The sequence below is a fragment of the Diceros bicornis genome, chromosome 7, assembly GCF_020826845.1.
Source record: "Diceros bicornis minor isolate mBicDic1 chromosome 7, mDicBic1.mat.cur, whole genome shotgun sequence".
NCBI classification, from domain to species: Eukaryota; Metazoa; Chordata; class Mammalia; order Perissodactyla; family Rhinocerotidae; genus Diceros; species Diceros bicornis.
The window spans coordinates 83,645,845-83,717,933 of NC_080746.1; the positions used below are offsets into that span (position 1 = coordinate 83,645,845).

At 43.5% G+C, this 72,089-nt stretch overlaps 1 protein-coding gene across 13 annotated transcripts; it reads right to left on the minus strand.

Moving 5' to 3' along the window:
- Positions 1–14,479: 14,479 nt before the first annotated feature.
- BDNF (brain derived neurotrophic factor) lies at positions 14,480–48,178 on the minus strand. Of its 13 annotated transcripts, none has more exons than XM_058546167.1 (3): positions 47,290–47,894; positions 16,873–16,958; positions 14,480–15,779 (listed from the first exon to the last, which is right to left on the minus strand). In XM_058546167.1, the coding sequence occupies exons 2-3, from the start codon at positions 16,891–16,893 to the stop codon at positions 15,015–15,017; spliced, it is 786 nt and encodes a 261-aa protein (XP_058402150.1). In that variant the 5' UTR covers positions 16,894–16,958; positions 47,290–47,894; the 3' UTR covers positions 14,480–15,014. The 13 variants fall into 13 exon arrangements, 8 of the variants coding, with proteins under 8 accessions (XP_058402150.1, XP_058402149.1, XP_058402152.1 ...); XM_058546166.1 differs by lacking the exon at positions 47,290–47,894 and adding an exon at positions 46,198–46,261; XM_058546169.1 differs by lacking the exon at positions 47,290–47,894 and adding an exon at positions 16,288–16,355 and having other exon boundaries at positions 16,873–23,994.
- Between the last annotated feature and the right edge of the window lie 23,911 nt (positions 48,179–72,089).

A 72,089-nucleotide genomic window follows, 5' to 3' on the forward strand; every position in this document is an offset into this window, starting at 1 on the left:
CCAGAACCCATCTCTTTACAGTCACATACGCTGAAAGGAATTCTGCTTCACAATGCCTGGAAGAGCTTCAAGTGGAATGTCTCCAAACCACGAGGAAGCCATTCCCTTGATTTTCCTCTGGATGTCGGCTCAGGTTGGTACGTGCTGGGGGTGGAGGTGCGGAAAGCTGGCCAACTCTGCTTTAGCAAGTTCTCCATCCTATCCTACCCAAAATGGATCAGTTATTGACTTCTTGGTGAAACCAGAACCCAAAAGAGAGAAGGTGGAATTGGGAACAGGTGAAGCAATGCTCCACCTACCCTGAATCAAGACTGAGGATTTGGGTGGCACTTCATAGCCACCTCGTTCCTCACACTCACAAACTGAACACACGGCGAAGGCCCAGCGGCCAGGCTATGTTGTGGGTCTGGTATGTGCATATGTGTGCACGCATGTGTGAAAGCACTGTGTAAACCATAAAACACACACAAAAGGAAAAAACAAAAGAAACCCGTAACTCTCCCTCACAGCACCCCCTTCTTTCTCCATGACAGAGGAGAAGATCAGTCCAAAGCTCTAGCAACCACTCAGCTTTCAACCTTGCCTACCCAGGAAAATCATCTGGCAGCTTTGAAAACAATATCAACGCCTGAGCCCCACGCCCCAAAGATTCCCATTCACTTCATCTGGGATGATGTCTAGACTTCATGATTTTTACAAAAACTCCCCAGATGTCTAATGTGCAACCAGGGTGGAGAACCACTCAATTGGACTCTCCGGTAGCTTTCCCTGAGTGCTGGGATCCATTCCTCTGCTGCTGCTAACGTATTTGTAGCCACTTAGGGCTAAATGCACTTAAAATGTGGTGCTACACTATGTCATTCAATTAATAGACACTTGTTAAGTGCTTTCTGGTATATGGCTGGATGGACCGTGGTGGGTGCACAGATGAATGAAAATGCCCACTGCTCTAGAGCGTGGGGTAAAGCACGGGCTCAGTCTCCTCTGCAAAGAGCTACTGCCTGGGAAAGGAGGAGCTATGTTTTCCTGGGCAAGTCCTGAAGGCCTCATGGAATTGAACCTTGAAGATTCTATAACATGTGGGGACATTTTTTTATCTTCTTAGTAGACAATTCCTTTGTATGGAATGCTTAATTGAAAAGTTGCTTTCATAAGTCCACTATGGTGTGCAAAGAGCCTTGGGCCAGTGCCTGGGTCTGGAAGCTGGAAGCTTCTCTGCATAATAGGGAGGGGGAGCAGGGGAACAGGGCTGAATGCTATGTAGGAAGAGGTCGAAAGAACACTTGGTGAATTTTTGACCAAGAACACAGGCTCATGGGGCCATTTTTAATAAGAATTTTTTTAGACATTAAATATTAGTTATTACAGAATGTAAACCTCATCTTTCATATTTACTAAAAAACCTTCAGTAAAATACACATTGTTTACCAATAATTCAGTAAGAGTGAATTCTATATGGAAAATACAAAGAAGTGCCGAATCCCACTTTGAGATGGGCAGAATAAAACCAGAGGGTGCATATGGGGCAGCATCTTACAGGTAGGGTTGTCAGATTTATCAAAATTATAAGACACTGAGTTAATTTGAATTTAAATAAACACAAATAATTTTTTAATATAAGTATGTCCCACGAAGTACTTGGATATACTTATATTAAACAATTATTTGTTGTTTATCTGAAATTCAGATTTAATTGAGCATCCTGTATTTATCTGGCAATCCTACTATAAGTTACAGTCGGGTGGGGTTTTTATAATCAGAGAGAGAAACAGGAAGTGAACAAAGGCACAGAGGAGGGAGAGTCCGGGGTGTCTTTGTGGAAGAGGGAGGGCTAGGGTGCAGTATAGGGAGTGTTGGGAGTTGTCTGGACAATAAAGTAGGAAAATAATCTAAAACCACATCCTAGAGGGCCATGAATGCCAGTCTGAGTGATTTATGCTCTGTTAGCAATGCAGAGCCCTTCGTCATGTTAAAGGGAGGGAAACTATATGCTTCATCCCTCCATCCATCCGTCCATCCATCTGTCATCTACGTCAATCTATCTGTATCAATATGGCACATTGGAGAGCACGTGTCCTCTGAATTTATATTCTGGTTCTGCTGTGCGCTCACTGAGTGATGTTCAGCAAATCAGCTGGCCTGTCTCAGCCTCAGTTTCCTGAGAAATGGGTGTAATTAGGTCTTCCTCTTATGCTTGTCTTCAGGACTATCACAATGACATACGATCGCTGAGCAGACAAGGCCACATTGAGTGCCTTCTTGAAGACTTGTTTGAAGGTTCCAACACCGTATGTAGCAACTCATACCCTCATTGCCCTAAAACGTTCCTCTCAGCCTGTCGAGTTCATCCTTTTGCAAAAGCACTGGACTCTATCGCTGTGTCTTCACCAGCGAGTAAAAACTGCATCCCTGTCTCTGCCAAGGCAGTAAATTTGTGTGTACGTGGGTGTAGCTCTTTGTATGATGTGTTACTAAGCATTTTCACACTCATTATTCCCAGTGAACCTTCAGGTAGATCATTCTGCCATCATGGGAGGAGAGGTTGGGGTAAGGGTTATCACTGGAGGCAGAGGGCCCACAAGAAGGCTGCCATGAGGGTCCAGGTGAGACCTAATGAAGACCTGAGCAGGAGTGCTGGAAAGGTGAGCCGAAAGTGGAAGGAACCGGTGAAAAGAAATGACAGAAATAGAAACAAAGGGAAGTTCTAACACCTGCCTTTTGGTCGCCTTGACACTGCTTCCACCTCCTCTAGGGACATGTCCTGGATAAGGGTGAAACCGGACACTCTTTGGCAGTTTCAGGTGACACCACCCCCAGCTTTCCATTGGATAAAGGCAGGCCCAAAATAGCCCCTGGTCCCACAGGCTAGTGATTCCTGGGACTCAGATTCCTGTTCTGAAAACACGGGGAAGAAGCCAGGTGCTTGCCACTTAGCCTCTCACCAGCTGACCCGGGCATTAGCACCCTGGTGCCTGCTGACACCAAGCATGTGCCAATTGCGACGAGCCCCGTGGCCTGGCTAAGCCGGGCATGTGCCACATGGCCACTAAAAGAAGCCCTGCCATCAGACATGTTTCCTACTGTGTCAGTCAGGATGGGCTGCTGGGCAGTTTGATGGAGGGGCAGAGGAGAGAGGGAAATACTAGAAGGAGCAGAAGACAAAGCCAAACAATCTAATGGTCACTTGAGAAAACATTCCAGACGATCAACATGGATTACTTGTTTTTCTTCTCTTTGCTTGAATTTTACCAAGTCCTTGGAGTCCCGCAGAATATGCCCAACTTCAGTGACAGGCGCGTGGAGCCTGCTGCTGGCTCAGGGCAGGCTGCTGGGAGGAGGCACAGGTGCTGGCCTGCCTGCCTTCTGGCTCACAGAGTTCTGTTCTCCACACCACTGCCCACTTGACCCTCAGGTGCAGGCTCAGGCCTCCTGGAGCGGTTAGCAGCTCTCCTGGTCCTGCTCACAGGGACTCTGAAGGGGTTTGAGAACCCTAGTTCAGGATTCAGTGTTACACTGAGCTTTCTGGTCACCCCTTCTCACACCGGATGTGATTTTAGTGTCTGGAATTTTCTTATTTCTATGTTTAGGCTCCCACTTGTATGTGATTTCCTCCAGGTGTAGGGTCCTAGCTGGTGAATTCCCAAGCATTAGAATCCCATGCCCAAGTCCTAGCCCCTGGGTTAGGTCCGGAATTCTCTGGAGGAAGAGGAGTCTAGGGCAGTGGTTCTAACCTGGATGGTCAACAGAACCATTGGGAAGCTTTAAAAAATACAGGTGCCTGCATACCACTCCCAGAGATTCTGGTTTAACTCATCTGGGGTGGGGCCTGGGAAAAGGTATTGTTTTAAAGTTCCCTAAGTGATTCAAATGTGTGCCTCAGGATCGAGAGCCACTGGTCTTGTGGTTAAGATTGGGGGCCTTTGTGGCTGCACCATGACCTTGAGGGCATTGTGCTAGTGAAATAAGTCAGACAGAGAAAGACAGATACTGTGTGATCTCACTTATATGTGGAATCTAAAAAAGGCAAACTCATTGAGACTAGAATGGTGGCTACCAGGGGCTGGGGGGTGGGAGAAAAGAGGAGATGCTGGTCAAAGAGCACACGCTTCCAGCTATAAGATGAATAAGTTCGGGGCATGTAACGTACAGCGTGGTGACTATAGTTAACAATACTGTATTATATACTTGAAAGTTACTAAGAGCATAGATCTTTAACGTTCTCATCACCAAAAAGAAATGATAATTCTGTGATGTGATGCAGGTGTTAGCTATCATTTTGCAATACATAAATGTATCAAATCAACACATTGTACATCTTAAACTTATCCAATGTATATGTCAATTATATCTCAATAAAGCCGGGGGGGGATAGAAATGCCAGAAAGTATAGTGTTATACTGAGAATGCCAAGAGATTATTAACATAGAGGCAGCAGTAAATTTACTAAGAATTTTAGGTAGCATATTAACAATGAAAAGCAATAATGCTTTTTTTGAAAAAAAAAAAAAGATTAGGGGCCTTGGGGTTATATGTATAATTATAGATATACATTGTGGCTTCAAATCAGACTTTATCATTTATTGACTGTGTGACCTTGGGGCAAGTTATTTAGGCTTGTGTGCTGTCAGTTTCCTTGTCTCTAAAATTACACGTGATCTCATGGCTGACATGTTTTTCAGACAGTATGCAAAGCATCTAGCACAGCATCTGGGACAACACACGGATGTAATGTCAGTGCCTCCCGCCAAACTCTTCCTCGTGTTCAACCAGCACCTAGAGTAATCACCCCTAATCACTGGGCTTCTCCCTCATGGGCATCTGTCTGAAGCCCATGGAAACCACCCTCTATGTACACGTCTGTAGAACATTTTGTACCCTCTCACACCCAAATTCTGCTCCACCCTGATGGGCACATCCAGTCCTCAGCACCTTGACTTTGCTGCGGGATCTAACCCACCACCTGCGGGATCTGTTCTCGAGAAAGCGGGAAAACCAGGAGAGCAAACGGAGCTCATCTTTTGGATCATTTCAACCAATTGGCAGTGACTACACACAGCCCAACCTCAAGAAGGATTCTGAGGCTGAAACTCAGCTCAGCCAGGCCTTATTAGTGACATCTGCCACATGTGGAAGGGTGGGGGAGAGTGGCACGTGCACTGCCCCTCTGCTGACGCTGGCATCGGAGACTATTGCGACCGGCGGGGTCTGGGGCACTGCTCTTTCTCTCTTCCATTCAGTCCCAAACACAAAATAACTTTGTAGATTTTTGACCTACGGAGGATTGGGCATTCCTGAGTTTAGCAAGAGGTTCCAGAACACTTTGCCTGTCTACCAGTCCTGGCAACTCACAGGAAGCCCTTCTGATCTGCTATGAGGTTGAAGGGGTGACAGCTGCCCCATTTCCAGGTATTGGAAACAGCTGGCACAAAGCTCTAGAAACCCTGCCCTCAGACGGCTCAGCACAGAGCAGTGCCGTGTCCGCTTCTGCCTCCAGGCGACACGAGCCTCTCTGAGTGTTAACCCTTCACGCAGCGAGCGTGTTCTCTGGAAAGCCAAAGACTATACGCAGCACTAGCGCTCTTGCTTTTTGGTGAAAGCCCGAATCTTCCTTGACACATGGCTATTTTGCATTCTTTTGTTTTTCGCATTTTCCAGATGTCCTTTACACTGTTTCAATTTTGCAGTGGCTAACAGAGTGGCTCCAGATCCAGACTGCGTGGGTTTCAGCCCCTGCTCCGCTACTCACTAGTGTGTGGCCTTTGGCAACATAATTGAACTCTCTGTGCCTGAGTTTCCTCGTCTCTGAAATAGGAGTACTGACACTGCCAGCCAGTCCCTGGATTACCGTGAGGACTGAGCGAGTGCGTCTGCACGCGAAGCCTCGCGCACGGCCTGCCTAGAGTAAGCGCTCCTCATGACTGTTGTGAAACGGCCTGGATGACACGCGGTGACCGGTGAGGTGGGATCTTCCTGAAGTGCCATGGCTATTTTTAGAAATGTGACTGTGGCTTCTTGTTTCTCTTTCAGACTGTGTGAACTCAGCCGTGTCCCCTTGGCTTCAGTTGTTTCCATTGAGCTGGGATGGACATGTCAGGCTGATGGGCCTCATTTGGAAGGTACAGCTGGAAAAATGCCTTTATTGTAGTGTATCTCCCTCTCCATTTGCCTAAGTGTGGTAGTGGCCACAGCTCAACTGCCAAGAAGTACCGCTCGTGGGTAAAAGAGTCGCCTCTGAGTCTTCCAGAAAAAGCAGAGTGGCCCTGGATGCCAGTGAGACACGATGGAACGGGATCTCCTCTAAGAGTCAGAGAGCAGTAGAGGAGAGCCTCTGACATCTGCCTGAGCTCAGCCCAGCTCATCACCATCAGCATAGTAACTGAGCGTTTTTGAGACTTTTCCCCGGGCCCATCACTTCTCTAAGTGCTTTATGTATATTAATTCATTTGATTCTCATAAAATCCTGAGAGGTAGGTGGCAGTATTTTTACCTGTGCTTTACAAGTGAGGGAACTTGGGGCACAGAGAAGTTAAGTAACTCGCCCACAGTCACACAGGTCTAGTAGCAGAGCTGGGATTCAGACCCCAGCAGTCAGGCTCCAGAGACTATACCCTTAACTACCACTTGACGCTGCGCTCCGAGAAGTTAGAAATTGGATCCCAGAAGAAACAGAATCCTAAGGTCACCAGGAAGGGAAGATGGGCATGAACTGGGAGTAGAAGCAGATTGAACTGGAAAGAAAATATAGGTTTCTCAGAGATTCAGGCCCAGGGAACTCTGGGCCAGTAATAAGTCAAAGCTGGGTGGCTGGAACAAGGAATTCCAGCCCTGGCTGTGCCAGTGAAGTTTGTCTCCTAAGCTGGCCGAAGCTCCACTCAGAACAGCCTTCTCTAAAGTCCTGCTCTGCAGAAGTCTGCTGTTGGCTGTGGGTTGCCATGACTTATGTGACACCCTTGTCTTCAAGGCCATTGTCTCAAGAAAGAGGACACAGCCAGAGTGCAGGGGCAGCAGGGAAGCAAGTTGAGACCTGCCCGTCTTTGATGAAGTTACAAACCCAAGGGAACTGAGATGCAAACCCCTTTTGTTCCAGAGAGTTCTACCAACAATGACTCTACAGGATGCAAATCTGCAGTTTGATCCAGGGTTTCCTGACTGCGACTCAGCAAAACACATGGGCTCTCCCTTTGCCCGGCACCATGTCATACAGAGTGACGAAAACATAGGGAAGTGTCACTGTCTGCCTTTGAAAGTAAGTTTAGAGCCAGGCAGAAAAAGTTTTCACCCTAAAGAATATTTGGGTACCTGCCCCAAGGCATTTTCTACCTGATTGTCAAAGAGTTGGTAACATTTTCATAGTTACTCTCGAGATGAAAACCTTCCTTGGGGCAGGTCCCCCCTTCCCCAACTCCCACGCTGACTCAAGGTGCCTCCTGACTTCCGTCTTGAGGCAAGCACCAAGCAGATGCACAGTGGATCCTCAGAGTGTTCCCCAGCCTTTAAGTGCTTCAGAAACCCCTTTAATCTCTTTTTACCACAAATGATGAAGCAGAAAGAATGGAATGAGAGGCTCTTAAACCTGGAATTTACCTCCAAGACCATCCAGTCTCTTCTTATGGCAGACAAGGGCTCAGGAGCTCAGGGACCGGAAATGGTTGGCCAACCTCGTTGATGACTGAACTACCAGGACTCCTGGCTCCTAATGTCGGTGTGTCCGAGTTCGGGTTTCCATACTGCCTAATAGATGGGTAATATGTTCAGACACCCTCCACCCCAGCCCATAAACAGAAAATCTTCAAATGCAGATTGTAGTGTCTAAAATGTGCAGGGATCTGCACACAGACACACACACACAGACCGGTGGGGGGTGGGAATGGATCATTCTCCCATCTTCATTTCCAGAAACCAGTTCCTACAATCAGGAAAAGGTTTGCCACAAGGCTGGAGAAGCCCTTTGCATTTACAATCTGGTCATTCTGGAGGGGTGACCCTAGGACTCCTCAGCTGGATGTTAATGGCTGATTAATTCAGGAAGCTTATTTATTTTGTGACCAATAGAGCTCTGTTTCACAGAGAGAGGGCCGTGTTGGCAGGTGCGGAGCCCAGCTCCCCAGATGGAATAATCTTTTCCTTATTAATTTGCTGCATGTTGTTTCTCATTTCTCGCAGCCGTTCCAAATGTGTTACAAACGACTAGATGCTCTGGGTCCTGAAGCCACTACTGCAGTAGCTTTGAAAGGAAAGAAAAATAATTGTTGCCTATAAACTGTAGTGAGCTTTCCCGGCACACATTCCGGGCTTGCTTTTAACTCATCAGCGTATCTCCAGCACTGAGCACTGCTCCACCCAGGAGCACTCGTGCTCTTGGTCTAGAAAATGGAAATGTAGACGGTTTGAAGGATGTCTGCAGGGCCATGGAAAGAGGTGGTGGCTCGGCTAGGAGTGGAGCTCGTGGTTCCCTTTCTTGGGCTATGCTACCCTCCTGCTATCTAGAAGAATGCATGGCAGGCTGGCCATTTACTCCCCATAGCCCAGTGGTTCTCAAACTTGAGGGGGCATCAGAATCACTGGAGGACTTGTTAAAAACACAGGTTGGCCGCCCCCCGACCCCCCAGCCCGGAGCCTCTGATTCAGCAGGTCTGGGGTGGGGCCTGAGAATCTGCATTTCTAACAAGTTCCTGGATCTGCTGCTGCTGGGGGTTGGAGAGCACAGCTTGAACACCACTGCATCAGCCAATGAGAGGAGGGTGGGGTACCGCTCATCTCAGTCAACGCTGCTGCTGCTGTCTTTTGGAGAAGGTCTCTAACGTTTAGAGGGTTTCTATTTTGTCTTCTTCCTCTTTCCCTCCTTGATATGCACCAAATTCTAGTTTAGAAACTTTTTTTCCCCATGTTAGGGCTCAAAGGAGAATGTAGCTTGACTAAATTAACTTGAATGTGTACTGCAGTACTTGACATGGATTTTTCCAAAACGTGAGCACTTAAGCTAGACAGAAATATTTCCCCCGGGTTTAGCTGTTCCACGCAGACTGGGTCCTGGGACAGAATACAGCATGGAAGTGCAGTGCTGCAGAAGCATCCTTACGATGATTTCTAAATGTAGAACTTACACCTCAAGCTCAGCCTTTCAACCTACAGTTTTTGGTTATTCACAGGTTTAAGACATGCTGTCTTTAACCACTGTGTTTTGTGTGGAGTATTTTAGGACAGAAGGGCTTATTTTTCCAAAGGAAAAGTACTTCTGTTTTGCCAGATACAAAAAATTAGCAGTGCACACAAATATATAGGGAATGTAAAGGTCCTGTTTAGTGTGTGTGCATGTGTGTGAGTGCGCAAGAGTGTGTGTGGTGCGATTTAATTAATCGGAAGACCAGCTTTTACAATTCCATGCTACTGACAACACTGAGCCTACAGAATTGTTGTTATTCAGACAAGCAAATGCCAGGCTGGGGAGCTCCTGGTCTGGTGTTTTGTGCCCAGCTAGTAATTAGAGGCCTGAGGTGAAGGCCTATGGAAATCCTACAGAATGTCACATAAATGGCTCCTTCTTGATGAGGAATATAATGTGTAAGATCACAATACTTTTCTGTTAATATTTAAACATGTTCTTCAGGCAATTTACTGCATCTGATCACATATCCAAAAGCAAGGAAGCTGGTGTGGGGGTTGGGTGAAATAGGTGAAGAGGATTAAGAGGGACACACATCCAGTCATAAGTAAGTCAGGGGTGTAAGGGACAGCACAGAGAACAGAGTCAACAACAGTGTCATAACTTTGTATGGTGACAGATGGTTACTAGACTCATCAGGGTGATCACTCCATAACATATGTGTCGAATCACTATGTTGTACACCTGAAACTAATAGGATATTGTGTGTCAACTATACTTCAATTAAGAAAAAAGGAGTTTGCCTTTTTTTTTTCTGTAAAGAATTAAAATGGTGGCTAGAATTGAAGGGATAGATGAACATTCTCAAAAGACCAGGGCCAGAGGTGCGGGCAGGGCATCTATTAGCTGGACTGCACAAACCCTGGCTGGTTTGGAGGGGCTGCTCCTACCCCAGTCACTAAGTTTGGCTCTTGGGTGGGGAGTTCACCAACCCCCCAGAACCAACCGCCAGTTAGCTTAATGTAACCAACAAGAGTCAGATTCCCAGCCCTCCCTCCCCCTCAGTCAACCAACCTTTACAACAACAGTTAGAACAACCCATGGCTAAAAAGATGGCCCAGATTCCATCACTAATTTTGCTGTTCAACATTCTCAGGTTGGATCAAATCCACGGATGACTCTTTCCAGGTTAAATACTTTATCTATCTACATTTATGTACATATATTGTTTCTTATCCCAATTATTAACATTCTTCACTTAACAATGGCTTACCAAAACATGCAGCCACTTCCACTTGAAGTGCCGTACAGAACAGGCTCGATGTGAGAACACGGAGAAGACCTGCATGTTTACATCAGGCTTAAGCCCCTCCTGCCGCTGGAACGCCGGCTGGGTTGCTGCCAGGCCTGAAGCCTTTGGCTGCAGCTCATAAGGTGTCTGACATTTTATCCAGAGTCTAGGAACCACTTACACGAATAAGGGGAAATTTAACGCTGATTCTAAGATTTAGTTCAGATTCTCACTCAGAACTGTGATAATAGTATCCATAAACTTAGCCCAGTTAATAAAAAGAAAACTTCATAGACATAGCTAATGACCACAGAGCCTTATCAATACGGTGAAAAACAATTGATCAAAGCAATAATCTGGGTTCTTTCCAGGCATCTTACTGGGTAAATACGTTTAACAGCTTGCACCCAATGAATGGAGTACAAGTTGGCTCCTCCCATTAACCCCAAGGTGGTCCATTTAGTAGATGCCTCCCCTTTTTATTTGTTTCTCTGACCTAGTCTTCCAATGGAAACTCCCAGTGATGTTTACCAAACTCAACTTCAAGTAATTTGAATGTCACATTTAATTCTCACTTCTTTTTCCTCAACACTTTGAAAAATATTTCAGTCTTCTTCAACTATGAAAATTGGTTAAGCCTGAAGTTTACCCAAGTTCTAATTCCATGGCTGGGCTCCTGCCTTGACTGGCAGTCAAGGGCTTCTCTGAGAGTTTAGAGTACTTTGCAAGCTCCCTGGACAGACCAGGATCGAGTAATTCATCTCATTCGATCTGCTCCTGCATATACACAACGCAAGTCGATGTTTGTTATGACTTTCTTGATCCTTATTTATAAGACAATACAAGAGGAAACCATGTGTGTATGTTTGAAATAGGAATGATACATTGCACAGATATAGTTCACCACGTTCTGGGATGGGTTGTCAGTGTTCAAATGGGGAGCCTGAAGAGTAGGAACAGATGCTTTTTTTCCTTAATGGCTCTTTCTCTAATTTAAAATCCTTCCATTTATTTCCCTAAGATTTAGTGATAACTTTAAACACTTTAACTAAATTACCCAGCGGCTTGGCAGCCATCACAGAGGCAAATCCTTTTAGAAATCCTAGCAATCTGTTAGATCGTGGGTACTGTGATATAAAATCTGCATGCTCCATGTACAAAAATTAAATCAGTGCAATGGATACAAAACATAATGCAAATGGCACCATTTCCAAACTGAAGGTACATGACCTGTCTCTAAATATTGAATTTCTATGTTTTTTTCAGTCATTGACTTTCTAAATTTGAGCCAATTTATTCTCATTATCCCTAAGTAAACCTACTTAGACTTTTTTAACAGTTATTTTATAATCAAATAGAGCCAGCCAGCCCTGATTCACAGATCCTGATGTTGCTAGGATACATGGTTTGGGACTTTATGAAAGTATATCACTTCAAAGGGGAAAACTTCCAAGTGTCCTAGAAAATGACACTCCCGTCTTCCCCTGTGGAAGACAGGCCCAATCCTGGAGCTTCCTGGACGCTCACAGACTGCAGGATTGGCCTCCCATACTTTGAAATCAGCATCCTCTCTGGAGGGCTGTGCAATTGCTCAAATAGTCAGGTGGGTCTTAAAACAAGGAACACACATATTTATAATGCAACACGTTTTCATGTTTGTTTTACAGTGAAGAGAAAAAACCCAGAACCCCCAGATTTTATGTACTTTGAAAATATATTTAAAAACATTAAAAATTCTATATTTAAAACATATATTATATGTTAATTAGTACACTTAAATAGAACTTGTATTTACAATAGGCTTCTGATGCGGTTAAGTTTTAATGCCAATTTTTTCAATAACATAATTATATAAATATACTAAAATACAATAAATATTTTTTTTTGTTTTACATGGTGAATAATATCTTTACCATAGAGAGAACAAGGCCACAGACATTTACTTACATTTTCAATGGGAATCACCATAAAAAAGCAACAGCCCTGCTGCCATGCATGAAACACTTCTGCCACAAAGAGACCACAGCAAGACTTTAAAAAACAAAACAAAACAAAACAAAACAAAACAGAAAAAAAATGAACAGCAACAGAGAGAGATTTTAACAAAATAAATCTTAGGTCAACGTAAACCACCAAGCACGAGACTGTGATGTATCTTGTTGGGGAAGAGAGAGCCAGTGGCCAGGCAAGTGCTGAATGTCGCCTCCTCAACCACTTAACAGATCTGGCTTTTGCTCTCCTTTGAGGTTGTGATGGGGACTTTTTTATGTTTTATAATTTTGTCCCTGGGAAGGAGGGTACAAAAAATGAACATATAGCAGGTATTCCAAGTATTCATTACATGTTAAAAATAATTACAAAGACAGTATTTTCAAACAGCACAAAACATAACTATACTACATACTTCCTTCTTTTAAAGACAGGTATTCAGATGGTCCTGTAAAAGACAGGCTCATTCTAAATGAAAGACTGAACAAATAGAAATTATTTGCTGATGGTATCTTCATTCCCCGGGTCATGGTGGACATCCTCTTTTGCTTATCCCTCATCCTACTAAGATGCAGCAAATTTCTCCAGGCTTTCTGATACTCAAAGACACTGGCCCAGGACACTTTCAGGTTTAGAGAGTGGGCTAAATGGGCTTAGCCCATTTTCACTGGGGTCCATTTTTCCCAGGACCACTATTCCGGGATCTCAACTTGACTTCTCCTAACCCCGGATGGCAGAGATGAGGCAGGGCACCTCTCCCTGGACAGACAGGATGGCAGGAGGTTGCTGTGGCCTTCACGGGGGGCAGAGCTTCATCAGCTCTGTCCTGGCCTCTTCCATCTGGCAAGAACCTTCAAGCCTTCAGCGTCCTGGATGTGCAGACGCCTTCCCCAAGTCTTGTCTCTGGACAAGATTTTCTATCTGTAGCCTTGATCATCCAACCTGAGTTTTGGGGCCTTTTCCTGTCCCCTTCCCCTTTACCGAAAGTTCTCAAAAGACAAAACCCTGGTTTCCTCAAGTCTAATTTCAAAGCAGTAAGTGTTCATGAGGCAAACATCTTCTATGTCATCTGTTAATCTCAGGATCACAATGCCACACTTGGTTCTGAACCTGCTCCAGGCTAACCCAGCGTTATGCAAAATGATCCAGGGTGGAGGCGTAAGTCGGCTTGAGCGTGGTCCTCCAGCGAGAACCTCTTAGCACAGTTAGATAATGTAGGCACTTAAAGCGCGAGGTCCAAGCAACTTGACACGTCATCCCAGAGCCAGCTCTGAAGGGTCCTTCAGAAGCCTCCCTTTCGGAATGTCTCAAGTACCATTCCCCACCCCCACCTAGACCTCAGGATGGCCACTCAGAAATTCCCCCTGCACCGCCCGGAAATGACATGTCCGCTCCACACAGCCTCCAGATGGCTGGTCAGTCTCATGTCACTGGCAGTGTGGACTCCTGCTCTGAGCTAGGCGTTTCTGGGTCCATACAGAACTCCCCCTTTTGCTTGCAAGACATTTTTAAGCCTTACCGTGATTTTTTTTTAAGCCTTACCAAGATTTACCCAACTGTTTACCCCTCATAAAAAAGAATATTTATTTTTGAGTTATTTTATTGTTCTTTTTCTCTTCTAAAAAAAGGAAATCCCTGTTCTCCATGCGTACACGAGGGCCACGATATGACAGAGTCTGTTCACTCGTTCACAGTAGTGGTGAAATATTTCAGAACGCGTAACTGATTTTTCTTCCTTGAGCGAAAACGAAACAAAGAGAGGAGCAAGGGGGGAGAGGGGAAAGAATGTGCTCAAAGTAAAGGTGGTCTCTCTGACAGAAGAGCTCCCCTGACCATGGCCCACGGCGCCCGCCGAGGAGGTGCGTCCCAGGAAGCCGGTGAGCACCTCGTTCAGTCGCCTCCATTTTTATTTACTTTCCAGTCATCTGACTGATATTGCAAACATCTTTACAACATACAAATGAGTCTTTTCTTAACCAGAATATATACTGAAGGAATTCCTTCCCCATCCCTACTCCCTATGGGAACTAAAACAAAAACAAAAACAAAACAAAACAAACAAAAGAAACACAAAACAAACAAAAATATACCCCGCCCGTTCCCCGTCCCCTAGGCCAGTAAAGCGATGACAACAGCACCTTGACATTGTTTTAATTCCAACGTATCAGAAGTTAAAAGCGGTAAAACAGATCGAGTACTAACAAGAACGAAGATACTTACTGTCTAAAATGTAAACGGAAGGTTTTGGTTCAGATTTTTGTTGGTTTTTTTTTTTTTTTGTCTGTTTTCTGAAAGAGGACAGTTTATTATCAATTCACAATTAAAGCAGCATGCAATTTATTATTATTTTTTTTTAACTTTTTACGTTTTCAATTCTTGGCAACGGCAACAAATCACAACATTATTGAGGAATGTAATGCAGACTTTTTAAAGTTGTGCGCAAAATGACTGTTTCCCTTCTGGTCATGGATATGTCCAATAAATAGATTGTAGAACCACTGTACTGTATAAACTTCATTTATACATGCAGTTCATAAAATTATTTTTTTCTTAACTGAATAATTTACCCTGTTATGTATATATACAAATAGATAATTTTTGTCTCAATATAATCTATACAACATAAAGCCACTATCTTCCCCTTTTAATGGTCAATGTACATACACAGGAAGTGTCTATCCTTATGAACCGCCAGCCGATTCTCTTTTTGCTATCCATGGTGAGGGCCCGCACGTACGACTGCGTAGTTCGGCATTGGGAGTTCCAGTGCCTTTTGTCGATGCCCCTGCAGCCCTCCTTCGTGTAACCCATGGGGTTGCACTTGGTCTCGTAGAAGTACTGCTTCAGCTGGCCTTTCGACACAGGGACCTTCTCCAGGACCGTGACCGTCCCGCCCGACATGTCCACTGCAGTCTTCTTATCCGCCGCCGTGACCCACTCACTAATGCTGTCGCACACGCTCAGCTCCCCGCGGCGGGCCGGGTCAGAGTGGCGCCGGACCCTCATCGACATGTTTGCAGCATCCAGGTAATTTTTGTATTCCTCCAGCAGAAAGAGAAGAGGAGGCTCCAAAGGCACTTGACTACTGAGCATCACCCTGGAAGTGTACAAGTCCGCGTCCTTATTGTTTTCTTCACTGGGCCGCACTTTCTGATCCTCATCCAACAGCTCTTCTATCACGTGTTCGAAAGTGTCAGCCAACGATGTCAGGCCTCTTGAGCCTGCCTTGGGCCCATTCACGCTCTCCAGAGTCCCATGGGTCCGCGCAGCTGGGAAGGCCAAGCTGCCTTGTCCTCGGACGTTTGCTTCTTTCATGGGGGCAGCCTTCATGCAACCGAAGTATGAAATAACCATAGTAAGGAAAAGGATGGTCATCACTCTTCTCACCTGGTGGAACTGTGGGGAGAAAGCAGAGACAGGACACAAAACCGGTTAGGGCTTTCTTTGGCAGGATGCAACGCAGCCCATCTGACTGTAATTCCAGGCCATTCTGCAGGGTCAGGGATTTTTACGTATTGGTGATAAACTCCAGCTGCACCAGACGCAAGTTCATGTCAGTAGTGTGCTGTATGTGGTTTAATATAAACCAGAGACGGGCAGTGTTCGCCCCAAGATTTAGTATATAAACCCCAGTTAGATGGCTTCTAAGCAAGTGAAAGAATTGTGGCTTCAAGTTCTCCTTCCTCCCACTTTAGCAGCTTTGGAAGTTTAATTTTTAATGATCTCTGCTGTCACAAGAAACACAGAATCAGAAATGTTATTAAGCAACAACAGCAAGTGTAATAGTAATTTTTTTTTCAAGTGTGCAACATGTTCCTATTGCAGGAATGTGTGACAGGAACAGTAGTGGCCTGAGGGTCTGGGTGGGCCTTTCTAGCCATACGGTATCTAGGCCTGAACATACAGTGAAACAGAAGTCAGGGAGCTCTCAGGAGCCTTCACGTGGACGTTTTTTCCTCCCATAGAGATAACCTATTAGAGCAAAGAAGAAAGGTAATTTCATGGAGCCATCCCGTTTTATAGACAAGGAAACCAAAGGCCACAGAAGACTTGCCTTGTGTCATGAGGAAAGTTTATTAGAATCCGGCTCCTAACTCCAGCTCTAGGGTTTTCCTACTACACCTGGGTGGTCATAACTGAAAATGTTTTGCTTATTTCCAAACAAAAATCATTTTCTACACATTGATTTTAATGATGTGTCTATGCCTGGGGCTGATAACATGAAAACAATGTGTCTGCTTGGGAGAAAATTAGAAACGTCAGCCTTAAAAGGCACTGGGGTCAATTTCAAATGCCTCCCACATGCGGATCCACTTTTATCTCCACTAACTCTCAGAGGCCCTCACCCCTTGGCTTCTCTGGAGCATATACAGACCCATCTAAGAAAGCTCAGCTTCTCTTTTTATTGGAAATGTGGTCGTGAGTGTGTGTGTGTGTGTGTGTGTGTGTGTGCGCGCGCGCGCGCGTGTGCGCTCTGAGTTGATCATACCTTTAAAAAGCTGAGTGGCATTCTGCACCTTTTGGTATAGGCAGCTAGTGCTTCTTCCTGTGCTTTTGAAGTTTCCTGGGAAGTCCCTGAACAGCACACCACAAAATTAATCTTTTCCTGTTTGCCAGAGGGTTGCAATACTCTAAATGTGGCTCTGCATCTGTAGGCATGCTCTGGGAAGCCAATTAGGGTGGATGAACAAGCAAAATGAAAACATACCTACAGACCAACCCAAGGCCACCATCAGATGGTGAAGGACTTCAATCACTTACCTGCAGCGTCGTGTCCCTTAGTAGTCAAGAGAAGCATCCCCAGCCCCGACACCCTAGCTTGGTTGCTACTTCTCAGTTCTGGAGCAAGGACTTACAAAAGACACACACGGCCCATAGTTGTTCTGCTGTCCATCAGCAGGAAAAGGGACTGTTGTTCTGTCCATGAAGTGTCACAGACAGGAAGGCAGCCTACCTCCAGTCCGTAGCTCATACTGCAGAAATGGCTGCGACCCTGTGAGTGAGGACCAAACGTTTCTGTGCTCCACTTTTATAAGAGACCACATTTTCTACCACTAAGGGACGTTATTACCATCCGCAAACACCAACAAATTTCCGCATAGACTCACTCTCACTTTGCACAAACAGCAAGCATGCTCAGAACTGCACCATGGTCTGAAATGAGGAAGGGCACGCTGGTTTGAAGAAAATGCAGATAATCCATTCTGCTAATACCTAAACTTTTGTGAATGTTCTGGCTTCTCACCATCAAAGCAATGGATCCTACAAGGAGGTTTCTATTCCTGGCAGGCGGTACTTACACCATTGAATGAAAACCCTTTCTCCTCATGTTCCCAGTCCAAATTAAAACAACCCAAGGGACATCTCAAATGTAGGTCGATGAAAGAATGCAAATTTAGAATATTTTACTCCAGCCATCTACATCACACTGGTAGAGATTTGCTGTGATCAGCTATCTTTTAATGCCATATTTCATTAAGTCTAAGATACCATCATTATAAAACACATCCTTTCAAGTACCACGAACAAAAAATGCAGCCAATTAAACTATTGCTTTCTTTATCACTTAGAACTGCTTTGTATACTTATTAAAGAGAGTTCTTGTAGACTTATTTGGACACATTTTATCATACATAACTTTTATGCATATGTAAAAAAGAAAATTAAGCAAAATAAATGAGCTAACGTGATGATAACTGTGTTATGACTGCTGCATAGCCAACAGTAACGATGAAACGACATCAACTGTCAGGCATGGCCCAACTGCAGAGATGTTAAAAATATGAAAAAGAAAATGTGCACCTGAGATTTAATGAATCAGAGTAAGTTTAACAAGTATTTACTAAGTGCCCACACTAACTGCTTACAATGGCCCAAGGTACCGAGGCATCTTAAACCAGAGCTGGAAATTGGTTCTATTATCACTCCCACAGTAATGAGTCTTTCAACGATACCCTTCTCTGTACTTGGCTTAAGGCACTTTATCCTGCCTTTCACTGGTCTCATTTATCTTTTTATTAATAACTTTTTGGTTAGAAAAATAGTTAGTTCTTTATATATCACTTTCTCATCAGTTCCACAGCAAGTATCTCAGAGGAACAAAGGGCATCTGAGTAAATATGACTGAGGCCTGAATGCGGGCCTTCCTCACAGCTGACCGTCCACAGATTCAGCCATTCACTACCTGGTGACAGAGCCCAGCCCCGCCTCCAGGGACGCTTCTGCAAGGCCAACTGCCCACTCTTACAAAGCCTTGAAGTCAAACTCAATGCTTCTTGTTGGAGAGATGTTACTTCCTAACTTTTCTGACAATGGTTTCTTGATACTCTGGACCACCCAGGCCGCAGGCTAGAAATCTTGGCATCAAGTCTGACAATACATTTCTTGTACAGCCTTTAAATCCAGTCAGAGGAGGGGTCCTGCTCATTTTTCCTTTAAAACATCTCTCCTGTCCATCCCTTTCTCTCCATCCCACTGCCATTATCTTGCTCAGCCCTCAGCATCCCATTTTGTGATTACAATGTCCCCCCCGATGTATCTGACATCCTTTCTGCTCCATTTAACTCTGATGACCGCTGCCTAACCCTCTCATCTTATCACTCTCTTACACAAAACTTGCAATGGCTTTTTTGTTCCGCCAGATCAAATCTAACCTCCTTTTACCTGGTATTCAACACCCTCCAAAATCTGGCCCCACCCTACTTAGCTAACTTTCTCATATTACTCAAGGCTTCATCACCTCTGCTCTGATCAGGCCAGAGTCCTGGGAGCCCTATACACATTATTGCCTGGAAGTGACTTGTTCTAGTCTCCTGGCAAACTCCTTTCTCTCTGACTAAATCATGCTTATCCTTCCTGACCCAGTTCAAGCATCAAATCATCCATGCCACCTTCTCTAATTCCTCCAGCACACACTGCCCTCCTTCTCTAAAGTTCTGCCGTACGTCTCATTTTGTACTTCACTCCCTACTCACTTGTTAACTGTTAACTGTATTTGCTAATTATGGTAAGTCCTCAGTTGGATGATAAGCTCTCTGAGGGAATGTTCATGTCTGAACCCCCATAATGCTTAACACAGAATAAGATAATAATAGTACTCAGTAAAAACTTACTGATGGGTTTATTAAACCACGGGAAAAGACAGTTCTGACATTAATTTTGTGGGAAGCCTTTCCATTTGGAAGGCACCAGTGAACTCACTGAAATTATTAGGTCAAGTATAGGCTGTGCTAAACCCAAACTATCAGCTCTAAGGGATTTGATGGATGGCAATTATCAGCCATGAGCAACCTCCTGAGTTTCTCTAATAGGGTAGAACTTCACTTTAATCATTAAAAAGCAAATAACACTACACCATACTACTCCCTGTGTAGCTCTGTTTCTACCACATCAACAGGAGACTTAGACAATAGTCAGGAATAATCATAACAGCAAAATTTGGAATTTTCAGTCTTTTCCTTTTTTCTTCTGTTAACCTCTTCAATAATTTTATACACTGTATTAGGAAATGATAAAGGTTTAAGTAAGAGCTTCCATGACAATTCTTACATTTTAGCTCTCCAGATGAGTCTTTATTACACAAAAAATAAAGAGGCTGTGCAATATTGCTAAGCAGATCGTTAGTCTATATATCTGTTTATACATAACAAATTCATTGGCACTGTCTAATTCTGCTCCAAGGCTTACAACCATCAACTCAACCACATCTATAAAATGCTATAGGTTTTTTTAGCCCTGCTCTCAAAAAACTAAATCTAGTACAGAGGGCTAAAAGAAAATCAACAAAGTAGAAATACGATTTCGTTTTAAGCATGACTCATAAGTCTTAAATATTCACCCAGATGAATATCTGTGACAGCATGCTGGAGTAATAACTTATATGTGTTTAAAAGACTACGAACTTTCACAAGTATCACCTAATTTGATTGTTATGAAGAGACAGGACCGGTATTATTATCCCCACTACAGAGATGAAGCATTTATGGTTCAGAGAGGTCAAGTAACATATCAGATATCACAAAGCTAATAGATTACCTGTCTCCTTGTCTAAGCTCTTGTCATCGGGACATACGGCCAGTTTAGAACATTTAACTGCAGGGAGGAGGGAGGCTACACTGCTAAGAGTGGGCAAAGAAGGAGCTTATACAATCTGGACTGTTTTCTGCAGTTATGTGTATCCTGGAGCCCAACTTTCCAAAGGCAGCACCTTAAGCTACTACTTCAGAGTATTGGATTAATCATGATCTCCGAGACTCTTCAAGTTTAAGGCCTGATTACTTCAGTGGATGGAATTTTAGACAATGTGGTCTTCCTCTAAACAAAGCTTTGCAAAAATTTAGATATGTTAGAACCAAGTTTCCATGGTCAAAGCTAAGAAGAAAAACCAAACAATAGTATGAGTAATTCAGGCATCCAGGAAAAAAATGCAAAGCTCTGTTTGCTCTCAGTCCCTTTGGTTTGTCTATGAGCATAAAATTAAAGAAAATACAGTTTAAAGATGATATGGCTACTCATCTTAGACAGTCCTATAAGCAAAAAGGACAATGATCATGTTGAAGAAATTATCAATTAATATTTAATTCCTAACATACATGAGGCAAACCTACTAAAAGACCACCTTAAGGAAATCTTGTAAATCAAGATAATCTTTACTTTGTATGCAGTTTCACTACATGCATCTATTAGCCTTATTTTTGTTTGTTCATTCATCAGACATGGGATCTACTCTCAAGTCTTATAGTCTAGGAGGGAGGTAGGACATATATGTAAGTAACTCAAATACAAAGGTAGAAACCACCCAGGAAAAGTATAGATAAAATTCTACAAGGAGAAGGAGATCACATCCAGTTAGAGAATGAAGAACGCTTTATGAAGAAGACTGCAAAGGATTTACACTTATCCAGAAATGACAGCGGACGGACGGCAGGTTGGTTAATGGCATGGAGTAAGTTTCCGGAGAGAAGAGTTCTGGCACAGGAATGGTAAGAAGTAAGAGTGGATGACTGCCAGACTTTGGAAGGCTCTGAGGGTGATGCTAAAGAATTTGGACCTTGCCTCACAGGCACGGAAGGGCCCATGAGAGTTTCTGAGCAGGGGGAAGCCTTCGAGAAGCCCAGTTTATCACCACCTGTAGGAGGACCCGAAAGAATGACAGACTGGAAGAGACAAACTCATTCACTGATTTTATTCATGGTGCTTACTGAGCTTGAAACACAAATAGTAAGTAGTTACTTAAGTGTGGGGTTGGGGTTAAGGGTCTGCATGTATCCTTTAATTTCATCAATTTATTTATTTATTTATTTTTAGCCTGAAGTGAGTTGCAAGAAGAAAAGGGATCAGAGAGAATTGTGCGGAGCTGTACCACGAGTACCACTGGGGTTGGCTGAAGGACAGCATGGAGGGCCGTGGAGCGAAGGTGGGAATATAATCTCTCATTCCAGTTACAATTACCCTGAACTTGGATTCCACTGCTCAGCACTTTTAATTCAAAGATCTCCAAACGCTTTGCAACTAGTAAGTAATTAAGACTCATAGGACCCTAGAGGTGCAGGTAACTATAATTATCCCCATTTCATACAGGAGGAAAGAGGATCAGAGTTTTTAATCAACTCATCCACTCGCTGTGGTTCCCCTGATAGAACAAGGTCAGAATCTCAGTTTCCAAAGGAAAACTAGGCCTTCAAATACAGGGACTAGTATCTCCCATCCCTCTGTATTATTTCTGTATTATTTTCCCCTTAAGTATATATTGCTCAGCCAAGATGACTAAAAAACACCCTAAAACAAAAAACCTCACATTCTTCAAAGAAAATAATTGGTAGTGGGAATCCATAAAAAAAAATGAGGAGAAAAAAAGTTAACAATCATTACAGATGCATTCAGGTCATATTTACCCGAATGACCAATCAACTGAAACTAATAAATATTTCAAAAAATGATATCTGATAATGTTTTAAAGCGTTGAAGGCAGTGTCTTTAAAAACGTAATTTTTAACAATAAGGTAGTTTATGTCCAAGGCATCTAATTACACTTCCTACAAAACACAGTCCCTCATACCAGAGTCCTCTCTGATCCCTTAGTATGCCCATGGGGTTGGGTGACACCTGCAGACAGTACTTGGCCTCACTAAGAGTGCCAGAGAAATTGCTCGTTCTTAGTTCAAACCCAGAGTGATACATACATGTAACTACCATGAAACAAAAGTATATTTCCCTGAATCATTAATTTGATAGTTAAATTTACATACATCTTTGATAGAAAGCACTATAGCACTGGTCCTCTATTAATCCCCTCTATTCCCCAGCCCATTCCTCAAAAAGTAAGGATTTTTCTATTGGTCAGAGACCTACCTTACTGAAGAGTAAAACTAGACCATATTCTCCATTAGGATAGGGGCTGGGAATTCTCCTCTGAATTACCCCAATTTCTACAGCACCTTGCACAAACTAGGTCCTCACACACCTAAATGACTCAGCTCCCTTCCTGCTGGTAATATTTGTATGGTATTCAGGGAGGTGCAATTAAAGTAAGAGCAGGAAGTCTTAAAGTGAGCTGTAATGATGGAATGAATTTTGGAATAAGGGGTAGAAACTGCCTGGCCCAAGAACCAGGTCTAGGCTGAGAACACCCACCTGGCATTCCAACCCCAGGCACAGCTGCCACCATCCAATGGTCTCTAAGTGCTTCCATCACCACTGTCCTAGGAAACCTGTGGTTCTACTGTAACCCAGGAAAAATCCCTGAGAGCCAGGGCCACCAGAGCGGGTGGTCCTACCCACGCCCTGCCTTCTTCCTTTGCCTCCTCTCTAGAGTAACACTGCCCAACAGTGCATATCTCTATTCTATAAGAAAGTCTTGGCAACAAGCATACACAAATCACTTGCAAATCAAATGAGTAGACTGTCTAAAAACGTTTTTTAAAATTTATTTATTTGCTTACTTTTTGTTGAGGAAGATTGGCCCTGAGCTCACATCTGTGCAAATCTTCCCCTATTTTGTATGTGGGTCACCACCACAGCATGGCTGATGAGTAGTGTAGGTCTGCTCCCAGGATCCAAACCCTTGAACCCAGGCCGACGAAGCAAAGTGCGCCAAACTTAACCACTACGCCACGGGGCCAGCCCCTAAAACTTGTTTTTTAACTACTCTTTTTTAGATTACAAGAACTAAATGGCACTTAACATTCAATTAAAAAGCCTAACTTCTTTAATTAGGATTCTGTTTTCTTTAGACTTTCAGATGGGATTTGTTATGACGAACTAAAGCAAAACTCAGACTTGATATTCTAACTACTAAACTGCCAAAAACAATGTATTCTTTATCAAATTCCCATATATGGTAGACAGTAATGTTAATTAGAAGATACTATCTACCTGGTTCCATGAAGTTTCAGTGACCTGCTCTGTAAGGAAAGACCTGGAAAAATTATCAAGTATACGTCACATTTGATGATAGGTGTTGATCTCTACAACCACTGTGAAATCATGGGGAAAATTTTCTGGTAAAGGGAAAATGACTCTGGAAATGTTGAGTAGGGAGATACAAACATCACTGTAATGCAGGCATTTACATTGTACTTACACACACACTTCAAATTTATAGAAAAATTTCAAGTACAAAAATCATTTTATACAACCTGAAGTCTCAAATTTCAGGTAATTTTTTGAGTGTTACATTTATAAATTAAGTGTATTAATGCAATTCAAATTTGTTACTAAAAATACTACAACAAAGGAGAAATTTATGGGGCCTGAAATAAGTTTTAGGAAATGTAGGTAAGGATAAACTTCCATGGGCTGAAATTGAACGAAGCCTCGCTTCTCAAAGTGTGATCCATGGGCTGATAGCATTAGCATCACCTAGGAGCTTATAGGAAATGCAGAATCTCAGTTCTCCTCCTGCATCCCATCCACTCCACCCACTAAATCAGAACTGCATTTCAACAAGATTCATATACTTCCAGGTGATTCATATACTCATTCAAGTTGAGAAGCACTGGACGAAATGCTAAAGAGAAAGGAAGCTACTTAAGATAAGGAGATGAAGTGGTGAACGTCAATTGGAGTATTATGGTACATTTGGATCCTTCCATGGGCTTACCTGTCATCTTTCCTTCTTGGTTCTACTTGTTTTATGGGGACATTTACCATGTGGGGAAACATTTTTGCTTTTGTAATGGTATTAATAAAATCTGGGTTCCCTTTCTGTCAACTGGCTTTTCCACTATTGTGTTTATACCATAAAGTGCAGGACACCTATAAACGTGATTGGTTGAATGAGAATTATATAGAGTACTGCTGATCTAAATCTGGACTTGCATTCAATCTCTAATTTTTATCTCAATGCTACGAGTGCAAGCTTAACTGGCCTCTCTGATTTCTTACACAGCGTAACATCACTCACTCAATCAGAATCATACTGGAAATGATACGACCAGCTACAGCAGGTGGCAGATTTCCAGGCACAGTAATATTACTTTCAGCCAGATGTCTCTGATCCTTGTGAGTTCCTTCTGGCCCAAAATGGTGTAATAGAGATAGGGGCAGAAAGAACTGACTCACCACCCAATGGTGACTCTTTTATTTCTAGACTTGTCCTAAAACTTAACAGATCCAGCTATCTCCTACCAAGTACCATGAAATTACAATAAATAAACAAAACAACAGTAGCGGCAGCAACAACAACAACAAAACTCTCGAGTACGTTAGTGTAAGTATCAAGCACCAGAATCCCCTCTCTAACTCAAATCTGATTCTACTTCAGTGGGGTGCCCAGCAGGCAACTCCATTTCTCCGTGGGATTCCAACATTTGGGATCATGTTTTAAGACTGAAGGACCTAAAGTCATAAAAATTAAGGCAGATTTCCAAAGAAAAGTACAAAAATTTTTGAGTTGAACATCATCATCAGGGAGTTGATGGGGTGGTTTCATAAACAGAACTGGAGACTGGTCCACTGTTTAGGCTTTTTACAAAGGACTGCAAAGACGGCTAGTTTCCAAACACCAAGAAGTCACCCAGTTCACCAGTACACATGCAAATGAACCTGATAGTGTTGCTGTGGAATCATTTGCAAATGGGTGGGGCTGAGCTGACACAGAACCCTATTTTTCCAGGCAGTATGCCCAGTATTATTGGGTTCCACCTTGAGCCCCACATAGCGCAGATGCCAACACAGCTAAGGGACAGCCTCCTCCAGATCACAAACAAGGAATACCTACTACCAGGGGATGTTGTGAAAGCAGAGCAGAGCACTGTCCTCCAAGTTCCTGGGAATAAGCATGCTCTGTGCCTAAAAAAAATGCAGGGGTGATGCAACTGGATTCTTTGCCCCTAAGGGGAGAGAACATGGAGTCACTCTCTCCAACCAGAGGATAAAGGGAATCCCCCTTAAAGAAAAGAAGTTTGCTATAATATGGAGATCGGGAACATGCCAGAACAATTACAATTAAAAAAAAAAGAAACAAAAACAACAAAGCAAAACAGAGAAAGAAAGTAAGACCCGTCTGCCCTCTGTCTGAATTGGCAAATTCAAATCAACAGGTTGCTTTGAGGGTGTTGCTGGGCACGCCAAGTTCCTGCCATGAGATGCTATGGGACTTTTGACAGCTGTGAGCCAACACCCACTAGGCACCGTCGCCACACAAACACACTCTTAATGGACCCCAGAGCTGCGGTAAAGGCATGCCCTTCTCAGTTTTTCCACAGATGGTGCTCCTGAAATTTTCCACAGCCAGCGTATTCCTGTGGTTAATTAGTTATCTGAGCAATTTCCATTATAGAAAGAATATCCGTACATGATTAGACCCATCTTAGGTCCAAACTGGAAGGTTTCAATGCCATTAATTCAGAAGGGGAAAAATGGAAGATGGGACAGACAATTCCCATCTGATGAAGAGCCCTCTCTAAATTAGACTCCCTCCTCTGAAGTACAAAGAACATTAAATTTAAAAAAGCAAGCGAGGTGAAAATAGGTGGAGGGAGAAACCGGACAGATAAGATGCTTCTAGAGACAAAAGAATAGCATTCTTGTTAAAACTACTATCAAGAAATTCTAGGGAAAAGATAAAATTAGCAGAAGAAGGCTGTTAGCTGCCTGCTGCTCACCTTTATGAGACCATCTTCAGGAACCAGTTTGTTAAATTCCACTGACGCGCACACGCACGCACGGCGCTCTTCCTCCGGGGTGCAGTCGCACCATGTGGAAGCATGTGGGTAGATGCCAAAACATGTGTGGACACGCAACCCATTCCACAGAAACCCAATGTTCTGAGTGTTCACCAGGATTAGCCTTCTGCACACGCGGAGAAAACTGGTGGTTCCACACACACAGTTGTTCTTCGGATTACTTTTGCATCCAACTCTATAATTTCTTTTAATTACTTACTGTAAAGCACGGGAAAGTGCTCATTATTTGTAGCTTAATGCAGGAGCAAAAATACTTGAATGTGTTCCCCTGCCCACTGCCCACCCCAGCCCCCACGTCTTCTAAGGGTCACTGTTCTGAATGGCATACTGAAGTAAGCCGGTTTCCAGGCCCTGTGCATAATGAGCCATGTGGACCCTCTTCAAGAGACTGGCTGTGCGCCAGAGCTACTATAAAATACAAGGAAAATATTAACATCTCAGATGACAAAAGATCCATATGGCTGGTCAGAAAATAGCCACATCACTTAAGCCAACAGAATGTACCTACACGGAAACATCCAATTCTGTGGCTCCATGAGCGCCGAGACTGCCAGAGCATGTTTGTCTCCATCCCTTTTCAGTGAACACTAACTCCTACAGAAGACGTGTAGACTCAACACCAATACATTTAATCTACGCAACAGGACGAGGCTGGGTTTCTACATAGCACCTATAAATAAACACAGTATCAGTGGTGGTGGCGATGTATGGGGGGATTGTTGGAAGATGCTCAGGGCAGCTGGATAAGTAAGTAATATCAAACTTCTTTTTGTATTAAAAGTGATTAAAAATAATCGCTAACATTTATTAGTTTTGAGGTAAAAATCTAATTATCCATAGTTTACAGCTGAGAAAGCTGAGGCCCAGAGAAGCTCGGTATAACACGCCCGGCGTGTGGTGGAAATGGAACTTAAGCCAGGGCTGGCTCGCATACTTCTTTCCAAATGGGGTCAGATGTGGATGTGGTCTCTTCTATGTTGAGGAAGGTCTACTGGGCAGAGAGATCCTGCAGACCTTATGCACCAATTTCTTATTTATTTAAGCAAAGCCCCTTATGATCATTCCTGATAAGCAGCTTGTTTACACACTAATTCCACAGAGGTTGAATATAAACCTAAAGTTTCTTCCTTACTACCCTCTTCTCAATATTGAATTATTCCCTCAAGGTACCAACCATACATGCATACTTAACAGGACACAGTGTCAAAACTAGGCATGAAGGTAATTTGTTTGAGACCTTAGAACATTTTCCCCTGAGACGATCTCTTCAGGCACTGGAACAGAACCGACTGCTTTCAGACCAGTAACCGCAACTGCCAAATACGCCTGTGTCAACTCCACTTGCGTAGGCATGATTTCAATCAAGACCCAAGTGCCAATGTGTCTTTTTAAAAAAATACTTGTGACAGAAAATCTCTCTTTTGAGTACCCTAACCTAATCCCCTCAAAGTCTGGAGGCCTGGTACCCTAGGCCACCCCACTTTTTTGTCTTGTCACTCAAGAACTGAGCTGAGGGGCTGAGATGTGACTGAAAAGAAAGGTATAGCAAGACGACCTCAAATTTATTCTCGGGGAGTCACTCAGACACCTAGTTAGGGCCCCAAAGACAGCAGAACAGGTGGTCCAGCATGCACAGAGCAGCGGACTCTCAGACTGTGCCGACTAGAGCGATTGAGTCAAGATTGCCACAGGGACAAGGGTGACGGAGTAGAGACCTCATGAGGGCTCTCTGCCACCAAAGTGGTACCCAGAGACCCTCGGCCTGAATGGCAGGCAAAATGGAGCCCACAGCCACAGAGCTGATACAGAACAGACACCTGGGATGACATCCTGACTGTGTGCAGCAGGTTGGATGATGAGGGCACAGAAGCCAGAACACCTTGCTTCTGGCCATGGTCAGCCCTTGGAAGAGATGAGACTTCTAGAGAAGCAGCTGCAAGGAGCCTGAGAACAGAACTGGAAAGGCCTGTTGTGAAAGCCTTCAGAGATACTAACAAAAGAAAACGTGCATTTGTCAGTGGCGTGTCAGTTAGCTTCTGGCAGTCCACCCTTATGCCCAGGAATTATTTCTTGTGTAGGTCACACAGTCATCAAAGCAACTAGTCCATAGAGGGGAAGAGGAGTGGCTTTCCCCTTTAAAGTGGCCCTGGCAAAAATTCTGTGAAAAAGAAGAATGTCCATCTGGATTGAATAACCATCCTGCCAGGCTCCATTTACCACACTTTTCTAGGCAGTGGAACTAAAGGGAATTTCTTCTAAACAGAGCACACTGTCCTCAGAGAAAAATAAGATTGAGAATTGATCTTTCCAATGAGAATGGTAAGAAGTTACGTGAGGATGACCTGGAATATATGCTTTTCCAAGTGTGGGGATGTTATCGAGGCTCAGATCACACGTATAAGGCAGAGGACTGCCTGGAACTCTAAGGGAGAAGCCTAGCAAAGTTGCGTCCAAGTTCAACAGTGACATTGCACCCCGGCAGTTAATTTATCCTATAAAGTACTAATTATTTCATTATGAATCTTGGGGCAAGTGCAAAATCTTTCCTCAAAAAAGTATCCCCTCGGGTATGGAAGTTCCAGGTTTAGCAAGACTTCCTCTGTGACTTAGGATATCTCTCTCCAACTCAGCCCCTAGAAATAAGGTTAACAGCTGAGAAACGAGCGTTAACATCTGGTACAGAGTGCGCTGTGGTGGAACAATTTCCTTTCCTGTTTCAGTAAACACTGGTGTGCTCTTTAGATCTAGTGTTGCCCGTTAGGTGAATAATGAATGCATGCCCAACTTTCCATTGTAGGAAATTCTGCAAGTGGCCACGTGCGTCCATTCCATGTGTGTCACTAGGGCTGGCGTAAGCCGCCCCTGGCCATGGCGAGGTGTTATCTCCACCGGAACTGACACCTGCACCAGCTCTGGGAACTGTGCAGGATTCCCACTGCAAATGAGGGGCAAGGTAAGAAACCGAGACTTCCCTTAGAAGTTCGCCTCCCATTCCTTATCTCCCAGATGGACACACACTCTGTCGGTGAGGACATAGAGAAACAGGCATCTCATACACAGATGGTCGGAGTGCCAACAGTTCAAGCCCTTTGCAGGACAATTAGGCAATACCTATCAAAGTTATAAATGAACTTTCCTGCTGACCCAGCACTTCCACTTCTGAGAATAAATGTATAGATACAGGTAGATGCAAATGTACAAAATGATGTATATACAAAGTTACTCATTGCAACAAGGCATATAATAGCAAAATACTAGAAGTAGCCCAATTTCCAGCTACAGGAAAATAGATAAACTGTAATACATACTTACAATGGAATCCACGCAACTGTAAAGAATAGGTTAGCTCCCAATATACTGAGATAGAAAGCTCTCTGAAACATACTGGTACGTGATAAAAGCAAAGTGCAGAACAGTGTTTGTACGACACACTACTTTTTGTTTTAAAAATGGGGGAATATAATAATACATATTCATATTTACTTGTATTTCCATAAAACATACTCTAAAAGAGTCACATGAGACTAATACAAATGATCACTTCTAGATGGTAGGTGTTGGGTGGGGAAAGACTTCTCAATGTAGACTTTTTAATACTAGTTTGATTTTTAAATTATGTAAATGTTATCAAAAAATTAAATTAAAAATAACCAATTAAAAACATTTTTAACCTCGTGGCTTCACTTTGGCATCACAGAGTCTCCCACACTCCTCTGATGCAACAGACACTTGAGAGATCTACCCCAGTGCCTTTGCTTGCATCCCGGTAGTGACTACAATCAAGAAGTATGGTGGGGGCCATCTCAATTTCAGGGACATTTCCCCAGAAGAAACCAGCACAAGGTAGGGGAGTTGGGTACAGGGCAGTCCTTGGGCTGGAGGCTGAATACCTGGTCCTGCCTTTCCCACTGGCTGTTAAGTCCACCCTATGAAATGCTGATAATCGGCCATTTTTTACCAACAAATTGGGCACATTCATGGGTAAACCAATCCAAGGACCCTGCGGCCTCAGGTTTGTGAGATGAGGAGGATGAGTTTTCGCTCTGCCTGACTCGCGGCATCATGCCACGGGCCCTCACCACATGGAAGGGGCAACTCTGCGGACAACGGGTGTGGGCACCCCACCAGCCTGAGGGGCGCCCAAGGCCAACCACAGGAGGGCAACAGGAGCCGGCCCCAAAGTCTCTGAGACACGAGATGGTGGGAGGAGAGAAAGCTTCCAAAAGATGGAATCTAAACGTAAACAGAGCAGGTTGACAGAGACTTGGGGAGGAAGACATGGGGTTAAATGACTCCATATGTGGTCACCTGCAATCGAACATCCTGCAAATTGCATAAGCCTAACAGGGACATTAGGGAGACATCTCTGGGATCAAACTTTAAGGATACAGACTTGAATACAAACGCAAGATCAACGTCGATGAATGATCCAAAAGGATGGCCCTCCTTCCTTGTGATCGGCATAGATGTGGGAGACATGTGCCTATCACACACAGGTGGGCCTCCAACTTTCTTCCAAAATTAGATGCAAACTTCAAACACTTCTGAAAATACTCCCTAGAGGACCTTTTACCCCAAATTTAGAAATTGAATGAAAAACCACTCTAAAAAGGCAAAAAGAAAAAAACTTCTGATCTCCATATGTACAGTCATCTGGAAAGCAGATCTTCCACTAACTGGATGGTCAAAGCTGCACCAGGATGTTAAACTACCCATGAAGATCCAAGGTTGCTTTCGTCACCTTCCTGAAATGAAACATTCCAAGAGGCATGAAATAACCACAGGAGGAAGTTTACTGGAGGTGCCCTAACTTGGTATTGCTATCTAGATGCCTGACTAGGAAACCAGAAGACTGTATGGAACTCAGAAAAAGAAAGCGAACTCCTTTTTATTTTGATTAAGGAAGGTCCTTGTGCGAGGTGCCTGGTTCCAATTGGGTCTGAGTAGTCTAAATGATGCGATGAATTCTGAGACCACCTCTTAATGAAGTGATGGACCTGGACTTCAGGCCATGTTGAGAAGTTCCGAGGCCACTTTGGGTCAAATACAACATCCTCTCACCTCCAGCTTCAAGTTTCACAGCAGACCACGTTTCCTTACAGAAATTTCTCTAGGAGGCTTACTATCCTACATTATTTCAAGTCAGAGTCTCCTCTTGCATAAGAGGCTTAAACTACCTCCAATTAAGCATAAGAATGCATTATATTTTAGTTAATTATTCACTTATTTATTCAACACTGGGTATGAAGAACTTACCAAGTTTAGAGGTATTTCGCTTCAGGAAAACCATTTTCAAGGCTGGTCCACGTAAATAAGGAATAATTAACCTGGTAACTCTTAACAGATTCTTCAGGTGACTGAATCCTGAGTTTAAATTGTCACTGATTTTCAAATATAACAAGAAAATCAGACACCCGCGGAGGTGGTGCCCTCCCAGCTAACCATCAAGAGCTTTCAAGGGAAGTGTTTCAGCGTTGCCCCATAGGGTCAACTTTATAGGGTTAATCATTTAGTTAGAGGTTCAGAAGATCAAAAACAGTGCATAACAAAACGTGTCCAGGCACACAGGGACGAGGAGCCGACGCCTGCAGGAGCCCCCCAGGCTCAGGGCCACAAGCTCAGGTTTCATCAGCAGCGCCCTGGTCAGCTGGCTGAAGCTGAAGGCCACAACCAGCTGTGTTTCTGTCATTCCCTCACGTGAAGAAAACTCAGCTGTAGACCATGTTTACTCCACAAGGAAAAAAACCTACAAATGTTTTTAAAGCTCATTTCTGCCTCTTCTCCTTTCAGAGACACAAAGGTCGCCCATCCTTCTGTGCTTGGGTTATCTCTTAAAGCCTTTCATTGGGATGTCAACTTGTCACACTTACAGCTCAGGATGACTGTGACTTAACTTTCTCCCAAAATTTACTTTTGTAGTTTTGTTCATTTAACAGACATTCTCTGAGCACAGACTCCGGGGACACCCAAATGAATGGCCTTTGGGACTTCACTATCAGAGGGGGGATGGGGAACAGGTTAGACACATAAACTGACAATTATAGTTCAATAGAGTACATGCTGTAATTGACATATGAACAAGGGCAGTCCCAAAGGAGGGGATGAAAAGGGGGGGATGGTGACAGAGAAGAGGGGGCTGTTGGCCCAGGTTTTTGTTCAATATAGATCATATTTTGTAGAGCAAAAGCTAATATTGTCTGATCAGCTAACCTCTTAGCACCTATAACCCATAAAGCAAGATGAAGTACCCATGAAGAGTTCAATGTTGATGAACTTCCAGGGCATACAAGCTGGAAACCAAAAGACTCATTTATGGATACTTATCTAGAATGTATTTCCCATCTGGAATGCTTTCCTAGCTGATAATAACAACACTGAAATGTTATCTTTTCCATGAGGGAAGGACATGTTGAATTATTTAGCAAATAGCTATGGTGCCACCTACTATGTATATGCCCATCAGTTGGCTATGTGCTATGGGGACTGAGAAAATGTAGGAGATATAATTTTTGCTTTCAAATGGTTTACAATTTTAATTGTAGAAATAGGACTAAAATACATGGGTGAAGAAAAGCTAACTTATAAGACAGCTTGGGACAAGGACCATATCTCATTCAACTTTGAAAAAATTACCATTTATTCAACTTTCTACTAGTTCATATTTGGGGTAACCAGCCCTCCTCTCCTTCGGATTCTGAATTGAGAACAGAATAGAAACAAGTTGCCAACCGGGAATCATAATGCAGAGTCAGCCTCACGTCAGCAAAGCTGTGTTGGAAACATGGTGGGGCCCATTTCCTACTACCTCGAACCAAGGCCCTGGGACCTATACAATTGGAGGCAGAAAAATGGGAACCGAGAGGGCAGAGGTCTTGGCAGGGCCTGCAAGATGCCAGCCCTGCATTTATTGTTTACTGTATAATGGCTAGAATGCCGAGAACCCACAAATTTGGGTGTGGTGGTCCAGAGAGCAAGAGAGAAGTGGGCTCAATTTCAGCACGGTGGTCTGTTGCTTTGGTTTACATGCTGTATACTCCAGTAGATGACAGATCTAGTGGGTCCCAGCAATCAGATTAATCACTTCTCATCTTACGGAAAAGACCCAGTAATAGGGAAAAGAGAAGGGCCCAGAATGCTCCTCTGATAGTGTTCCCTTTTAGGAAGCTAGCCCCCTTGTGGAAACACAGGATGGGGGAAAAGGATTTCCCTTAACATTATTCTAGTCACAGAGAATTTAAGTAACCTGTCCAAGATCACAGATCTAGTAAGCGGTGGGCCTGGAATTAAACTTGATTATCAGGCCCAGAAATGCAGGTACCAGGCCTGGGCTGCCTCGTGAAGTTTCTATTTAGGAAACATTTCTTTTCTTTTCTTTTTTTGCTGAGGAAGATTCGCCCTGAGCTAACATTGGCCGCCAATCTTCCTCTTTCTGATTGAGGAAGATTTGCCCTGGGCTAACATCTGTGCCAATCTTCCTCTATCTTGTATGTGGGTCGCTGCCACAGCATGGCTGTGGACGAGTGGTGTAAGTCCACGCCGAGGAACCGAACCTGGGACGCCAAAGCAGAGCGTGCTGAACTTAACCACTAGGCCACAGGGCTGGCCCCTAGGAAACGTTTCTTTAAAGTCAAAAGACTATTCTGAGTAGGATATTCTAGAATATTCTTCTAGACTAGAACATCATACCCACAGCTCCTAGTACAGAAGCTGACAAGAGAAGGCACCCAATAATGATTTAAAGGTTGCACAATTGCTTATATAACTAACTACTAAGTTGTGAGATGCAGACCATAGATGACTTAGGAATTCACACAGGGTGGGTTTATTCTGGGCAGGAGTCTTTCTAGATGAAGTAGAATTTGAGCTGGGTCTTAAAGAGTGAGTAGGATTTAGATGGATGAAAGGAGGAGAAAATCAAGAAGAAACAAATCAGACTCCAAGGATTACAACATAAGGGAGTTTTGGTCTTGTCAACTTTAGCACAAAGCGAAGCAAATTTAGGCATGAAGCATGCTGATAAAGTTTATAATTGTCTTGATAATAAGTCATAAAAGGTGTTCTCTTGGTACCAGAAAGTGCCAACAAGAACAACAGTGGCTGAAATTCACTCAGTATTTACTATGCCAAGCCCTATTCTAAGCACGTTACTTGTAGTAACACATTTAATCCCTACCACTACCCTGGTAAGAAGCAGAGGCAGAGAGATCTGAAGTAACCTGTACGAGGTCACAGACCTAGTGAGTGGGGGACCTGGCATGCTGCCCTGGGCCTTTGCTCTCACATGCAAGTTCCTGATTAGGAAATACTTCTCAAGTCAGAGGAATATCTTCAGCAGGCCTCCCATCTCAAAGTCTCTGAATTTCTGATTATTTACAGGCTGCAGACTCCCTCTAACCACGCTCAGTCCATGTACTTGAACAATAAAGTAAATGATAAGTCTCTCTAAATCACAGGATATTCAATTTATTTGGCTTCTAGATCAGCAATTCTTAAAGTTTCCTGCATATCTGAACCACCTGTAGAAGTTTCTAAATATAACATATGTTCCAAACCTATGAATCTCAGCGTCTAGGACCTGATACCTATATTTTTTTAAAGTTTCAAAGCTAATTCTGATGATCGCCGTGTTTGGGAACCATAGACTTACGCTGTGTTCTCTGAAAGTTCACTCACCAGGATCCTCAGCTTTAAGCAAAATTATAACTAAGAAGCTCAAGGAATAAGACATCAAAAATCATGTTCATTTTCCCTCTGTTCAAGAATTTTTCTTTAATAAAAGAAAACTAAATTTAAAAACTCCTTAGGATAAACATTATCTTCCCATCATCATTTTCTTCCTTGGCACACAGAAGATCACCAGTCTCTGCTCTAGAGAGAGAGAGGACTCTAGGTCAGGATGACGATATCGCACCTGTGCTAGGCACTCACATTAATGCGTCAAGCGTGAAATATGGTTTCTTACTGGAATCCTGCAGGTCGTGGTTGTAGACAGCAGAGTAGCGGTAAGAGGACTGGGTTAGGAGAAGTCATTGGACTGTAATCCTTGTTCTGGTTCTAGAGCTGTGTATCTTGGATCAAGTTATCTAGCTACTTGGAGCTTCAGTTTCCTCATCTGTAGGATGTAGGAATAATGTCTGCCCAACTTTTTCAAAGGGTTATTTGTAGGATCAATTGGAATGAGACATGCAGATGCATTTTTTAATGTTTGGAACAGTACACCTTTGGACAAGATTATTATTGAAATGGACAATCTTGTCTACATTACTTTTACTTTTAGTAAAATCATGTAGGAATGTTAGCTTTGACAAACCAATTGAATTGGTTCCAGTAGCAACGCCTACTGGGTGCTGCAGTAGGGGAGTCTTCATAACCTGATTCTGCTTGGAACAGCGATGGTGAGCGTTCCCCTGGATTTTTACATGAGACTGACTCTGAAGAACAATCAGAGGCTCTGGAATAACCGTCACTTCCAAGTTTTAAGAAAGTCATTTGTCAGGGATGTGAAAACCAGAAAAATATACTGGGATTTTAGGAAAAGCATTTTCAAATAAATTTTATTAATGACGATACATTTTAATCATTAATAAAATGTCTAACATAAGGTCATCCTGCCTTGCTTCTCAACCATTATACATTTATGATTATTTCTAAAAAACATGCAATGGGAAAAATTTTACATAGAAGAATCTACTTTATCAGGTTACCATTTGTGAATACTGTGAACAGGGCATGAATACAACTCCCAGTGCTGGAGGATGGCCCCAGGAATGGGCAGGAAGCCTGGCATTTTCACCAGGAAGGAAGGGAGCTTCAGGACTTTGGGATTTCTACCTGTTGTCGTTTGATCTAGAGCCCCAGTCTTCCCACGGCGGTCTGCAGGGCATCGAGGGGCCTGGGCACTGATCCGCCACCTGCACTTCAACTAGAGCAGCACTGTTTACTTTTGTTTTACGCATTGGGGTTCCATATCAGATTCTTTTAGGGGGAAAAAAAACCAGTCCTACAATTTACTTATTTACATTTATACCACTAATTTGAAGGTTAGTGGACATGTGTCTATACTGCCGATTTGTCTCAAAGAATGAAGAATGGAGTGGTGTCTGGCACTATTTACTTACTGCTTATTCTGATTGCCCTGCTCAGGAGTGAGAGAGAAGGTTAGGAACATGGCTGCAGATTTAGTATTAACTGGAAAGTGGGACCCATCACCACTTCCTGATCCTGTGATTTTTTTTTTGATTCACAAAGGAACTATGTGAAAATTTGCTTTCTTGTTGTATATCAAGAGGTTAAACATTTCTTAGTTGATGATGCCAAACCGTGCTCTAGTTACATTGACATATTTACATGATCCATAAACTCTGCATACAGATTCTTACTTATATCACATATTTGAGCAAAAACACCTCCTGCCTTCACAGTGAAAGGAGACCCAATGGACTAAAAAGTAGTTTCAGTAAACTTTAAAGAAATACCATTACTAAATAGAAACATGTTATTGACTCATGTTTAAGGGCAAGATAGTCTTCACTAAACTGATTTTTCCATCTTCTTTTCCTTACTCAGCATAATCATAAAACCAGCTTCTAGTAAATGGAAGCACTCTCACAATTTAAGTTTCTTTAGGGGGAAAACACACAGGATTTATAAACACTGTCAAATGAAAGACACATTCCTGAATACTAAGAGGCCCAAACATGTCCTTTTATGTAAGGCAAAAATCCATCATAAAGTCAGTGGAAATGAACAGCATCTTTGGTCCAGAAGTTCTGCTTATACTGTGGCTTCTACTGGCATTATTACAAGAGTTCCTCATGAAATATCCTCAAATAGCAAAATATTTAAGACAATGTCTAATAAGCATTTTTGTTGTATTAATGTGAACACAAAATGATACCTGAAGATCAGGGGGACAAAAAAGATCAATCTCTTAAAAAAGAAATACGTTCTTCCAAAATGTTATAGTCCATAACTTAAAGTACTGTCTGGGCACAGAGTTCTGAAGTAGCTCAGAGAATTTGTTCAATATATACATTTTTTTAGACCAGCCCTCTTTAGAAGCGAGTATATGAAGAGGTAATGGAAACCTTATACGGGAAAATCAAAGGAGTTCTTGATCAAGTAGCTCCTGAAATGGATGGATCCAGAGAGGAAAAGAAACCTCACCTAGCCCAGTGCCTGGCACTCTCTGAACACTCAGTTAATGCTTGGTGAATTAATGAATAAAAGAACCACTCCTGTGTATAACATGTTTACTTTTTTTAAAGGAAAGCTTTGAGGAGAAAACATACACACAGCAACATAAACCATAAAATATGTGATGTCCTCACAGGGATGTAAATAGGAAATTGTTTGCTTTGCGACTGACAACATGAATACTTCAAAGCAGCATGAGAGATCATAAGGAATGAATATTCATGAGTTCTTGGAGTGGGCTGTGCGTCCTCTGGTCTAAACGTGCATTTCAATGACATCTCCATGCTGGTTAACCTCCAACTGTTCTACAGAAGAGCAAAATAAGTTATAAAAGAGTAAAATAAATTATAAAAAAGTAACTCTGTCCGTGTTGAAGCCTGACGGGGTTGGAGGAGGGGTCAATTTCTTTGATAGTTTACATTTAAAAAGAGAAACTCTTTGGAAAACTGGAATTTCTGAAGATTTCATGGTTCCCAGAAGGGAAAGGTAAATGTTGAGAAGTTTTTTCAGTTCAGCTGCTGAACATTCTAAAAACTCTAATGTCAAAAGTTAATTTCTTAAGCAATTTGGGTATCTGAATCTTATCAGGACTCTTTTTTTTTAAACATTCCACTCAGTCTGATCCAAAAGAAAAATAACCACTTCTGAGAATCCATATGGAAGTATGGAAAAAAGTCAGAGCGCAGCCCCCTGCAAAGAAATGGGAAGGATTTCTGATCCTCAACTCACGATGCTGCGCACGTCTCAGGTAGAGGGTTCAAAGACATACAGGACTGTCATCATTAGGACTGTTTGTGAACTAAAAATGAGCATATCAATATCATATATTGATATGATCAATATATTTGAAAAACTGAGGAATACAAAGGTACTTCAGAGTCTACCTAACACCGACCTCCCACATTAGCACGCATCCTTTCTAAAAGGGTTTCAGCCTCCGCGTAAACATCCATAATAGGAAACTGACCATATTCCAAAGAAGCCTCTTGTTTTCCTTTGTTAGATTATAAATCCCCCTAGTGAACTGCTTTGTATACGGTAAGCATTCAATATTTGCTTAACTAAACGGAACTGGAAGTTCTTCTAGATGCTATGTCCAGTACCTAAATTTACATCACTGGTCCTAGATCTGCTCTCCGGGGCAACAGAAAGTAAACCTACCCCCTTCTCCATATGCCAGTTCTTCACACCTGGGGAGACGATCCTCTAAACAAGGATGTCACAAACACACCACACGGGCTGCCATGCCAACCCTCCAGCCATGGTGGGCATGAACCCTCAGTGAGAACATTCTTTCTCATGGAGCCTGGACAAGTTCAGAATTCTTCTCAACCCAGCACTCCAGGTGGCTACCATCATGTGATGAGAGTTTCTAAGAGAGACAAATCCATTTGCCATTCCAGACTCAGTCTGCTTGTCCCCGAGCCGCCCATCCAAGTCCCCCCAACATCCATCACACGCAGTGTTAGCTTCCCTATGTGTCCCGGGCACAATGACCTCAATATACACCAATTTGTCAATGAGGGACCCAAAGCAACCTATTCCAGTGCCTTGGCCTGAAGGTACTATTCTACACAGTCTGTTTAACAAGCGAGGGAGAAGGACCAGCTTCCCCGTGCAGTATTATGCTTCTAACCGCCCCTGGTCAGACCCACCGGCTCCCACTGAACCTGCAGTTATTTCAACCATCTAGGTTTCCTTTCTACAATCTGGTAAGTCATCCCCTAAAACCTTGTCCCAGCTCCCTATTCTTTCCTACACTTATACAATTGATTTTAACCTAATCACAGTATTTTACGTTTAAGTTAACGTAAACGATCCAGATTCTTTCAACAGAATGTCTGCTGGCTTTATGTTTCAATATGATAAGCATATCGTCTGTGCCTTCAGACACATTATCAGCCAACAAGTTACTGCTGGATGCACTCTCCCAATGTTGCATAAGAGAGAACACCTTCGACAGTCGGGTCTAGGAATGTGGCCTGGGACGCCCGCCAAGCATCTCTCCCAACAGCAGGAAGCAAATTTCTCGACCTTCTGATTCTGCACAATGTAAAAGAAATTTATCTGTGTTTAATAACACTCCCCATCATTCAAGAAATAAATGAACATGTGAAAAGATAGGGAAACTTGTTTCAATTTGGGCATAGTTTCAGTTTTCAAAAGCACACAGAGGCAGAAAGCAAGCATCGGAAAATGAGGCAAATGCTGACGGTAGCAGCTCCAAAACCAGGACTGAGGGGAGATCCCGCTTGCAGAAATTTTACTCCATGAATTTCCTTCTTTCTTTCTTCTCCCCTGTCCCCCCCGCTCCGTGTGTGTGCGTGTGTGTGTGTGTGTGTGTATAACACATCATATATAAAAACCTTTTTTTAGTATTTTTTCCTGAAAAATAGGTTTTCTGCATATGATTGCTTCTATGAATGACACAAAGTACAGACAATATAATGACTTTCTTTGTTTATCTGCTCACCAGAAATTGGCACAAACTTAACATATACTGTTTTCCATTCCCTGAAGCACAGTAACCAGTATCCCAAAATTTGAAAACATTTAAATGAAAATCCACCAGTCAGTTTACAGTTGCTACTGTCTAAATCAACTTTAACATTTCGTATGTTCCAAACATGATAATTTTATGAGTGAACCAAATTGTGCATAAGAAATTTTAGAACTAAGCCAACTAAAGGACATTTACAATAGGTACTAGAAAAAAGAAAGTATTATTACATTTATTTCCTCCAATTTCTTCCTCTCCGCCAGCAAAATAGAGAAATGTTTTTCTATAATTATAAAGTTTCTTCATTGTCTACATTGCTACTAAGAATGTGAAGCAATTATTAATAATCTATTTGTTCATTCAACAATATTCGTTAGAGTGCCTCCTCTGCTACCAGCGCTGGTTTAGATGCTATCGTGGGAGCATGCAAAATGGATTAAATACGGATTTTGTCATCACAGAATTCTAAGTTGATTAGTAACTACTGGTTCCTGGTTCCATTACTACTTTGTGGTGCTGGCTCAGATGTATATCTTTATCTATTCTAAGGTTAATTCTTATAATTTCCTTTTCCTTGTCCTTTTTTTCCTTACTTTTTTGGTGTTTAAAGTCTTGCTACATATATAACCCTTTATTTTACTCTTAAGTCTTCTCAAATCATTAAAGTTAAAATTAGATCACAGATCAAAGACATTCTTAAGGTCTCTCTACTCAATTTATTTGGTGCTATTATATCTCAGAAAGTGCAGTGAATTGCCTGCAGGAAGTGAATAAAATCAGAACCTTTGTACCCAATGCTTAGTACATATCCTTGAAAATAATAAATAAACAGGAGGCAGGCCCTTATTCCTGGCTGGCTCTTCTATATTTGGCGACTATACCAAAATGCTAAAAGGTCTTAGTGTATGTATTGAGTTGTGGATCTGCCTGTTTTAGAATCTCATCTACAATCCCAAATGCATTCTAAACCACCCTCCCTGCCCCTCAACACACACACACTCTCCCAATCTGAACAGGGTGGCAAGAAAATCCTAGTAACTGTAGCTTTGGGAAAATGGCTCATATGGCAAATAAGCCATTTGGCTGGTAAGCTGGTGATCTGTTCTCTAGGTGGCACTATTACTTCAACTTTTGATGAGATGCTTAAAGTACTAGAAACTGCCCACTGATTTTGTTTGAATTTCCATGATATAAATTTGATTTCATACATACCAGTTGTAATTAAATGACAGGTTGCCTTCCAGTTTTACCTTAATTTGAAAGTGATTATTTTTATCATATAAGTTTACATTTCCTACTCATTGTCTTTGAGTTAAGGAATCCTCCTTTGCCTGCCATGCTGCCTCCCAAAGAGCAGAGCCTTGTCAAAAACACAGAGGGTCGTCATAAAGCTTGAGTCAGACCAAAAGAACCAAGATGGAAGCACGTTTAAGAGCTACTAGGCTCTGCAAGCTTTCAAAATCAGGACATTACTGCCATGACAACCAATGAAAAGTTCTTTCAAGTGAACCTTTGGGGGAAACTGCATAACATTTGTTACTCTCTGGGCTCTTTGGAAATAAGCTTTTACTTTATTATGGCTGTCACTGAAGCTTGTAAATTTACTCTGCTTCCCCCAAGCACTCTCCTGCCCTACACCCAGCCCCCCACTTCATCTAATGGCACCCATCCTCAAACTTTAGGCAAGGTATAAATGAGACAGCTGGGCAATGGGCCATTTCTTAGCATCCAGTAGTATTTGGTCAGATTTGTTTCACCAAAAGCATTAGTGTCTCAGAGTTTGCACTGGAATTTGAGAACTTCCCTTTATAGGAAAGCTTCCCCACTTCTTATCTGACCAGATACTCATGTTTTTCTACAGAAACAAGAATACCTTCCCGTTCCACTTAAGAGAACATACCCATTTACCACTCCCTCACCTCCCCAAATTTTTCAAAGTCAATGTACTAGTGAGCTCCATTGAATTGTGTCTGTCATCAATAATGATTCCCTATATTTAATAATTGGGTTCATGACTTTTCTAAGGCGTTAATACTATAAGTATTCTGGAAAGCTGGAGACATCTTTAAGTATAAAATTATTTAGGATTAAACAATTCTTTCTATGCCTTAAGTGAAAGTTTAAGGGGACTCTGAGGACATATATGCCTGAGCTTAAAAATACCAAAGCCTTCCTGTGTTTCCTAGGGTCAAACCTCACATACAAACGACATACGGATTTCATTTGCCAACATCATTTATTGCTTAACATTACTCCATACTAAACAAAGTAAATGGATGCAGAGTGTAACCAGTAAGTTTGCTCATTCACTTTTGAAGCCCATCTGGGCATGTTATTCATCCTAATAAAGAAAATTTCTCACAACGCAAATCATTCCTTCCTTCACTGAGCAACAGCCAGCATTTAAACCTAGAATTCCCCCGAATTCTCTCCTCCACTCCTTTTTAAAATTCAATTCACAGCTTGAGATCACAGAGTCCGCCAGTGGCTGAATGGCTGCACTCGATGGCTGAGTGTCCTTCAATTAAGCAGCAATTTTGCAATTAGTGGAAACTGAGTGCTCCATAACAATCGTCTGAAAACAAGTTGAGACAAGTTAGCAATTACCCTATTAAAGGGATATAGTCACTTGCACTGGGCTAAGCAAGCCCCCTCCAGCAAACTGAAATCTTCCACACAGGGAGATGTAAGCTGGAAATTATGTTTTAACCGTTAAGATAAATTCAGCATTACGGACATGTGAAATGGGAGTGCCTTTCATTTTAAAAGACAGTCAGAGTTTAGCTATGGTACATTCTCCATGCTCTCTGTTTTCATTCCGGAAGTCTAACACTGTTCTCCTCTCTACTCTGAGACTAACTTCCTAAATCTTATAATGTTAATGAACTACTTGCATACGACCTTTCCATTGTGTACATCTTCAATATTCTTGAAGCTTAGTAGAAGATTCAGTCTCTGATTGGGACCCAAAGCTGCTGGCTGTTACATTCCACAAGTTCACTACCTGGATATAGAGCTGTGTGAGAGTGTGTGTGTGTGTGTGTGTGTGTGAAGGGGGGATATTTACAGAAGGTTTTAAAGACAAATGTAAAAAAATGTAAACAAGCTCTTTGCTGTCCAATCAGGAGGGCGTGCTCAGCTTGCCGTGTGTGCTGAGCTACAAACCAGAGCTATTTATGTTTGAAAGAAATGCGATTATTAGTCATCTGCATTTTGACTATTGAGAAGCAGGGCTCTCGACTATTCCAGGAAGAAGGAAATAGGTTACATTCTCATGGGGCTCCTATTAAACAGGAAACCCAAGGACTTTGAGCCAGGATTTTAGAAATTTGCATTATTTACAGGATTTCCTCCCTCCTGGTGAATCAAAATGACCCAGCCAATATTCCAGCACCTCCCCATCCCCCTTTGGCCATTATGAGATTTAGGCCATTAACTCACATCGTATAAATGAATCATTTGAGGTGATCATTGCATTTTAGGCAAATGATCACTTTCTTGGTTCCTTTTGTTGGAAAGTAAAAGTTACACTTACTGAAAAGACATCCCCAAACAGATTTCCTAAATGTTTTTTCTGGATACTCAAAATGTTGACGTACTATACATCTTAAATGACCTTAAATATCACCTTAAAATAAACAAGATTTCCAGTTACTAACTCAGTTCTAACGGGCTATGAAAGGCTCCAAAGGTATGTGAAAAATTAATCTGTTATTTTGCTCTAAAAAAATGTGATGTCTAAGTGTGTCTGCAATGTTGTAACACTTCAAAACATGTCCGTAAGTCTTGTTTATCTGGAAACCATTTCTTTCTGCTTATATCATTTATAAATAGAAAATGTTCTGCAATAACTTAAAATAGCTCTACATACATAATGCTTCTCCTGTCATAATACCTATTACCAGTCTATATTTACCAACATTTATCACATTTTGCAAATTGAAGTAGAAGAAAAAAGACAACGACTTTATGGCCCTGGAATTCCAGTAATGGTGAATTACTGGAACGTGTTTTAAATTCCAGTAAAGGTTACAGTTACATTTCAACAAGTGTCTCTGTCCTTTTCTCACCTCTGCTGCTAGTCCAGAGGTGAACTTACAAAAGAAAAATCTTAAGCAAGCTATTTATTTGCAAAATCAGGAAGCAGAAATTAGTGATAGTTTTAAAGGGGTGCTGTTCCCAGAGCCAAAACTTTGACCTGCAATTTCTACATGAGATGTGGTCTATTACATGTAATAACGGAAGTCATCATCTCAGAAACCTCCAATTTAAAAATGATAATGTTGCATGAGGAGGGAAACAGGGAGGGCTCTCATGTTTAGACGAATTAAACCTGCAATTATACCTCAATAAACAAAAATGTAAAAAATATATATGTATATATAAATATAATCAACACCAAAATGGCTTTTTGGGACCTTATAACAAATTTCATATGAAAATAGCGTTTTGCATAAAAACAAAGGAGAGGGAGTATTTTCCAAGAAGTCGAGCCAGTTTGAAGGTTTCATTTAATAGCATAACATGTTTTCTATGCCGCTAAAAACCAACGTTCCCAATCATATACTGCTTTGCTTTAAAAGATAACTGTACTAGGAGAATTAATAAACATTCAGAAATATGCTTTTCTTTGCTTCTGGCCAAGAACATTCCTGCATTCTCGTCGGAAAATCTTCACTGGTTCCTGCTGACATCGAGGAGCCGATGTAAGATACCTGCAGGACCCTAAAATAAGACCCAGGAAGCCCTAACACGCCACCCACCGCAGCCTGTCACAGCTCCCCCAGCGCGAGGAGTCAAAATTCACCCAAGTCGGGAGTCACAAGCGGCGTTCAACAAGTCCCTCCCACCAGCTCCCGGAGGGATCCCGCGAAGCCATCCCCACCGCGTCCCCGCCCCCAGCAGCTGCTCTGGGCCGCGCGGCCGCCAGAGGGCACCCTCTACCTTCCTAGCGCCGCTCTCCCCGCCCCCTCTCCTCGGTCCACCCCCCAGCCCGGTCCACCCCAACACACAAACACAGCATCCTCCGACCGCGAGTCCAGTTCACCCCAGCAGCCCCGAGGCTTTCCCCCCTGGGGGTGCCCCCAGTCTGCAATTGCCCTTCTCTGCCCGTCGGGCATCAAGCCCCCAATCCTCAGCTATTCCTGGCACAGCTCACTCACCCATTCCTTCTTCCAGCTCTGCATCCCCAGAGACCAACCCGGGTCAGGACACCCCACACACACACCCCCCCCAGGCCCCGAAAGTCAAAACTCTCACTGCCCCAGAAGCTGCCCCAAGGGAGGGGTGCGGGATGGAGACAGGCGCGGGCACAGCCAGCCGCGGAGTACCGTAGCCCCTCTCCGCTCCGAGCGCCAAGAGGGTCCCAAGTTTTCCGGGATACATTGGCGCGGGACCTGTATCAGTCGGCTTTGGTCTCAGCTTCTGGGGAGCAGGTGACCGTGAGCAGCACGGCTTGAATCCTGGGGACGGGGATGCGGGCTGAGGACGCAAGGGCCCCCCCCAAAATTTGCGCGGGGATCGCCCAGCCCAGGGGAAGAATTCACATCCCAGCCTCGACACCCTCACCTGAGTCAGGGCCCCCGACGGCTGGCGCCCTAAATCTCTCTCACGACCCCTCCTCGCCTGGGGGAGGGTTGCGGGGGCCCCCGTAGCGCCGTCTTCGCTCCCTTCGCGCCGCTCCGCGTCTCCTCTTGGCTTACTCCCCCCCTACTCCAGGCCCTGTCGGATCCCTCTCCTCGGGGTTCTGGCTGCCCCACAGGCCCGTGGGGTGGGAGGAGAAAGCCCCCCGGGAACGACTCCAAATGCCCCTTCTCCTGGAGGAGAGGAAGGAAGGAGTTCTGTCTCTTCCCCCAACTTCGGGGCCCCGCAGCCAACTTTCCCCGAGGACGGGCGGCTCCCGCGCCCAGCCCCACGCCCGCGGCTCGCCTACCTCGGGGTCCACACAAAGCTCACGGGTCCCCGGCGGCGGAGTCACATCGTTGTCCCGCCCGCGGCCCCTGCGCGCAGCCCCGGGCCCCGTCGCGGAGCCGCTCGCCGCCGGCTCCCCAGCAGCGGTGGCGGCTGCAGCTCGGGTGTCTCATCAAAGCCTCACGAGGCGGAGGGGGCGCGCGGGCCGGCTCCTCGGCCCCGCCCGGGAGCCCGCGGCGCGTCGGGGAGCGCGGGACGGCGAGTGGCCGGCTGTGCCCGGGCGCGGCGGCGGCGGGCACCGGAGCTCCAGCCTGCGCCTCGGCCCGGGTCAGACATTATTTAGCTCTTCGGTTGCGCCTGGATTGGTCAGACGGCGCCGCCCCCCGCCCCCGGCCCCCGCCCCCGGCTCGCCCGCGCCACCGACAGCCATGCGGGGCGGCCGCTTAAAGGGAACGCCGCGCCTTTTCCTCCTCGGGCTCAGCCCCCGGGACTCCTGGGGCTCGCCGGGCCCGCGCGCCCCGCGCGCCCCACGCCGCCGGTCCCCAGGGCCCCGCGACGTACCTCCGCAAGCCCCGCGCCCGCCGCCTCGAGGGGTGCGCCAGCCCCGCCCCGGGGAACCCCGCGTCCCGCGCCCTCCGCGGAAACCCCGGCCCCGCGCGCTGGCGCCGGAGGGAGCGAGCGCGAGTCCGGCGCCCGGGGTTCAGCTCCCCTCCCTTGCACGCCCTCGCCCCATCCCGGCACCCAAGTTGTGTGGGAGAGGGCATGCGTTTCCCGGGCCACAGACACACCTTCCCGCACCTTCCCGCACCACGGAGCTTGCAGACGCGAGCACACAATGAAATGGCACAGAGCATGGGGGCTATTGGTTTACTCCGCCGTCTTAAACACGCCGGCTTAACCCGAGTTCGTGCACTGACCTCTCCTGAGTTGCCTAATAGGAATTCAATCAAGATAATAACGGCATTTTTTATTAATGAACGCCCCCAGATAACGTTACACCAAGTTACTTGCTCCAGCCGGAAAACCGAAGCAATGACAGACCTCCCTAAAGCCACACGCTTCCCAGCAGACCCAAGAGAGAAAATGGGAAGAGAAAGAAAGAAAAGAAACCCACCTTTTCAGTCACTACTTGTCAAAGTAAACATCAAGGCAGCTGCTCTGGGGAAGACTCCGGCCCCGAAACTCCCAGACTCTATTATTTTTTCACGTTCCCTTTGGTTAAAAAGAGGGGGGGGGGGGCGAGTCTTTGGTGCCCGGTAGGTACTCCTTCTGTTCTGCAGCAAAGAAGTTAAATTATTGATAGTGGAAATTGCATGGCGGAGGGGACACGCGCACCCCCCGAGCGAGGAGCTCCATTTGATCTGGGCAGCGGCGGGGAGGGCTCATGCTCGCGCGCCGGGAGCGGCCGCCGAGCCGCCCTCTCCGCGCTGAATGGGAAAGTGGGTGGGAGTCCACGAGAGGGCTCCACGGTGCCTTGACGTGCGCTGTCATATGATACCTCCGCTGCCTCGAAATAGACACTCCAGTGCACGAATTACCAGAATCAAAATTCAGCGCATTTAAAATGATACATCTTTTATTAGAAGAGTTCTGTTCCGGGCCACTGCATGGGTTTGCAGATGTTTTCGCTTCCCTCCCTAGGAAACTTACACACATAAACCGACCTTTTTAATAATGAACCTGGATAGCAAAGATAAATTTAAAAACCTCCTGGTTTAACGTGTGTGTGCGCGCGCGCGCGCGTGTGTGTGTGGAGTTGGCTCAGTTAATCCTCCTCCCGCCCCCACCCCCGCCCCCAAGCAGGAAAGCTAGCAGTCTTTCGGGTTCTTATTTGCCGGCAGTCAAGACCCTTGGCGAGAACTTAAGTGGCTAGGGCCCAGAGGACCATTTTCAATTTACCATTGGACGAACGCTGTCAACCGTCTACTTAGGTTCCTGCTTTAGAGCTGAATTTTCTTCCCATTAGTTCAACCGATTCGTACGCACTAGGACAGACCTAAAAATTTAGAATAAGGAACAAGACAACAGTACTTAACTTGGAGTCCTTGGACCTCCTCCGAGCCTAAAAATCACCAGGGTGCCTGTTAAGATGCAGATTTCTCCTCCTGAAATTGTGATTTAGCAGGGGTGGGGCCGGGTCCAGCAATTAGCATTTTAAGAAGCACCTGAAGCAATTCGGATGCCGAAAATCTGAAGTCACACTTTGAGAAACACTCTTTCTTAGGGATGCATAAACGGGGGTCAGAGGAATCTCCCATCCTCCCAAAATTTGGTAGGCAGTTTTACGTGTATGTACATTTTTCTGTAATCTCAAAGGGGTTTGACCTAATAATTGCTAAGACGCATTGCTGTAAGAATTTCTCTAAACACTCCAACATTAATTTGGAGAAAGGGAAAGATTTATAAACAGTTTCCTTTCCTGGACCCTCTTGTGGTTGTCAAGAATGTGCAGTTGGACTGAATATATAATATTATTATATACTCAGTTCCGTTTACCTAAAGGTTTACAGTTAACAAAATTAGTTCACTTACATTAGCTGTTTTAGAGTTTCTAAAGACTAGTGACAGAAATTATTATTCTTATTTTATAAAGGAAGAACCCGAGGCTCAGTGCCACGAAATAATTTGCCCAAGTTCACACAGCTAAATGCCAGAGACAAGACTTCAATGAACTCAGGACATCCAGCTAGAACTATCCCTGCCTCCCCCACCCCCAATAAACGGAGCTATCTGAAGTGTCACCAGGATGTGTGATCTTTCAGAGCTTTGCAAATTGTTGGACTGAAGAGTCAAATTATTCAAATATATGCATATTCTTAGAGTGTCACACATTTAGCTTTGCACCTCTATCAACTTGACAGAACACGTGACCAATACAAACTACCCTACAGCACAGATGGCGGAGTTTATTGTGGAATATTTCATGTATGTGAAATATGCAGGCTAACCAGAAGCCACCAAAGGACAGAGGACATGAAGTTGGGCTTGGCCACCTCAAGGAAGCCCTGTATTGATTCCCAGGGGTGTAGGCTGAATGCAGACACAATTTCTTTTAATATTGCAAAATAATTTAAGAGGCTAGTTTTATAAGTGAAAAAATCAAATACTTGTACCACTTTATAAAGTACGGGAGGACCTCTAACCTAAACTTTTTTTTATTACCTTATGCTAACTTCAAACTGATCCTTACTTTCCGACTGTAAATTTGTTTGAAAATGAGCTATTTCCCCAGGTTTTAAGCTCAATTGTAATGTACTTCGTTCCTGAGAAATACCTAGCAAGTGAACATCAAGAATCTTAGTATTCTCAATGCTGCTTGGTGGTTAGAAGTTACAGCAAATCTACCTGCTAAGTGCACATTGCCACGTCAGCATTTCTGCGGAAGGGGAAAGCATTCTCATTTCCCAGACTCTGACTGTGTCTGCGGCCAATCTTCTAATTCCTACTCTCCCTTGACATTATACAAATAAATGTTTGTATCTTTACTTTCCAGTATGTGGTGCAGTTTTACTGAGGAAAAGACAGAGGAGTCGGAAATGGTAGGAATATTTAGAAATAAAAGAAGACCAAATGTCAGTGCAGATAAGCCCTCTGATCATCAGACCTCTTGACACTTCTGAGCATCTCCAAACTTTCTGATTTGTGATCATAGTGTTACCAAAACGATAAAAGACCAGACTTAAACACTTGTCTATTTGCCTTCAAAGTACCTCTTACATTCAAAAACAATGAGGCCAAGATAAGCTAAAGTCATACCAGCGCTTGCACGGAATTCTGAATAATTTTTTAATTTAATTCAGGTAGCATATGCAAGGTCTCAGATCAAAGTTTTTACAAAATCATTTTCCTATTATTTCTCAGGGTGATGCTGAGAATACAAAGCATGCATTTCTGATTCTTCTTAAAGACTGGTCTCTGACGTGATTGATATGTTAGAAGCAAAGATTCCAAGTTTATGATCGGAACATTTTCTAACCACCCAAAGGAGGAAAAATTTCGCTGCTTGAAAAGAAAATCCTCCCTATTTCACTTCTGTGGGGCTTAAAAATTAATTATGAATTAGTCAAAATCTTTCTTTATTTTTGGTTGTGATCTAATACTATCCTAACCCAATGTCCTAGAAGGACAAAGGTTAGGAAGGAATGTGAATTCCCATCTATTCTTGTCAGGAAATGTAAACTAATCCTCATTACTCAAGTGGAAACAGAGGCAGCAGGCTCAGATTTGACATTGACATATTTTTTTCTATTAATAATTTTAATTGGCTGAAGTAAATTCTACTATCACTATAAGCATTTTGTTTAATTATGTTTATTAAGTTTCCTAGTTACTCCTGCTTTCAGTCTGCCTTGCAAAAAAAAAAAGTCTAGAATTCAATGAATTGACCTCAAAAACTGCTGAAAATTGGAGTAAGTAATTAGCATAGGGAAATAATAAGTAGACAGAAAACTATCCTGCTGAGCAGAGTGGCAAAGGTGTTTTCAAATTCATGCTGCATGATTTCAAAGGCCCGGTCCAGCCTCCAACTATGTCACTCACAATCCTCCAAATTCTTAAGTAAGGCCTGTCCTGAGAAAAATCTTAAGGGAGACATAATATCCCTATTCATTAGACGGTACCTTAAAATGAGGTGTACTTCTCTGTAAGCTTTTCATGAACCATGAGAAGAGCTCCATGCCATGTTCAAATGTGTCCAAATCGGTCAACACTTGTTTCAGGAATTATGTAACCAGCCAAGGCCATTAGTGGCAAACAAAAGAAAGAAACTACAGCAAGAAAATGTTAGAAGGGCCAAGATTAGGAGAGTAGAACAAGAAGGTCAAACACTGATCCCATCTGGGAATAATATTTAGTTGGATCAAGAAAAACAGCACAAAAACCATCATGAAACAACTGAGACTAACCCCCAAACATATGAGAGTCATCAACTTGTAACCCTCCAAGTTACCAGATTTTCCCTGAGAACATTTAGAAAGTAATCGTGAAGGATAAATTGGTTTACTCGTGATGTTTCTATAAGCATGGTCAAAAGGGATGTGATTGTGGACACGAGTTAGAGCTGACGAGGACAGCTGACTGTGGTATCTCTTGGTTTTACTGGGAGAAGAGCCACGAGAAGAATCAGCAAGTTTAAACCAAAGGATTTCAGGACATTAAATCAGATTGTAAGGAGCAAATTACCTTATTTTCGAGACCCAACTATTTAGGCTATGTGATGATTGGGGTGAGAGATTTTCTACTGCTAAATTTTATATTCGTCATGGAGAAAGTTAGAAACATATGCAAAAAGATAATTTAGAAAAAAATAATTACCGAACTTCCTAAAGTTGTATTTTAAAAATCACACTAAGAATTTGGCCTATTTTTATGTGATTCTGAATTTACACAGTGCCTATCTCGAATGGTCTTTTTTTTTTTTTTTTTTTTTTTTTTTTTTTGTGAGGAGATCAGCCCTGTGCTAACATCCGCCAATCCTCCTCTTTTTTTGCTGAGGAAGACGGCCCTGGGCTAACATCTGTGCCCATCTTCCTCCACTTTATATGGGACGCCGCCACAGCATGGCTTGCCAAGCAGTGCGTCGGTGCGCGCCCGGGATCCGAACCAGCGAACCCCGGGCCGCCGCAGCCGAGCGCGCCCACTTAACCGCTTGCGCCACCAGGCCGGCCCCTCGAACGGTCTTTTTGATGAAAGGCCTGAGCAGGATGTACAGCTGGCTCTCTTGTTCAAGTCGTGTAGATGGCACAGGCATGGTGGGGATAAAACCCTCAGTGCCCACGGGTGGCCGCAAGGGTAAGGCTTTAGGTTTGTCTACACACAGAATCGTTTGGCAACATCTGAAGCTCTTGACTTTCTCTACTTCAGTTCACCTTCACTTCATAGTTACCTCCACTCAATTGATGAAAACTTGCTGAGCACCTACCTCTGACACTGCTCTATGGACTGTGATACAGGCAGATGAACAAGACACATTTCAGCCTTTTAGGTGCTCAAATTCTAGCACATAGATTTGTCTTTTAATCCATTGGGCCACTTGGGAGTTAGTTAAAGGTAGGACATTTTGTTTTGCTTTGTTTTCCTTTCCAGTGAGTTTGGCGTATAGAAAGATGACCATCAGCATGCCCCTAGTGGCCAGGGGTAGTAGTGATGGACAAGAAACTTGTGCCCAAAGCCAAGGGGCACCTGGAAGCTGGAGAGGGCTCCCCGTGGGTGATGAATGCCCTAGCCACCCTTGGTTAGCAGTGTTCTACAGAAGGTAGACAAAGAATAAGGGGTGAGGGGAGGAGGTAGTGGTCGGGAGAAAATGAGACATAGTTCGGGTAAATAATTTTTCTAAATATGATCAGGTAGACTTATAAAAAGATAGATCCAGAAGGGATCTTAAGAGATTACCTCATCTTCATCACAACTCATAGGCCTATCATTACAGACCAGGGAAGTAGACTACACATCTTTCTTCTGAGAACCTTTCTAAGAATCCAGCAATTTTAGTGCCTGGAAGTTCCTACTTGTAACACATTTTTGTTCTTGTTGCAATTTATATCTCATTTCATTTCATCCAACCTTAGTGAAGATGGAGAACAGCTGCTTACTAACCTCCTTGTGTTATTAAGTCACCACTCAGATTTTCTCATAGCAAGAAATCAGATCTCACAACCTTTCTTCATAAACTCCAACTTCCAATCCATTAATCATTTCCCTTGGTCTACCCTGGACCTCCTCCAAGATCTCCATATTCTTCTGAAAATGTGGAGCCCCAAACTAGACATGTGTGTGAAATTATCCAGGGCTCAGGAAACATGGGAGTCATGAATTATCTGAACACAGCTGTTGGGAAACACTAAAGGGAAGATTCAATCAGATTGACAAATCCTTCCCTTGCAACTTGGAGACAGAAGTGGTTGTTCGGTAAAAAGATGAGCCTTCATGTCAAAGCTGTATCTTCTATCCTTAGTTTTTAAATGAAGCATTTTTCAAAAGAGACAGCTCTTGAATAGGGCATTTAGTTTTTATTTTTTTTTTCCCCTCTCAACAAAATTGTTCAAGAACAAGTGATTTTTCTGTATTCCACTAACATCCCAAGTAGTGGACCTTTAATTGATAAATTGGGATAACACTTTAATGTCCTCAAGTGTTTATTTTCATGTAATTTCTCTCAGAAGGTAAGGTCTATGAAATGCTACGCTATTTTGAAGCTTGAACTTTCTCCTAAATTGAACCATTTCTTTTATTTTGTCTGCACACAAAACCTAATTAGAATAGAGTGAAACTAACTTGAAGTCTATAGAAGAGAACCCTGCTAACCTACAAGATACCTAGAAGCAAGTTTACCTGATTATTTCACTTGTCAGGTGTATCTCCATTATGACCTCACAATCTAATGTGACCAAATATTTGGGGGCTTCTAATTCTCTATATCCCGCTGAAGAGCATGGGATCAGCAGAAATACCATTGCCACTACTCACGGTTGTCTGTTTAGGGCATTTGGTGGTGATTGCAAAATCAATCCAGTAGTCCCAAGAAGAAATTAGGGCAGATATGGAATGAAATAAGCACGCTAAAAAAAAAGTGAGTAGGAGAGGAGAACACTTATGCTCCCTTCACAATATCATTTTGAGAAATTGTCAAGGGAGTCTGTGACCAAAAGAAGACTACTAAGAGTGTTTGCTGTGAGTGGGCACTTAGTCTACCAGTGCAGGGCACCGAGAAGTGGAAAGTTCAGTGGGACCTAAGAAAGGGTGATGCCAATGCAGGATAGGACAAATACGATGTTTCATCCAAGTTAAGGACAGAGAGATGGGGCGGAATGGGAAATCAATGGGGGAGAGCAGAGCCATGCATTTAAATTCCAAGACCCCTTAATTGACTTTTTTTTGTTGTTTTTGCAGTCATTGTTCTATATGTGTTCAGGGGAACTCCTTCTTTTCCTCTGTTTGGACAGTAGTCATGCCCTGGGAGAGGGGGCGATGTGGGTGAGATAAGGGAGTATACAGCTAGGTATCCAACTTAGAAAGTCAAATGTTGAGTCCATGATACAAATTAAATATATTTCTGAGATGCAAATTCAGGCCACGGTCAGCTTTCCTCAAGACAGACTTCATACCTAATTAAAAAAATGAAGACCCAACACTTTCTTTATTCCCAAGTTTCTTGCCTCTCCAAAATGCACAAAAGTGTTTCGCATTGAGGATCTTTTCTTTCATAGGCATGTTTTCCTGGAAGCCTTGGGAAGAATGAGCCAATACTATCACATATTCTGACATTTTTAGTAGAAAAACAAGGTCATATATTTCTGACCTTTTTTTGTGTGTGTGAAGAAGACCAGCCCTGAGCTAACATCAGATGCCAATCCTCCTCATTTTGCTGAGGAAGATTGGCCCTGGGCTAACACCCATGCCCATCTTCTGCCACTTTATATGGGACACCACCACAGCATGGCTTGACAAGTGGTGCGTCAGTGCACGCCCAGGATCCGAACCTGCGAACCCCAGGCCCCCAAAGTGGAGCCCGAGCACTTAACTGCTGCCCCATCAGGCGGCCCTTTTTTAATTAAAAAAAAGGTTCCCAGGATAAATAAGTTGCTAGCTTGCATGGCTTGTTGCTTTATGTCTACACTGAATGCTAACTTGAATTACCATTCTCACATAATAAACATATTCTTATGGCATTACAACCAGATTGTGGATGTAGATCATCTTAGAACTACTTTGCAAGCCAAATTTCTATTGCCTTCCATTTTATCTGCACACAAAACTAATTAGAGTGAAGTGAGTAAAAATAAGTTGAATTTTGTAAAAGATAATCATGCTAACCTACACGATGCCAATTTATCTCAAAAAATATGTAGAAGTTTGACATATTCTTGACTATTTGCTTGACTAATTAACATTTTCTCCAATATTACTTTTTGCTATTGTGTTTTTAGTAATTCATATTGTTATTTATTTATGTGACTTTACCCTCCATTCCTAGGAAGAATTTATAAAGTATCTAATTTACCGTTTACTTAATTGATGCTTATAAGAGCACACTTCAGAACAGTATTTAATAACAGAAATTAATCACAAAAGCAGAGTTATATGTATGGATGTCATATGAAGAACAAAGAAACAGCCTTAAATAGTATTTCCAGAAAATGATCTGAGTTAAAAAATATAAAGTTTAAATTAGTAATCATTTCCTAACATTTTTAAGACAAGGGGTTTTAATAAATACAACTAATTTTAGAATTTCCCCCTTATTTCTTGATCATTTTAAGGGAAATAAATCACTGTTTTGTTTTGTTTTCTTGGGGTGAAAGGGGGGGAAGCTACAAGAATTTTCTCACTAAAAACCAAACAAAGCTGTCACATCTCAGAGGAGAACCTAGAACCAAATGAAGTAACTGAAAATACAGGGAATAATGTAGGAACCAACGAAAACTTGAAGTTTCAATTCATCTTGTCTTAGCTAGTGTCTCAAGAATCATAAAATAACTACTGAGTGTTAAGAAGTTTAAAATATAATTATTTTTGTCTAATTTTGAAATTAATAGTCTTATTAGCATGCTATTAACATTTTTTAAATGATGGTTATATTTAAATAATTAATCTATGTTATATACAAAACACTTTATTTTGAAAATCAAGGTAATTAAAATCTTGCACAGACTGTCCATTGTTTTCTTATGTTTTGATTATTGAAAAATAGAAGAAATATCATTGTCATATGATACAATTTTAAGGCCCATAGAGTAGTCAAGAGAATTTGAGTCCCAGTTTAAACTCTATCACTTTCTGGCCATGTGACCTGGGCAAGTCACTTCATTAGTCCAAGCTTGTTCACATTGATACTCGAGGTTCAATAGAAACGTCTGTTGAATAAGTTGAGAGATCTTAACTACCGTGCACCTCAGTTGCCCGATCAATTAAATGAGGACAGGGGGCTATAAGCTGTGGTTGTCGAGCCTGGCAGCACATTCAGACCTTAGCTCAGAGAGAACAAAGGAGGTCAGGTGATTTCAATGCGCTAGGGGAACCAGTGAACTAGACCATCTTTATGGCACTTTTTTCCATCTAAATTTGGGTTCCTTTCAGGGACTGTATATCATTTGGTAAACTAAACTTGGAACTCATGTAATTATTTCCCCTAAAGTTAGAACCTGCAGCCAAGGCAAGGATTCATGATCTTCTATCTTTTATATTATGTAGTTATCTCTGACGAGGATTTAGGTGGACTTTTTCATACACCAAAATGTCCTTTAAGATCATCCTTTTCTGTGAGGCTGGTTTCTGAGCTCCGGGACGCATCAAACACATGAGTTCAGGCCATCCTTCCTTGCATAAATCTGAGTGGAGGCAGGAGGAGGTCTCCCCATAGGCCTCCACATCTTTGATTCCTTACATGACTTTTGCAGCTCTGCAAAGACCACTGACTTGTGCTAAGACTTAACCAGTATGCTTCAAATCCCTTGTTTAAAACCACATCTTTCTAGGAGTTGCTTTCCAGGAGGAAGATGGATGAAATTTATCAGGAAGATGCCCAGGGAGATGTATAACTTCCTTACCCAGACTACCTCCCAGCTTAGTTTCTAGAGCTGGTATTCTGAGTTCTAAGTGGGTACAAAGACACAAAGGATCCAGATGCCAATTCTTGGCATTTTCCCAAATGAGATGCTGTTTCTAGACAAGTTCCAAGTTGGGAGGGGAGCTTTTGGGGGAAGAACATTGAATTGCACAAGGGAAGCCAATAAACATTCTAGTCCCCAACAGGGACTGTAAGCCTTCTAATTACGTTTAGGATTGTGCTTGTCTATCCTCTTTTTCTCCATATCTGTAAACACCATGTTAACTTTGGAGGTTTGTCATCCACTGTGCTTTTGGAATGGGCGTTCCTCCTCACAGCATCTGCAGCACTGTAGCCAGTAACAGTTTGAAAAGGCAAATTTATGAAATGGCTTCTAAACACACTAAATCCTAATCCAAACAATTTATAACATTTCTTACTCAATAACTCTCAGAAGTCAACTAACTTGGATCTGCCCTAAACAAGTTAAGAAAGGAGTTAGACATCATCCATTGGGTTAATAAACTAAAGTAAGTGGAAGGAAAATGTGCAGGTGAAGAGTTCCAGACACTAATCCTTCTCTTCAGTGACTGTATGCTTATTTATGGACAATTCTCTTTCTTACTAGTGTTTTAAACGTGACAACAATTATAATAATAACAGCTAAGATTGCACAGTGACTTACAGATTAGCTTACTGATTAAAAGACAGGGTTTTGGAATTAGATCAACCAGAGTTTGAGTCAAGCTTTGCCACTCATTGGCTCTGCTAATTTAGGATAGTTAATTAATTAACTGATGCCTCAGTTTCCTTCTATTTAAAATAGGAATAATAATAATCTCTGCCTAGAAAGATTGTTGTGAGGATTCATTCAAGACGTAGAATGCTCCCCACAGGGAACTCAATCAAGTTAGATTTTTATTATTAATTTACTTGATCCTCACAAAACACTTAAAGTATTATCATTCTCCATTTGTGTGGTTGTGAAAATGGGGCTTCCAAAAGGATAGGTGACAACCAGTGGTTTGAAAGTTTTTCATTAGTTAGCAGATTCGACATAATTCTCAAACAGCGCTTGTGGCCGCTAATGTTGAGGTTCTCAGCCATCTCAAAGACTTGTGGTGAAGATCTCTTGACAAAATGAATGTGCAGACCTGAAAATGGGAGACCCAAATAAAATGTGGGTGGTAGCTATTAGACATGGAGGCAGGATTTTATAATGGACTTTGGAACCAAAAATCTTGAAGTTCAAATTTTAGCTTCTCTATTCAAGATTCGCTGTATTATTTTGGGCAAGTTACTTAAACTCTCTGGGCTCCAAGTTCCTTATTTATACAATAAGAATGTAACCAAGTTCCTTATTTATACAATAAGAATGTAACCTGTCTCAGAGAGTTGCTTTGAGGGTTAATAATGTATGTCAAATGCAAAACAAAGAATTTAGCACTGGATAAATGCAAAACAAACATTATTCCATGCCATCATGATTTGCATATACTTTCCCATAGTATAGTAATGACGAAAATGAAGAGCCTTTATAATCTGTTGAGGTTAGTCACACCAGGTATCGGAGGCAACGCTCACTGGGTTAATGACTAGAATCTGAACTTTTCTCTTTTTCAATGGTGTGATGGATTTCTGGGGCATTGGGGTAGTGCTATTGGTACTAAGGATAAACTTGAGAGTAAGAGCCATCTCAGTCAGTAGAGACATGTCTACTACACCCTAGCCATCTCATCAGTTGGTTCTTTCTCCACTTGGCAGCTTGTTTAATGGCAAAAGTGAATTTTAAAAGTTTTCTCCAAACGCCAATATCCTTTTGCCAGGAAGGAAAATTCAATGGCTAATACTGAAAGGCAGCAAGAGACTAGATTAACATTTCTAAATCTATGCTATGTTAATAAATGCCTCCCCACCCCGGTGTTCTGTTGTCAAATATGTTTGGGAAATGCAGTACAGTAGTATTTTCAGACTTTGTCACCAATAGAAATCACAGACACTTTCAGACCACATGTCAGTTGTTACAGATATCTCAGAATACATTGATGCTTATCATTACTTCAAAATTATCGTATTTACCTTGCTTCTAGATCTTATTTAGTGCATTATAAAAACACATATATTACTATATCACACAATATACTGTTTTTTTAATATTTTTATAACTGTATTTCAATGTAATTGGCTTCTTTTGTAATCTTATATTTTTTTATTTTATTCATTTAGAAACATTTTTCTGAGAAGGGTTTACATAGGCTTGACCAGACTGCCAAAAGAGTGAAGCCCGTGGCACAAAAGTGATTACCGAGTCCATGTTAATCCAACACACCCCAAGGAGAAGCAGTAACAAGGCCATTCTTACACATTGACTATGGAAGTTGTTAGGGAGAAAGAAGCTTACTGGAGGAGGAAGAAAGAAGCAGAAGAAATCATTGTTTCCTACCCAAGAAAGCAGAACAGCAGTGAGCATGGACAGTAGAGATCACTTTCGACGGACAGACGGCCTTGAGGGCCACTCACAGAGAGGACACTCCGACTCAAGAACCCATAGAACACTAACCCTAGCTTGGTTTCCCTTTTTTTTCTCTGCTCAGTTTCCTTCATGTTCCCTCTCTCCTTTCTACTCACTCACCCTGCAATATCCTATCCCAAAGGCTTTAGATATTTATGGAGCCTTTCTACAAATACCCAATTTGGCTATTTCTTCCCACAGTCGCCATATTACCCAGGGATGGTAAGTAGTTGATGTTTTCCTCGAAGCTGGAGATAAGATAAATCAGTTCCAACTCCTTCTGGTGCTGATGAGAATGGGATTTAGCATATTCTGAAGGAATTTCTAGATTCCATAACATTATAACATGCACTCTGCACACAAAGATCTCAGAGCATTTTCTTCTGCTATTTAGGGCAATTGACTGGATTTCCCTTTCCCGGTATGAAAAGGTTTTTGAGTGCATTTACCATTCACTCAGAGGTTAAAAGTGTTGGCAAAGTACTTTCTACCCACCGTGGTCGCCCAGAAAATGCTCATAACTGGTCGAAATGTCTCATGTGTCTCCGAGCTTCAGACTAAACTGTTGAATTCAGAGGGCACATGTTGCTAAACTGCTAGTTTTTAGAAACTAGACTTTAAAGTTTTAATTAAATCAAAACTTCGGAATATATTTTGCCATTTGTCTAAAATAGAATTCAAGAATGATGCCTGTCATCCTGGTGCATCAGAAGTTATTTTAAATATGGCATCTTTATAAAAGTCAATAGCTGCCTCATCAAAGGGCAATCATGTCCAGTGTGGGTGGCTGTGCCAATTGTTTTTGAACTACTGCAGCAATCTAGCCAATCCCAGGGAATGGCTTGCAGCCTTTCTACACCCACATTTTTTCTTAATTATCTCCACCAGGCTGAGTTAGCTAAGGACAGATCTATAGCATTTCCTGGATGTCAAAATGCCCACACACCTTCTGCAATCCTTGGGCTACCAGCTCCCTTTCATGTTTCTCCTGGTTGGTCCATCTAATTATCTATTATCATGTGTATATAATGCATTATTCATGAGGCCCAGACAATTTCAGGCTGTAATATCTTTGATTTTAAAGGGAAATGACCTGAAAAATTAGAACGTCCGTTTGCACCAAGAAAATAAGCATTTAATTTAAGAGTGAGTTTCTCATCATCCCATCCCTTTAAAAAATAATCCACAGAAGTTTGACATCATTGTTCAAATTAAAACTTTCCAAGTCATCATTTCTCAGAAAATGATAAGTTCAATATCTAGATTCCTTCCACTCTGGGTTCAAATAAGTTGCCTTGATTTTTCATAATGTACTTCTTAACAAACAAATTAAAAATTGGCGGCGCCCAAAATTGTAAATCATCAAAGGTTAGGGTGACAGGCCCTGCTTTCCACCACAAATAGTTATCCATCATATGACTCAAACTTGGAGCTAAAATTAAATGTAGAGTTTATCTTGAGAATATCCTCCTCGTTTTATGTGTGAGGAAATAGACATGGAGAGGGGCTAATTGATTTTTCCAGCTACTGACAACTAGTTGAGAGCAAAACCTGAACTCAGGCTTTCAATCTGGTTCACTGTGGTCTCTTGAAAAAAGTAAAAATCTAGAAGTCTGTACCCTTCTAGGGAACAGAGCAACTTAAAGGACCAGTCTCTAAGCTATAAGCTCCACCAAGATATGTACCATTCAGTCTTGCTCACTGATGAATGTCTGGACTCCAGCACGGTTCCTGGCACATAAGAGGTTGTCAGTTAATGCTTATAGAATAAAATTACGAATGCTAGAATTTCCATAGAAAGTATATCTCTTGGGCCAAGTGGGAAATGGCCACTCTAGCTCACGACCCCCATAAGTATCAGAATATCTACCAAGATAAGTATGATCCCAGGCATCCAAGACTGGGATGAAATTCCAGAAGGTTAGAAGAAAACAAGCCAGCATGAATTCATGCATCAGCTATGGGCTGGGCTGAGTGACCTCTGAGAACCTTCCAGCCCTCAGATTCTATGACTCACAAGTAAAAGTAAAGTGCTTCTTGGCTCTGGCTCTTCCTATCCTCTGATAGGTTTTGGGGGGGAATTAGTGACTGTGCCATAGATGGTGTGTCAGCTGCAGGAGGATTCCTGCCTTCTTTGAGCCTCCAATGGTGGGAGAGGCAAAGAACGGCTTAGGAAAAGAAGGTCACAGACTGGTAAAAATTTTTCATTAGGCCTGTAGAATTTTGGAAACTACTGTATTTGTAGACAACCTTTTTTTAATTAAAGAAATCAACGTAGGAGGAAATAATGCGTACGATCCCCTCAGATGCCTGCGTGGGGTCTGAGGCTGCATAGTCTGGAGAGGAACAAGCACAGTCTTTGAAATTTGAAGGAATAGATTCTGAGTCAGTCTTCCCCACTTCCTGGCAATGTGGTCTCGGGCAGCTCTCAACCTGAATCTCGTCGTCTGTAAAGGGTCACTGATGATTCCCATCCCGCACAACTGCAGAAGAATTAAATAAGGAAACCTGTACAGAGCTATCAAAGAGCTATATGCATATAAAGTGCTGTTACTAGGAAGGACCAAGTCTGCATTATTACAGAATTCTTTATAGGTCTCCTTTAGAATGTTAGAAAAAGAAAGAGAAAAAAGTCCATCTGAATTTTAAAAAACTCAGAAAGAACATTCCAAAAATTGCCAAATGAGAACGGAGGCAAGGATAAAGAATTTAACATTTTGATCTTTGCACCATGGTGTTTGGGGGTATTAGTCTTTATGGAACACGTGTATCTTTCTCAAGACACACTTGTTAAAGCAGTAGCTTTAACTTCCAAAGTAAAAGAAAAAAGACTTCACATTTTTGAACTTGTCACTCTTAAGCCAAAGGGGAGAGAAAATTTTCTTTTTATTGTTTAAGAATTTAATCTTTCTCCCCTTAAAGGCATGCCCCCCCCCCCCGGCTCCATTTCTATAAGGATTCAATAATGGTAAGCTCTCACTAAATGTTAATGTTTATTTTTATTTATTAAGTACTTTATACGGATTATGGTATGTAAATTTAAGAGACTCACTGCTTGTTAAATTCACTAGAAAACACACAGAGACAAATATGCCTATACATATACACACATACACACACACACACACACACACACACACACACGCACAGCAGTAGCAGATCAGCAGAGAAAGGCACCAGCCAAAGAAAGATAATTTGAGATACTTCTGAGGTGGCAGTTGTAAAATTAAAATAGGCAACTCATTAAATTATCCATAGAGTGAAGAGAAAGCTACCAAAATAGATATTTTTCTGGCAAGTCAGTGCTTTTCAGAACAAATTTAGTTTTAAGCAGAATTTTAAAATCATATGGTATCAGTTCATATTGATTAGAATTATGTAAATGGTTAGATTAGTTTGTCCTGATTAACAGCACAGATTAGCTTTACTGGCCTTTGGTAGAACTATATATAATAAAAGATATGTTCAGTTAGACATTATCTTAACCGACAGATTGTCAGCAATTTGACTGAATGTTATTTGAACAAGTTGGAGCCTGGTCCCCAAATCACAGAATTAAAAATAAAAATCCTTTGTAAGTCATGTCTCAATGCTGATTTTTCCTCATTTCTATTTGTTGGTTTTTGTGGCTGATTATCTATTTTGTGGTCATCCAGGCCCTTGCCTCTCATGTTGCCTGCTTTTGGAATGTTGTTTCTTACTAAAGCTTCCCCTAGAGGACAGGCCAGGAAAAGGAAAGAAATTAAATTCACCAGTTTCTCCTCTTATTAAGAATTTAGAGATTTGATAGGGAGAGTCTGGCAAATGAATGAAGAAGCTTATGAACATTGATTTTAGATCTTTTAAAGATCTTCCTCTCAATTTACATTGATAGGCAACTGACAAATAATATTTTGTAAGCCAACAAAAAATTTGCTTTAAAAATCCCCATTTACTGCCTTGACCATAAAAATTAGATGAAATTTAAAAAGAGCTAGTACTCTGGTTCCATCAAATGAAAATGCTTTATGCACGGAGAATTTCCTAGTGATTGACGCCTTCCATTTAGGAGTGTCTGCCTCCCAGTTTGCAAAGCCCTTTCATTCTCTTCTATCCTCCCAAAATTGCTGTGCTGTAGGTCTTACTACCAATGACACTGAAAAAGCTACAGGCAGGATGAATATATTTTTATCTGAATCAATACTGGTATATTCCATTGGGGGAGCTAGACCAAGCTAAAATCTCACACAGAAATATTAATATGCAAGACCTGGCATACAAAAGTGGGATAGGTTACTGTTAATTTTTTGAGGTTGAAAATACCTTCCCTTTTCTTCCCCTCTCCTGATTATCACCTCCTCATCTTTTGTCTGATTTCCAACAGGGCAACTGAAATTTCTTGCCGTCATGCTGAGGAGCTCTATGTAAATACACATAAACAGTGACTATCAGGTGCACCATCCTTAGAGTGACATTCATTTGCAGGACACTTTAGGAGAAACCATCTCATCTCACAAGTCGAGGATGTGTGTGCGCATGTGAGAGAGGATGACGTGACACTTTTGAGGTTTGTTTAAGTCGTTAAAGATCTCGAGGTTACAAGATTTAGACTGTTAGGCATTTTCCCTGCGTGTCTCCCAGAGACATGAAATCTACAATTTTCTCGGTTCGACTGTCAGATAAATTGGCAAGTCGACTAAAAGGATAATATTCCCTTAACGATGCATTTATTTGAAGCCCTAGCAACTGTATTAGGCAGCAGCGAGTATTCGCTAGCAAGGCATCTCGCGGAGAGAGGGAACTCTGCAATTTAGAGTGACAGATGATTTTTTTCTCATCCATCAAGCAGCCTCAAAATGTCACAATATTTACACCTCTTCCTTGGTGAATTAGAATCCAGAGACAAGCAGAAAAAAAAAAAAATTCCGACCGGTTACCGCTTGATTGGGGAAAAGCAAGCGTTGCACCTTTAAATTCTGCCCCTCCGTTCCCACTTCTCCCCCTTCTCGGGATTTTGCAATAAATCTCCCAGTTCTGCGTTCAGCCCTGCAGATCCGTATTTAAAACAGCACCATCTGGGAAGGGTGGGTGGCGGTGGTGATGCGGACTCCTTGGAGTTCCTTTGCAGCACGCTTGGAATTGCATCAGACTGATCAGAAATCCCCCCGCCCCCAAACCCGGCCCCTCCCGCCTCGTTCCCCTCCCCGCTCCTCCCCTTCTTTCCCCTCCCCTGGCGTAGATCTGACTGGAAAACGACTGGATCTCGGAACAATCTGTGCCCCATTCGCTGCAGGCTTGCTCCGTAAACCCTGCCCTACGCTCCCTTTGTGTGCCGAGCAGCCTATCACCGTCATCGCAGCCTAGTGCCTGTTTTTTATTTTTTCCTTCTAAATCTCCACAATATCCTCGCGTTGCCTATGAATCCATCCTTTCCACCAGAGCAGTTGGGATTCTTTCTTTCTTTCGTTCGAGAGAATAGTCGAGTCTGGACTTTCGGAAATATGTTTTCCCCCGCGCTCGCCCCACCCCCAGCCCAAGCCCTCGCCTCTTAATTGAGAAAGGCTGATCCGGGAAGGAGGCGTCCAGAACGCCCAAGCCCTGGGGCGAAAACTGCCAGCGGGCTGGGCTCGGCGGCCGGAACAAAGGGCCCGGGAAGGGGGTGGGTCGAGGGTTGCAGGAGTGGAGAGGATGGTGGTCCCCGCGCAGGGGCGCGCAAGTCCCTGGGCTCCCCGAGCAGAGGCAGGAGGACAGCGCCGCGGCGCGCTCCGGCCGCTCGGGGTCCCGGGGCGGAGGCGGGGGAGGTGGACGGAAGGCTGGGAGGCTCCGCGCAGCTTCGGTCTCCCCCGCCCCACGGCCCACCCCGGCGGCGGCGGCGGCGGCGGCGGCCCCGCGACGAGCCGGCCGCCCTCCACCCGCGCCTCTGGTTGCAGCCTCGCGGTGGCTGGGCGGTCTGCGCGCCCCGCTGATTGGTGGCTCTGTCCAGCCGCCGCGCGGAGCTACGAGTGTTCTTCTCCACCGCCTCCAGCCGCCCAGAACCCCTCCCCCGGCCCGCTACCCGGCTCTTCGGCCCGGAAAGGACCTTCTCCTCCCAAGCAGAGGCCTCCCCTTTCCTTAGTTACCCCGACTGACTCGGACCTGGGCTCAATGAGGCATCCGGCCCGGCGGGGGAGCGGAGCGCGGTCTCGGCGGCTCCCCTTCCCTTGAGAAAGCGGGAGCCCTCTAAACCAGCGCCCGAAACTCGTGGGGAGGGAGGAAAGAAAAAAAACAACCCAGAAAGAAACATCCAGCTAGGCGCGAGGGCGACCGAGGGGAAGAGACAGAATGAGGGAGGGATGGAGGCAGGAGGAGGGGGCGGGGTGGAAGGGGGGGCGGGAAGGAGGGAGGGAGGGGGAGGGAGGGAGGGAGACAGAGAGAATGAATCCTTCTCACTAGAAGAGCTGAAATTACCTTGATTCATTTTGTGTTGGAGATTTAGCGTCACCTCCTACCCTCTCCCCAACCTCCGCCTCCCCTTTCCTTACCGCACACCACCTCCACCGCCTGATTCTAAAGGGTACAAAGTCAAAATTTAGGAAATCGAATGTTGTGTAAAAGCTTCATAATTAGTAATGAGTCTACTGTACACACACACACACACACACACACACACACACACACCAGCAAAGAGAACGGAAAAGAGGGAGATGAAGGGGAGAAAAAGAGAAATCTTACATTTGAATCAGACATTTGCAGGTCCAAGTTAACTAAACTCATTATATCCGCAGGAAAATTGAGCATTTTTTTTTCCTTCTCGCTCTACCCCAAGGCTCTCACCTATGGCAATTCAAACTGGGCAAATACCAAGAAACAACCCCCCTCTCACGCTCTCTTCTACCTCCTCCCCTCCACCACGCGTCCTCTCGGGAAGATCGATTATCAAAATAGCTCAAGAATTGGGGTTGCAGGGGGTCCCCGCCCCGGTGCTTACCTTCTTTGCGGCTTACACCACCCCGGTGGCTAGATCCTGGAGATAAACACTTGCATTTCCCAAAGTTAACCCAGTATACCAACCCTGAGCTTGCCAAGAGTCTATTCCAGCCTACACCGCTAGGAAGCCAACTTCAGCGAGCTCAATGAGGGGACCAAACTGGGGCTCGCTTTCCACACGCTCTGCTCCAAAATCTGACTGTGTCTCCAGCCCCGATCTCAGTGTGAGCCGAACCTCAGGAAAGACGCTTCTTAAGGGCGACACCGGGCTGGCTTCGCTGCGGGGCCAAGGCGGCTACCTGGGGTACAACCACCTCGGACAAATCCGTTGGCTCTGTCCAAGGTGCTGAATGGGCTCGTATCGCCCGGATTACACACGCGGCGCAGCAGGAGGAAAAGGCTAAAATATCTCTAATTAAGTGATACTTGATATTGCTCTAGACGGTTTCTTCCACTTCCTTACGTTTTGTCACGTGCGGATGGCTTTGCCAAAGCCATCCTGTTAAGTTGATCACATGTTGATGAGACCCTTTTCTTCTATGAGAGGATTGCCCATTTCATTACCAGTGACATGCACTTCTGACTTATTTCTCTCCTACCAACCCCACCCCCATCTGCACCCAAACTCCCAATCTCTACCCTATCCTTACCCCCACACCACCCCCTAACCCCAACCTCTAATAGCGTTATTGGTTTTAGATGGAAATTAACCCCCTTGCGAATGTCAATTACATGCCCACGTATAAATCGTTGAATATGCTCATACACCACACACATAGAGGCAAAGAATGGAATGCAGGAAGGCTGGGAGAGAAGCATCAGCCTTGAACAGCCAATATAACACACACCCCCCCTCCAGCTCCAAGTTTGTTCCACGCAGTTCCACATTGCTGTGTTAAATCTCAAATGATTCCAATTAAAGTTGCACTATGTGAAAACCCGATTCTCCTGGCCTGAGTAGCTGCTGTTCTTTGGCGTGTGAAGTGCTAGGAAGAGCTGTGATATGCCCGTTGTTAAGCACCATGTCAAGATTTTTCAATTATAATGCAGGGTTTATTGCTACTCACCATTGTGCCTTTGCTGTCCTGGAGACTCAAGTGTCTTAAAATCCCGTCTCCCCAACAGATGCTGGAAGGTAATGTGTCTTGTTTGAAGTCATCATGTGAGAAGTTCGGCTTTGCTCAGTGGATCGCCCACCACTTGGTGTGACTTATGAATCTAATAACCCTTTGCAATATCCGCAAGCTTAAACTCTCAACTACCTTGGCGACTACAGGAGACAAAGCAACTGACATCGATGTTGAAAAACCTATAGATTTACGCAAACGCCCTCACTCCGAGAGACACGTTTCCTTTTGAGTTCTTACGTGATTCTAATGAATGAGCGAGGTTACCAATGACTGCCCAACTGCCCTGCTATATAGCGGGTGGTTCCTGGGGCTGCCTCCCAACCGCCTGTCCCTGGGTCCTGGCACAGAAAGTTCCCGGGGAAGCGAGGAGTTTCAGGGTACCTTCATAAAAATAACCCAGCCTGCGCACGGCTCCCTTGCCCACTGCTCAGGTCACACCTGGGGCTCCGGCAAAGCTGAGCTCGGCTCGGGAGATTTTCCTGTCGCCAGGTAAGAATACCTTCGCCTTGTCAGGCTAGGGCGGGAAGACGGCTGGGGAACTTGTTGCTTATCAGCGCCAGCAGGCTACCGCTTTAATAATAATACCAGAAAAGCGCAGGGGGAGGGGTGGGGGGCGAAGGGGGGCGGCAACGACGACGACTAACCGTGCTGTTTACGTGACCAACTCACTGTGACTCCCTTGTCGAAAAGAAAACTTCTTCGAAAAGTTCGTGCCCCTCCCCCTCCTCCATCATGACTAAGGGTCTCCAGCTGATGAGGTCGTGAGTGATGATCAGGTGGGGGGTGGCGGGGCTCCGCGGCGGGGCCTGGGGGGGTGAGTGACTTGTCCTTGGGAACAGCTACATGCGTCGAAGCGCGCATCAGCCGGGCAACTTTCCCTTTCCCTCTTAGGGACTGATGACTAGGCGAGAGGCACCGGGGCGAGCCACTAGTTGCCCACAGGAACCTGTGTAAACCGCGCTCTCGGGCGGCTGAGTTGAATGAAGTTATGACTGCGTTTGCTCTAATGGGTTATGGCTTCTCAAGTGGGAGTTAACAGCCCGGGTGCGCAGCGAGGTCGGCGCGCCAGGCCGCGGAGCGTGGAGCCGCGGGCGAAGGCAGGGAGGGTGCCCCCGCGCTCGCGTCCGCTCGGTGCTTCCTCCCGGAGCCGGGGCCGCAGCATCCGGGGGCTCCCGGGCCGCCAGGTGCCGGGCGAGCGCGGCGGGGAGGCGCCGGAGGAGCCGGGCCGGGCGGCGAGCGGCGGGAGGGGGCTCTCCCAGGAAGCCCCGCGCTCTGCACCCGCGCTTCCCCCGCAGTGGCTGCGCAGGCTGCGAGGTGGGGAGGTCACGTGTGGCGGAAAGTAACTTAGAAGAAGGGAAAGGAGGAACTTCAAAGAGAAGAAAAAAAGCACAACAAAACAAACCACCTCCCCACTCCCTTACCCCCGCCCCCCGGTGTGAAATAAAGGTAAAGGCGGCGAGGTGGGAGAGGGGCGCCGCGCTCTGCTGGAGACCTGGGGAGAACTCGGGAAATCTCAGGCGGCAAGCTGTAACTCGATCACCGGCCACGTCCCCCCGCCTAGGGCGGCGCTAACCCGAGGTATCTTTCCACTGAAGCTGCCCTTCGCCTACCCCTAGCCGGCGCCTGCACAGCCGAGCAGAGGAACCGAGGAAGAGGGTAAACCCGTTGTTATGGAGATGCAGGGCGCTCCGAGGAGCGCAAAGGCCCTGGGAAGTCCCCAGACGCATTTCGGGTTGTGTCGTTTTGGCTTCAACACCATGATTTTATTCTCCACCCAGAGTTCCCACGAAGGGGAGCCCACCAACGGCGTCACAGGCCCTGGCCGCGGCGCTATTGACTGCAGGGACGAGACAGAGAGAGGCTGCAGAAGATGGTGGATGGCTCTGAAGTTTCGGACCACCCAGCCCTTTCCAATTGCCAGCTTCTTTCTGCCAATCAAAAGTGCTATATTTGAATGTCATTCCTGCTTCCTGATGTGCAAAAACTCAGTTACACGAGAGGATGGTTAGAAGCAACAGAACATTAGCACTCAGTAGCTGCTTCAAAGTCCTGCTCCCCTCCCCCTCCCATCCCAGAAATGCCTTCCTTATGGAAAACAGTCTTTACTTTCTAATTCTGTATATGGACTTCTGTTCATTGGAGTCCCCATTGGTATTGGGTTATTGTTACTATAAGTAAGTCCAGTGTTGACTTGATATCACTCGAGAGATGTTTCCAGAGCCAACCCAGCTTATCCTAGGCTCCAGCCAAGGCACATATATACAAGTGCTTGCTGGACCTCATTAGGGACAGTTCTAGACTTGCCAGGCTGCTGGAGACCTGAGGTAGGGTCATCATAAAAGGATGCCAGGCATCCTCATAGTCACCAACGCAACAGTTCCCTCCAACTAAAAGGACTGCTCAGATGTCCACGAACTGCCAGTTTTTGTTGATCCATGAATTAGCCAGCAGATGCTGCCCTAAGACTGGGACAGCTGGCACAGACCATCCTCAGAGGTCTTGGGGTACAGGTTTTGTGGGCAAAATTGGTTTCCTTAGAATGCAATTCATAATGCTGTAATTATTCAGCAACTCAAGTACAGATCTGAAATCTTGAAATAACACAGAGAGATGGTCACTATATGAACATAATTATTTCCCATTGTCAACTATGTGATGTATTTATCTGACTTCTTTGTCAGCAGTTTGTGGTCTGTATAGAGACTATTGGTTACTCCTTTGATGGATCTTTATTCTGAAAATTAATGCTGTATTTTATAGTGGGACACCCTGAATTGTTAGCTGGAGTGCCTGGGAATTCAGAATGTGAATGATTGATTAGTTTGAAATGATGTAGACAACACATGATTGTACTGAAAATATTTCCCAAACAATATTTTTGACCATTGCCCTGCTTTCTTAGAGTCATTTCTAAAACCTGCAACCAATGGACCAAGACGAGGGACAAGAGTTGCTAAATAATAAGTCGCAATATAGAGTTGGGGCAAGGGGTGAAGAAATGATGTTTGACATATATTATTTTTTCCTCTCTTGATTTCTCAGTGATCTGAGGGAAAATTCTCTTCTCTTGGTGCATTATTACCTCTCCACCTTTTTATCTCCATCCACTCACTTGCGTATTTTCTTTTTTCCCATCTGCAGAAATCCAGTGTCTAATATAAGCAAAGGCTGTAGTCATTTCATTTGCTAAGATAGATGCCAAGCACTGTACCTGCCACAATTTTAATCTCAGGAGCATTTACTCCTGAGGTCATCTTATTTTCTCCACACAACCCTAGTCAGCTGTGATATGAATATCATCCTTCTCTAGGTTCATCTGACCTCATTCATTTTTAGTAATGGTAAGAACGTTTCAAACTGAACAGTAAACAAATCTTGTTCCTTAGAGATCATACCTAACAATGTAGCCAGATTTAAAGCAAAGTGTACTACCACAACTTATAAGGAAGGATTTTTGCTTTCAAACCATGAGTGTTATGTTCCTTATAGGTGGATTGTTTGATGCTCACGTGCAGTTTTCTACCAAAGCCGTAGTTATAAAGCTTGTCTTCTGCCTGTACATTTATGAAGATGATGAGTACAAAAATTAATAAGAAGAGGCTTATCCAGACTAGGAGGCACAACATATCATTAAGTAGATATGTGAAGGGTCTCAGAATTAGTGAGAGAGAGGTAACAAAACAGGAGTCTGCAAAATCAGAAATGAAAGAGGATTCCTTTTTCTTAAGGAATTAAGAGATGCTTGGAATATCTCTTGAGACAAAGTCTACCCTCTTGATTTCTAAAAGGAAATTCAGCAAGTCAGATTACAAGGGATGGTTTGGATACCCCCTCCGCCATATCAAGGTAGCAACGATGAGACAGTACTTCCATTCTTTCCTCCCAACTTTTCTTTTCAAATCTGTTTGGTTGTAGTTAATTGCCAAGCTTTCCATTTCGCCTTGTGTTGGTTAGATTATTTCCTTCCTTCTCTCTTACTCTTACTTTCTCTCCTTCCCATTATGTATTTATTCTATGCCAGGCATTTTGATAGGGGCTGGTGATCCATATATGTATTTATTAACAATTCTCTGCCCTAATGAGTCTCATAGTGTGATAGAACCAAGATCTGATCTATGAAGAGTAGGGAGTCAGATGAAGATGATACAGTTGAAGAGAGCTTGGTTAATTATTGCCAAGATGTCAACAGCGCCTTCTCCCAGTCATTACCTCGGGATGACTCGTTATAATCAATGAAGAAGAGTGTTCACAGAAAGGCTTCAGATGGTGACACAATTGCTGTCTTGGCAGCTTAAAAAAAACCAAAAACCCAGGTAGCAAAAGAGTTCTGTTTATGACATAAGAAGTGAATCTGACCAGGTAGGAAGAAAGATTGGCTCTCTTAGTCACTTCCTGATCTCTAATGGTTCTCCACAGGCAATAGAAGGAGAGACAAAGAATCACGATGCACAATTTGGAAAGCTTTCTGAAAACAAGAATAGGCAATGATTGCCAAGAACCTGGTGTTGAGCTCGTATTTAAAAAGAGCTCAAGGAATCTTCCATCTACAAACCTAGTTTAGTTATAAAGGAAACAATCAGAGTATCAAAAAGAAGCAAGCAAGAGAAAGCCTTGGGAAAGTTATGATTTAGTTGCAATAACCTCTGTGCATTCCTGAGCCTGACAAGTAAGCATGAGACAGAAGTTCTGGACAGGATTTAACTCAATTTCAGGAAAACCAGACAACCTCATAATGAGGCTGAAGCAAGACCACATGGAATATTGAGGAAGAGCTGAATGACTCT

Excerpts from the sequence above, each read along its gene's own strand:
- BDNF (XM_058546167.1), bottom strand. The coding sequence starts at position 16,893 with ATGCCACTCAGCTTTTTAAAG. Across the intron at positions 15,780-16,872 it reads TGCCACTCAGCTTTTTAAAG|TTCCACCAGGTGAGAAGAGT; the intron begins GTATGATCAACT and ends TTCTCCCCACAG.